Source organism: Arachis stenosperma, chromosome 6 (assembly GCF_014773155.1).
Source record: "Arachis stenosperma cultivar V10309 chromosome 6, arast.V10309.gnm1.PFL2, whole genome shotgun sequence".
NCBI lineage: Eukaryota > Viridiplantae > Streptophyta > Magnoliopsida > Fabales > Fabaceae > Arachis > Arachis stenosperma.
The window spans coordinates 2,986,710-3,057,858 of NC_080382.1; the positions used below are offsets into that span (position 1 = coordinate 2,986,710).

Here is a 71,149-nt window from a genome sequence, read left to right on the forward strand (position 1 = left end):
TTATAGAAGGCATATATTTCGGTTCATTTTATAGTCAAGGTGTCGTCGATGAACAATTTATCCCAAAAATTGGGATGACTTTTAAAACAGTCGAATAAGTTAGAAAGTTCTACAAAAATTATTCCAAACTTATTAATTTTTCTACGAAAATAAGAAACACCACTTAAAAAGAAAATAAAATTAAGAATCAACTATTATAAATAATTAACCAATATTTCTGACATTTAATCTATTTTAATATTATCTTTAATATTTTAAATAAATTCTTAATTCTTCCACTTTCAATATTTTTTTAGTAATCAATAGTTAGTTAATATTTATTTTTTAATTTTACTTCTCAAAAAATATCATTATTATCTTATTATTAAATTCTCATTATTTTTCAAATTCTTTTTTTTTTCTCTCTCAAACTCCAAATTCTAAACTTAACACCACTACCATCTCTTTTTCATATATCGTCGTTATTATCATGTTACTACTATCACCACCTTTATCTCTTATATATCAACATTTTCTTTTCTTTTTCTTTTTTCTATCATCATTGTTATTCTGGTAGGATAATAAAGAAGAAAGAATAAATGATAGCTATAAACAATTAACTAAGAACTACCAGAATAGTTATAATTAAGATTTTAGTTTGTTACAAGAGTGAAATCACATGTTTATATCGATCAATTCTTAGAGTTACTATAAATACAAGTTTCTAATGCAATAAGCGAATTAATCTCTCATGTTCATCGTAAACCAACTTATCTGATCTAAAATTCTCTCACACTTTTATTCTCTCATTCAGTCATTTGCTCTCTTATCTCTTTCTAGAAGAATTTCTAATACCTCATAATATTCTTTACCCTCCTCTCTCCAACTCTTCTATATGTCTTTCCTCTCTTCCTTTCACTCATCCACACCCCTTCCTTTCATTCATCCACACCCCTTTCTTAGTCATCCGCATTCGTTATATCATATTGTTATTAGCAGATTCACTTATCTGACGATAAATTTATAGGTAATATATATTTGGAGGAAAAAGGTATGGAATAGGCGCAAAGTTTTTTGTTGTATTTCAACGGTGACACATTTTAGTTAAACGTTGTATTTTGGTGACACGCAGTGGGTTACCGTCGAATTTATCCCACGGTGAATTCGACGGTAGTCAGCTCTAAAATTGAGAGCGCAAACTATCTCTTCCTTCATTTCGAAGCCCCCCCCCCTCTCTCTCTCTCTCTCTCTCTCTCTCTCTCTCTCTCTCTCTCTCAAACCTTCTCCGTTTCTCTCTCTACCCAACCCAGCCCCCTTCGCCACCACTCCAAACACCGCTGCTGCTCCAGCTACGCCATCGCCGGCCCCACTCTCTCGTCGTTTCTCCGTTTCTCTCTCTTCCCAACCCTTTTGTTGTTGTTCTAGATTCAGGTACATCCTCACTCTCCATCTCCATGCTATCTATTTCAAAATTAGAAACAGAATTTTTTTAATTGTTAGTGTGTTATCTGGTAGTTTGATATTCTATTAGTGTTAGAAATTTGATTAGTGAGGATTGTAGCGGTTGAAGATTTAGGGTTAAGTTAATTTAGAATTTATATCTTGGTTATCGTATAATAATTTATAATTTATTCTTACTTTTTTTATTATTATTTGTGTTTTGTTTTTACTTGTTTTTGTTAGATTGGAAAATCATGGGCTATGAGAAAATTTTTATTTAATTTGTTATGTAAATTCTATTGGTTTGAATAATTAGAGTTTGGTGGGTGGATTAGGATTTCAACTCTTGTATGTTGGTTTGGATGGAACCCTTGAAGGGTGGAGAAATCTGAATTTTAGGGGAGACTCTGTCGAAATTTTAATAAGATTTTGAATAAAATTGAAAAATTAAAATGATGTTTTTGAAAGTCTTAGAATTATGTTTAGATTTGATAGATATTTTTGTTAATTGTAACATGAATTGGTTCCTTCTTAAAATTTTTATTTTAAGTATTTTGGGTTATCTCTATGTACAATTTTCTTTTTGCAGTTTCTTCATATGATTGTAATATTGCAATATAATATTAAATAATGAATTATTCATACTTAACTTTGACTTCCTAACTTATAATTAAAACGATTATTTGTTATTCATACATTTTCTCATATTTGTTATAATTATTTGTTATTTCTTGAGTTTTTTTTATGTTATTATTTATTGGTGTTTGTTATGTTATTAATATGTTTATTGTATTGAGTATATTAATATGTTTAAAGTTGGTGAATTTAATAGTGATTTGATTAGTGTTAGTAATATTTTTTTTTTCAGACATGATGACAGGTAGCAGAGGTAGACCTAGTGGGTCTCGTGGTCGTAGTAGAGGGAGAGTTTTCACCAAATTTTCTACGACTATTCAGCACTCCTCGCCCTCTATCCCGACTACCCCGTCGACCCCTGTGACGTCACAAGTGGGTCCAGTGGACCAGTAATTCATTATGGTCCCAAATCCGAACTACATGCCTCCTTCTTCTACGCCCTCTGCATTTCTAGCGACAGAGTCCTCGGTGGGTGATTCCTCTAGTGCCCCCAGCAGGATGCCCTTCCACCACCGCACGTTATCCGGCTGAGAAATTAGTCCGATGGCATGCAGACGTGAATACATACAGTTTTTTAAGGTTAAGTTTGTTAATCTTAAGTTTATGCGTTTCTATATGTTTGTTAATGTTAGATTTTTTTTCTCTGATAGATTTATACCAAATAATAATACTTGCACACAGGAGATCTCTGAGGTTATTAAGTTGATGTACGATCACCCGTGACTGACCTACACGCATATCCAGCTGAGACCAGAGACCGATGGTTTCAGAAATAGGTGGTAAGAACCCAATAATGTTGAATTAATTAACTGTATTTTATTCTGACTAACTAATGTTGTTGAATCACTTTGTGCAGTTGAAATTCATATGAGATGTGGAATATAATCTCATAATCAGGAAGATCTATGACCACCAGGCAGCTAAACGACTTCAGCAGATGATGAGCGACATTCGTAAGGGGAATGACCACCTAACATCGTGGATCCGTCTAGCCATCAAGAAGGAACTGAAGGCATATTTTAACAATGATGAGGGGCTTAAGCGTCGCAGTCTAACGAACATCGCTAACAGGGCTTCCTCCAGGTCGTCGAAGTATACGGGTCAGTCGGCGACCTTCATGAAGACGAAGAGCAGACTGGAAAGAATTTTGTCATTGTTTAATTTTTTAGTAGTTACTTGAATTAGTTGATTACTTTGTTCATTTATTTTATTGGTTGATATATTAATTTGTAGCCTAAGTCATTGGACCGTGAGGCGACATTGGCGGAGACCTTCAAGTATACTCATATTTTGAAGGCCAACAAGGAGAGATTTACTGAAGAGCGATCTGCGGCACATTATGTGAGTTTAAATTAATCCTAAGTTTCAAATTTATTTGGTTTAAAGTCAATTAACTATTACCTAGCAAACTCAGCTGCCTAGTGGGAACGAGAATCTGGCTCCGAGACCTCAGAGATAGATCTTGATAGGGTTTGGCACGAGACTACCTCTGAACCCACAAAAATCACCGCTTTGGGTTGTTCTTTGCCAGTGGCCTCTGCTCCTTCGCGTTGGCGGCTTTCTCTTCTTCTACCTTTGCCACCAACCCTGTCAATCCCCATGACGTTGTCGACTTGAGGGAGGAGGTACAGAAACTAACACAGGAGCTTCACCAACAAGCGGAGCGGTCTAAACAGAGGTACAATGACCTTCTTGCACGTGTGGGAGGAGTCGTTGCCATTAGCTCGAACCTGATGGGAAGTTACAGTAGCTCGATTGGTTGCGAGAGCAGATGGAGGCGTACAGCCGGCAGATGCGCACTAGAGTCAGCAGCCCTAGAAGCAGTGTCATTGTTGGTTCCAACGGCAATGCTGCTGGTGGGGCACTGACGTCAGCACCTACTTCGCCACCTCAGCAGGGGGACCACGACGATGACGACTATTACCGGGATCTGTATGGGTTAGGATTTTATTTTTTGTTTGTCTACTTCATTGTACTATACTTCTGTGACATTTTATTGTATTCAGACCCTTTATTTTTAATAAAATAATTTGTTGATTTCTACTAATTTTAGATTTATTGTAACAATTTTGTTAACAAGAGTTTTAATTTGACTACTAATTGTAGTTTAACTGTGCCTAAAAAATAAAAAATTAAAATATTACCGTAGGATTTACCGTCGGATAAATCCGACGATAACTTGGTGCCTAAACACGTGAAATGGCACCAAAGTTACCGTCGGACGGTAATTATCAACCCAGTCTCAACAAATCCATTAAAAATACCGACAAAAAATCTGCTAGTAATTAGCGCCGGATGAAAAAAATTCGCCGGTAATTAGTTTTTGGCGACGTATATACTGTCAATGTCAGGATGAGGATAAATTCGATGATATTCAGCGTGTTTCCTATAGTGTAAGGGCGATGAGAGTGAAGAGATTAGGGTTGTGGTATAAGTGGGTATTTATATATCACTAAATAAATTGGTTTTTATATAAATAAAAGTATTAAATTATCAAATGATAACCTTGACTCAGTGGCTAAAAATCTTTTACACCAAAATAGAAGTCATTAGTTTAACACTCACTTTAAACATGTTTTTACATAACGTTACATATCTTACTCGACCAACCTGAAGTAAATGTTGCCACTCCTAATTAGAGAAGACTAAACAAAAATCTATGCAAGATTTATAAAGAAAATTTGAGATTTTTTTTTTGTTTTTCACATTATTCCTCAGTCCAGCAGACCAAGAACTAATCCATCGCATATCAGAGTTTTATTTAAGGGTTTGCCGCTAGCTAATAGGTTACTGCATGTACAAGGCGGAATTCGAACTCTCGATACTTCTTTAAGCGGACTAGTGAGCTAGCCACTAGATCAACTTGGGATTTCTTTTTTTTTTTTTTGGGTAATTTCAACTTGAGATTTCTATTGCCCCCTTCCTTCAAATGGTTTAGTTTTTGGATCCAAGTTTTTGTCGGTCTAATTGGTGCGTAAGTATTAAATTATTTGAGGCATGTTCTTCGAAGGTTTTGGTCAAGGCCCAGTCAACTTAAAAAATTCATTGTGATTGTCCAAAGCGTTATAAATTCCATAAACGAGTCGACAATGAAAACAAAATAAAAGTCCAAGTATTCCTCACTAGAGGAGCCCATAGCCAAACAAAAAAAGAAAAAGAGTGTTAGCTTAACAAAACGATTTGCTTACCTCTATATTTCGTTTGCCCCTGACGCTTAATTAGTTAAGAACTTAATATAACATATTAATATATCTCTTAATATGTTGTATTGGAAATTTGGAATTCGAACCTTGACAATGCCAAACAATAGATAAGAATGCTTTAAAATATTGGGTGTTTGAGTGAAGAGTATGTGTGAGTTTGTGATGCAAAATGCAATGTCTATAATTAGCGGCTTTTCAATTCATCTGACAAGCAAAAATTTTATATTTCGTTTCAAAATATTGAGATTCTTTGTATGACCAGTTTTGGAAGCGGAAAAATTAGGGAAACCACGTCCTTTCGTTTATGGAATTTGCTGTAACAGTGATGCCTACAATGTCAATTACAGAATAAGATACATATATAAATAAAAATAAAAATTGTGGTGGCTGTTCATATTTGTGTGGGTGGTGGAGGATCTCCTCCATGTCATATCAAAATCTTCGTGAACGAGTTTTTGTCATTCTATTCATTAAGCACTGCATTCAACATCAATATAGTGTAGTCGCTTTGCACTATCTACATTCACTTAAATTGAAGTTCCCTTCAAATAAATGAAAGAAAAAAGAAAAAGACATATATCCATAGAAGAAAAATATTTAATATTGAAAGTACATTTGTTTAAAATAAAACATAAGGAGATCTTGTTTTTGTTTTAACAAAAGAAATTAATTTATTCGATATGGAGGAGATTATCACAAATCAATTTCATTATCGGATCCATTTAAATTTGTAAAAAAAAATAAAAAAATAAAGGAAGAAATGGTTTAGGTGGATAGTTATATTTTTTGTTTTCGACAATATCTTTTAACCCAATAGATCAAGAATTAATCTATTGTCATACTAAATTCCATTTAAAAATTTGTTACTAACCAATAAATTAGCACAAGATGAGATTCAAACTTCCAACACGCCAATAACAACAATCCATAATCACCACCTTAGATTTGTAAGCCTCAGAGTGTTGTTTTACTTATAGCTTATGAAACTTAAAAAAATTAAATAATTTTTGTAATAAACTTTAGTTTAGATATTGAATTAACTCAATTTTTTCTATAAAATTTTACATCACATTTAATAATAAAAGATTATTTTACTATGTATCTAAGATTGAATGCGTATTCATAAATGCTAATTAATTCATAATTTATTTATCTATCTATTATATCTATTATTCTATTATATTTTATTATATATAATTAAAATTGAGTTTTTTTAATGAATAGGATAATTGATGTGACATTTTTTGACAATGCTTCTTGTTTATTTAACCTATTTCATTAAATGTAATCAATTACAATAATTATGGCTAATTATTTTTCAATTAATTATTTTAAAAAACTATATATATACATGTGTGTGTTTTTTATTTGATAATTAATAACAAAAATAAAGTTAAAATGCTACAAATGTTATATATCACATTAATAGTATATTTTTTTTTGTTTTACATAGTATTTCATAGTTCGATATATCAAGAATTAATTAATTATAAATCGAAACTTAATTTAAAGATTTGTCATGGGCGAATAGATTGCTAGCGATATTTAAACTCTCAACACCTGTTTAACCATATTAGTGAGTTAATCACTAGACCAAATCTAAATTGGTTAATAACATTTAGTATATAATTTAACTATGTGCTATATTTATATTTTTAATTATTTGCTTTAATTTAAACTTATCAATATCTTTTAGTTATTATCTTTCTTTTAAATATGTGCTATATTAATTGTATTATATAATATTTAGTTTTGAAAGTCAAATTTCACATAAACATTACTCTAAAATTTTAAAAATACGAAAGCATAAGTGTTTTGTATACTGAAATGAACAAAATTTACTATATATGCTTTTTGGACTACGAATCAATTTGATTAAAAGATATTGTCTTAGTATTGTTTATTATATGAAACCAGAATTTTCTCGCTTCCGATTTCTTTTTTTTTTTTTATTTATTTACTTCAAGTATGTTCAATTTTAATTTGTAATCACTTTGATTTTTGTCTTCTTTCGATCTCCGATCCATTTCTACCAAATTATATTCGTGTTGATTTTGTTTTATATTAACTTTTGCTATTATGTGATTAGCGATTTTCAAAGACGTTATTATTTATTTGCATTGATTTTTAATAAGAACTCATCTCATTTTTCCGTTTTCTTATCCCTTATATATTCTCTGATTAATTTTTGTTATTTTCATTTTTAATCGCAAATTTATTTTTTCATAATAATTTTGAATAATTTTTTATTAGAGTTTGTCGGTGCTCTACTAAAATTTATCATATCAATACTCATTAGAGTTAGACCATCTTAAGTAAAGAATTCATCTCAATTTCTATTTATGGTCTACTTGTCATAAAAAATAACTCCACATCAACTTTTACGTCATAATAAGTAAATAGAAACTCAAAAAATCTTTTTCTACTTTATTAAAAAGAACTAACTTTAATCTTTTTTATGACTCTACTTAATTAATTAATTAAAATAATTAAAATTAATATAATTATTTTTTTTTACAAAGATATTATTAAAATTTATAAATTCAAAAGTAATTCACTTTTAAAAATATTAAGATTCAAAAAAATAATAAAAATCTAGATTCATTTATATATAATATGCAACGGTCATAATATATATACAATACAATTATTATTTCATATATATTTTGATATGGTCATCATTAACACATACCGTATACCTCGGTTTCCTAACCGTTAATCGGCAAATATCATAACTCGCCATCAGCCGTTATTATTCGGAATTGATGAGCTATAACTCGGTAACGTACGCATTTCCGTAACCGACGTTTCGAAATGGCACAACGAGAAACCAACAATTTATTGCCGAACAAGAAGGACCCTCCTTAAATAGGAGGGAAAAGGCATCTCGAAGAGGTAAATATTGATTTCTGAATACTGACTTAAGCATCGGAGTGCCTTTGCAGGTACACTCCCCCCCTTTTTCTTCGCTGATACTCTCGCAAGGCTTTGACAGCAAGAAGCTCGGCGTTCGGTATTTCAATCCATAGATCGGTGGACCCCGAGGAGTAGAAGCCGACTCTTTTTTCCAGGCAAGATCAATTGGCGCCCACCGTGGGGCCGAAGATATTACATTTTTATTTTGGCCCTTTCGCTTCTACCTACACCTATGGCAGACGTACCGCCTCCTTCACTGTCCGAACTCATGCGGATGGTAGCCGAGCTGCAACAAGCCAATCAACGAATGGCTGACGAGAACCAGATAATGGCTGCACAGATTGCTGAACTGAATCATGTTCGGATCGAACATGGCAACACTCATCAAGAAGAGAACGGGGAGCATCAGTCCCAACCGTCCCATGTGTCGGAAACCGCTCGGAATGAAGAACGACAGCCACATGACGAGAAAGAAGAGTCCGAGGACGCTGTGGGCCCCTTTACAGAAGAAGTTATGAACTTCGAACTACCGAAGAGGTTCACTCTGCCGCTGACCCTCACGCCTTATGACGGACTCGGAGACCCAAAAAATTTTATAAAGAAATTCCGATCAATAATGATCATCAATGGTGCATCAGATACAGTTTTATGTCGATGTTTTCCGAATTATTTAGACGGCCCTGCACTTGATTGGTTGTGTGCTTTGCCTGCAGGTTCCATTTCGCGCTTTCATCAGTTGGCGAAGCTATTCGAAGAGCATTTTGCCGGATCTGCCATATACCTGCACGACTCCGACTACCTGAACACTATCAAGCAAGGACCAAACGAAAGCTTGAAAGACTATATGACTCGCTTCACCAAAGTCGCAATCAGTATCCCAGATCTCCATCCCGAGGTCCATCTGCATGCAATTAAAAGCGGCCTCCGACCCGGGAAGTTCCAGGAGACAATCGCAGTAGCAAAACCAAAGACTTTAGCAGAGTTTAGAGAAAAGGCCAAAGGACAAATTGACATTGAGGAGCTCAGACAAGCTCGGAAGTCTGACAAGCCACACTTCCGCGAAGAAGAAAAGAGCTCGTCCAGTAAGAAAAGTTTTAAACTAACACCTCGATTTGATTCTTACACGCAGTTTAACACCAAGAGGGAAGACATAATCAAGGAAATCCTAAATTCCAAACTAATCAAACCACCAAGAAAGGCAGGCACATACCAAGATACAAGGAATATCGACAAATCGAAGTACTGCACTTTCCACCAGAAGCATGGCCACAATACCGATGATTGCGTGGTCGCCAAGGACCTTTTGGAGAAATTAGCCCGACAGGGACACCTCGACAAATACATAGGTAGTCACATCCAGAAGCGCGGCTCGAGTTCAACAGCAAATGATGTCCCTGAACAACACCGCGGAAAAGAAAAAGCGCCTTCAGGCCAATACGAAAGACCGCGAGGTATAATCAATTGTATTTCAGGGGGATACGCAAGTGGAGGCTACTCCAATTCGGCAAGAAAAAGATCATACAGGGCAATATGCTCGGTAGACAGACCAGAACGAGACGTAACCATCACTAATGCACAACCGGAAGTCACTTTTACGCATGCCGACTTTAACTCCAATGTACAAAACTTGGACGACCCTGTAGTAATCGCCCTGCAGTTAGGAGATCTCCTAGTAAAGAAAGTTCTCTTAGATCCGGGAAGCAGTGCCGATGTTTTATTTTACTCCACCTTCCAAAAGATGAAGCTGAGCGACAACATGCTGCAGTCAACAGGAGGAGATTTAGTCGGATTCTCAGGAGAACGAGTTCCGATACTCGGGTCAGTGTGGTTACAAACCACACTGGGTAAGCAACCTCTTTCCAAATCTAATGATATTCAATATTTAGTTGTTGATTGTTTCAGTCCATATAACATTATTCTCGGCCGTCCTTTTTTAAATAAGTTCGGCGCTATTGTATCCACTGTTCATCTCTGTGTGAAGTTCCCATTGCAGGATCACCAGATTGTCACAATCCACGGCGACCATAAAGAAGCACGACAATGCTACAACATCAGCATGAAATTGCAAAGTCGCCCAACCCAACAAGTCAACAACGTCGGCCTCAACTCAACAGAACACACACTAGCCGAGCTGGATCCAAGAGCAGATTTCTCCGACCGCCCAAAACCCTCTGACGACTTACAAAAAGTGTACTTCAACAACGACCCTAATAAATTTACGTATGTTGGTAACTCACTAGATGCGTCTGAGTTGCAGGCCATAACAACTTTCCTACAAGAACACGCCGACCTTTTTGCATGGACACCATCAGACATGCCCGGCATAGATCCATACATCATCAGTCACAGGTTGGCGACGAATTCGTCCATCCGACCAGTGCAACAGAAGAAACGTCAACTCGGCGAGGAAAAAAAGAAAGCATCATTAGAAGAGACACAAAAGCTCATTGACGCCGAATTTATCAAAGAGATCCGATTCACCACTTGGTTAGCAAATGTGGTAATGGTAAGAAAACAAAACGGTAAGTGGCGCATGTGCGTCGACTTTACTGATCTAAACAAAGCATGCCCAAAGGATTCTTATCCTTTGCCATCCATAGACTCTTTAGTGGACAATGCATCAGGCTACGCCACTTTAAGTTTTATGGATGCTTATTCCGGATATAATCAGATAATGATGCACTCTTCTGATCAAAATAAAATAGCTTTTATCACTGATTTGGGTAACTATTGTTATAAAGTTATGCCATTTGGATTAAAGAACGCAGGTGCAACTTATCAACGCCTCATGGATAGGATGTTTGCTAAACAAATCGGCAGGAACATCGAAGTCTATGTCGATGATATGGTGGCCAAAACAAAGGTCGGAGACAACCACATCAATGACCTAACAGAGATTTTCGGCCAGATCCGCAAATACAACATGCGGCTCAACCCCGAGAAATGTGCATTCGCCGTCCAAGGGGGTAAGTTTCTGGGTTTTTTATTAACCCGCAGAGGAATAGAGGCGAATCCAGACAAATGCCGAGCAGTGCTGGAAATGGCCAGCCCCAAAACGGTAAAAGAAGTTCAGCGCCTAACAGGACGACTCGCAGCACTTTCCAGATTTGTTCCTTGCCTTGCCTCAATTTCCATTCCTTTTTTCCAAACAATTAAAAAGAAAAACAAATTTGAGTGGAACGACGATTGTGAGAGAGCATTTTCAAAATTAAAAACAACACTCTCACAACCGCCAGTTTTACAAAAACCCCTACAAGGGGAAGATTTATTTTTATATCTATCAGTTACTGATTGGGCGGTAAGCTCAGCCCTTGTGACCGAAAGAAACAATGTTCAGCACCCGGTATACTTCGTCAGTAAGACACTACAACATGCCGAGCTCAACTATCCAAGGATTGAAAAGCTCGCCCTAGCACTAGTATTCTCGGCACGGCGCCTCCGACCTTATTTCCAAAGTCACGTTGTCCACGTCCGAACCGATCACCCATTAAGACAGGTGTTACACAAGCCAGAGCTTGCAGGCAGACTAATAAAATGGGCAGTCGAACTATCCGAATTTGACATCAGATATCATTCCCGAGGACCGATCAAGTCACAATTCCTGGCGGATTTCATCGCCGAGCTCACAATCCCGTCCGAAGACGACCATGCGAAACACTGGATCTTATATGTCGACGGTTCTTCAAACAACGGTGGATGCGGTGCAGGAATTCGCCTGGAGGCCGACGATGGGCTTATATTAGAACACTCAATACACTTTGGTTTCAAAGCAAGCAACAACCAATCAGAGTATAAGGCATTGCTCGCCGGAATCCGACTCTGTTTAGATCTACAAATCTCAGCAATAAAGGTATACTGTGATTCAATGCTAGTCGTCCAGCAGGTAAACAACCTTTTTCAAGTTAAAGACCCTCTACTCTCTAAATACTTGTCGTTAGTAAAAAAGTTAACAAAAAAATTTTCTAAGTTTGAATTAGAACACATACCACGTGAACAAAACCAAAGAGCAGATATCTTATCTAAACTTGGAAGCACACAGTCCGAGCTATCAACATTGCAACAATTTACGATAACATCACCCACTGTGACTCTGACAAATGTGTTGAGTGTATCACATATAGCAGATTGGAGGAACGACTTCATACAATATTTACAAACAGGTACAATACCAGAGGGGATTGAGAGCAATAAAAGATTCCGACGACAAGCATCTTTCTTCACACTACTCAACGGGGCATTGTACCGACGAGGTTACACTCGGCCTCTGCTCAAATGTCTCAACAACACAGAAGCCGACATAGCTTTAGCAGAAGCACACGAAGGAATCTGCGGCACCCATACGGGAGCTCGGAGTCTAACATCCAAGATCCTAAGAGCCGGATTCTTCTGGCCAACTTTGAAACAGGATAGCCAAGAAAAGATCAGGTCATGTAACAACTGCCAACGGCATGCACCCTTAATACACATACCAGCTGAGGAATTACATCAATCCGACATCAGCTGGCCATTTAATCAATGGGGTTTAGATATACTCGGGCCATTCCCAACGGCGCCGGGCCAGGTAAGATTTCTAATTGTAGGAATTGATTATTTCTCCAAATGGGTGGAAGCCCAACCTTTAGCAAAAATAACATCAAAACAAATGATTTCATTCGTCTGGAAAAATATTATTTGTCGTTTCGGCATACCTCAACACATCACAACTGACAACGGTCGCCAGTTTTCCGATCAGAAATTTCAAGCTTTTTTGCAGGACCTCAAAATAAAGCAACATTTCGCATCCGTTGAACATCCTCAAACAAATGGCTTAGCCGAGGCTGCAAACAAAGTCATCATTCATGCCCTAAAGAAAAAGCTTGATGACACAAAGGGACTTTGGGCCGAGCTAATACCTGAAGTCCTCTGGGGATACAACACCACTCCTCAAACATCTACAAAAGAAACCCCTTTCAGACTGGTATACGGATCAGAAGCAATGATTCCTCTGGAGATCTCCCAAGAATCCATTAGAACTCACACAAGCAACCACGACGAAGCTCGGAGAGCCGAACTTGACATCATCGAAGAAATCAGAGAAATCACCGCCTTAAGACAACGAGCAACACAGCAAGCAATCGCACGACATTACAACAAGTCGGTCAAAAAAAGAGAATTCGTCAAAGGGGACCTAGTCCTCCGCAAAACCGAAACTGCTCGGAAACCACCTTCACACGGGAAGCTCGCCGCCAACTGGGACGGCCCATACCGAATATCAGAAGTACTCGGCAACGGAGCATACATACTCGAATTAATTAATGGACGTGTATTACCGAATAGTTGGAATGCTTCATCCCTAAAGAAATTTTACAGTTAAATCAGGGACAGGTTGGTACTCTTTTTCCTACTACCAAGTTTTTTCCCAAAGGGTTTTGCTTGGAGAGGTTTTAACGAGGCCAGCCTACCTGAGAGTTTGTATTCAAACAATTACAATTTTACTATCCGCATCACCCATAAAAGTATGTGGTTTCTATCCCAAATCATTGTCAATTCAATAACAATGCTCAACTATATATGTGCAACTTGCCACTACTCGGCAGTACATTCAAACGAGAATAATAATCTCAATCGAGTCATACAAATGCTTTCCAACAAGAGAAAAAGCATCAATTCACAATAACGCTTCAGAAAATCCCAAAAGCTAAAATTACAATACTCTTTCAAATAGTTAGACAAAAAGTTCAAAATATCAAACAACATACCAAAACCGAAAAAACAAGCTAAACATTTTCTGCTTGATCTTCGCCATCGCCATCATCTTCAACCATTTTGCCATCAAGAACAACCTTCCCCGGATCCATGCCGGACAAGTCTGCCTCCGGAGCCAAGAATTTGGCTTGTAACACCGCCCGCTCAAATCCCTCAACAAAGGAATCCAAAATTTCGTCAGCTTTTTTCTTCTGCAAATCTTTCAACTCAGCAGTTACCTCAATAACACGAGTTTGCGCGCTCGCCAGCTCAATCTCCTTCTTCTTCAAATCCTCCACGTCCCGAGCATAGTTATCTTTTGTTTCTTTCAATAACTTTTCCGCCTCAGTAAGGCGTACCTGAAGCTCAGCAGCAACACCTTTACTCTTCACCAACTCCTCATTCAGGACAGAAACCTCGGCCTTATCAGAGGATACCTTCTTACATTTCAGCTCCTGGCTACGACCAAGACTAGCAATACGAAGACCAACAACCTACAGAAACAAATACAAAAACTTGTAAAAGTTTCAAAAAGAAAAAAAAAATCAACAAACTCAGAAAAGTTAAAGCTCCTACCTGCATATACTGACCAATCGCCATGTCTCCAACCTCCTTTGCAAGAGAAACATCGGCTGAAGACTGACAATACTCGTCAACCACCGCCATATAGGGATATTCGCTGCCCCAAACAGAAAAACCCTCACTTTGCTCAGAAATCTCGTGAAGCCTCTTCTGATTACCCATGAAAGCTTGTATCTCCTCCACAGGGACCCCAAGCGACTTTCCCTCAGAATCATCAGACAAATCCACAACATCAGATTTCCTCTTCCGTTTAGCAATTACCTTCCTCCGACCTTGCCGAGGCTGGGTTACCTCACCAGTCCCGGCAACCTTCTCAACATTCCCGACAACTTTCTCAACATTCGAAGATGAAACTTCCTTCTCCAAATTCTTATTCTTAAAACGCATCCTCAGAGACGCAGCTGAAACCCCAGGATATTTACCACCTGCAAAAACAAAACATCATCAGAAAACCGAAATCTGATAACAATTACATTACGCACCGCCCTATAACTCACCCAAGTAATTTAAAACAGCATCCTTATCTTCTTCCCACTTCAGAAGCTCATACATTGAAATTAAATTCCCCCGACCAATATTCTCGACAAGATACTCAATCAAACAAGCATTTCTGGGAGATATAATCTCGGGTCCGAGTATATTCTGAGGTTCCGAACACCAATATAAAGGAAACTTCTCGGCCAAATTTTCATCGATGAAAAATGGGAAATCCCTCTCTAAACCCCTAACCTTAAAGTACATCTCTTTGAAATCTTTGAACGAAGACTTGTACAACTTGAAAATGCCAAACCCAGGGGTGCTGTTGAAATTTATCCAACCCCCCTTCCACACCCCTTTTGCTTGAAATAGTGAGAAGAAAAGATGAACAGAAGGAACCTGTTCTAGAAACTCCATTAGAATTTCAAACGAACGCAGAAACGCCCACCCGTTCGGATGAAGCTGTGACGGAGCGCAGTTCAGCTGTTTAAGAATCTGGCACTCAAAATCCGTGAACGGCAACTTCACCCTCAGTTCCTCCAGAACACAGCTATACATATAGAAAAATTCAAACCCACTACCACGATGATAAACCCTATCATCCGCACCACATGGCAGCAACTCAATCCCAACTCCAGAACCAGGCCTCACCAACCTAGTCACATCAACCTCCCTCACCGCGACTTCATCACAAAATAACGATACCCGAGACCTAACATCATCCCCAACCCAATCGTAAGACCAATCCACCTTATCTCTCTTCTCCTTCACAAACCCCATCAACGAAAGCAAATCCAAACAAACATGCAACAGCAAACAGAAAGAAGAAGAAAGAAGAAAATAATAAAAACACAGAGTTAGCCGTACCTCTCTTGCTCATTCTTCACAGAGAAGGAGAGAGTCAAAATCCCAAATTCCAATCAGTAAAACGTCATTAATCAAAAGGCGTTTCACATTATCACCACTACATCAATCAAACGAAAAGGCAAATGAAGCATTGGAAACTACCACACCATTAATGAAGCACCCACTCAATCTCTCTCCTCAACAAAAAACAAACACGTTGTCCCACGTGGCGGAAGCAAACTACTTTTAATGAAGTACGTTGAACTGGGGGCCCACCCAGGAAACCACTCAACCGAGTTATAACTCCTCACAAAAGCTCAACCTGCTTCATTAAAAAACTTTCCTCAGCTTAAGCTTGGGGGCTGTGATATGGTCATCATTAACACATACCGTATACCTCGGTTTCCTAACCGTTAATCGGCAAATATCATAACTCGCCATCAGCCGTTATTATTCGGAATTGATGAGCTATAACTCGGTAACGTACGCATTTCCGTAACCGACGTTTCGAAATGGCACAACGAGAAACCAACAATTTATTGCCGAACAAGAAGGACCCTCCTTAAATAGGAGGGAAAAGGCATCTCGAAGAGGTAAGTGATTATTAAGCTTCGAATATTGATTTCTGAATACTGACTTAAGCATCGGAGTGCCTTTGCAGGTACACTCCCCCCCCTTTTTCTTCGCTGATACTCTCGCAAGGCTTTGACAGCAAGAAGCTCGGCGTTCGGTATTTCAATCCATAGATCGGTGGACCCCGAGGAGTAGAAGCCGACTCTTTTTTCCAGGCAAGATCATATTTTAATTTTTTTTATTAACATTTCATGTGTCAAATATTTGTTCGCCTGTGAGAACTTCTTTTGAGTAAGAACTATTCTCATTGATCTATGTGAAAAAACTCAGTTGAGTTCATACTCCAACGAACAAAAGTGCAGGAAGAACTTAGGATGAGTACCATTAGAATTAGAATTGTTCTTAGACTACAATGAACCATGAAATGCTTAATTTGAAATTATTAGAGTTTGTAGAGACCCTAACAATCCAAAATTTAAAAAAGATTTGTAGATCCCACTTCCTAAGATTGGTTTTCTCTGAGAAACCAAAAACCAATCTTAATTGATAGAAAGTAAGATTAAGAGCTGTAGTTTTAGAAGCTAGTTTTTAGTCAATCCTTTGGAATTTACAGGGACTTACTTTAGCTTGGAGGGAAGAGATAAATATTCAGGTAGTAGGTTCAGGAGAGTTTTATATTGCTGCCAGGGTGGAAGACTCAAATTCGCCTTTATTGCTGGATTCCAACCCCAGGTTAAATGATCTGAGCCTCGATTCAAATTCCAGAAACACTGGTGTAGGATGAGGAGGTTCAAAAGCTAGTACTGAAAGCATGGGGTACAACTGTTGAAGGTTCTCCTATGTTTTACCTTGCTTAGAAATTAAAATTCTGCAGACACAAGCTAGTTAAATGGCAGCAGCAGAACATAGTAAATTCTAGAAACAAAATTAAAGATCTCCGTAAGAAACTAGAGGAACTAAGATCAGCAAGTATCAATAGGGGGAGGGGGCGTAGAAATCACTATTTTGGATAGTCAACTAGAGGAGGTGTATGGTAAAGAGGAAAGCTATTGGAAAGAAAAGTCACGTATTAAGTAGTTAAAGGTAGGAGACTAGAATTCCAAATTCTTTCCCTAAAGTTTTCAGTCTTGGAATTGTAGAAATAAGATATGGAAGTTAATTGATCAAGAAGATACAATGGCAACCTCTCATGCTTGCTGGGGTGGCAGAAAAATATTATAAAGATTTATTTACATAAGTTAATCAACTAGAATCGGAGGAAGTATTTGCTGATTTTCAACCAGAAGTCACTAATAAAATGAATGGAAAACTGACCAGACTAATGTCCTTGGAAGAGGTGAAGAAGGATGCTTTTTTTATCCATCCTATGAGTATTCCGGGTGATGATGATTTTACTGCTAAGTTCTTTCAGTTTTATTGGGATGTTGTTGGATTAGATATTTTTCGTGCGATTAATAATTTCTTTGAGAGTGGGAGACTGCTGAAGGCCTTCAATCACACCCATATATGTCTTATTCTAAAGATTCTTAATACTACAAAAATGAAACCAGTGAGACCCATTAATCTTTCCTCTGTTGTTTATAAATCATTTCAAAAGTGCTGGTGTATAGGTTACAAGGGATTATGAATAAATTGGTGAACCACAACCAAAGTGTTTTTTGAAGGGTAGACTAATTTCAAATAATATTCTCATTGCACATGAATGTATACATTATCTAAAGAATAAAAAGATGGAGCTTGTAAACGAGATGACTGTGAAATTAGATATGAGCAAGACCTATGATAAGGTGGAATGAAATTTTCTATGGTTTATACCGCAAAAGTTGGGGTTTAATTCTAGATGGATTGGTTGGATTCAAGAGGTGGTGACATTTGTTTCTTACTCTGTTGTTGTGGAAGGATAATCTTTTGGTTTTTTTTAGGCCAAGTATAGAAATTCATCGGGGTGATCCTTTATCCCCATACTTCTTTTTTTTTTGTGCAAAAGGACCCTCCTTCTTGCTACACAAGGCAGAGCAAAACAGAGCTATTGAAAAAATTCAGATCAATTGAAAAAACCCTGTGATCAACCACCTACTGTTCACGGATGACTCTATCGTATTTTATAAAGCCTCTAATGATAGTTGTCTTCAAATTATCCGGTTGTTGGAAGAGTATGAGGGATTTAGTGGTCAAAAAGTGAATCTAAACAAATCGATGGTTTTTTTTTTTTATCCATAATACCCCTTTCATATTTTAAACTTTTGGACAACCTCATTCATAAAATTCACAGTATACTAATACAATTTTGGTAGAGTCAAAATGATTCGGAATGAAAGATGTTATGAATTAGTTGGGACTAGATATATAGACATAAGAAAGAAGGGGCCTTTACTTCAAAGATCCCAGGACTTAGAATTTGGCATTATTAGGTAAGTAGTGCTAGAGAATAGTTCAACAACCTAATTCACTACTTGCTAAAATGCTGAAAGAAAAATATTTTAGATATGAAAATGTGATGAATGCTGAAGTTGGAAATATACCTTCTTGGAACTGGAGAAGCATTTATGAAGGACACAAAGTTATTGAAAAAGGCTTGCAATGGAAAATAGATTCTGGTTGCAGTGTCAAAATCTTCTATGATCCTTGACTTCCCCCACCTCAAGTGTTCACGCTGCAATGTGGGACCATACTTGATGGACACGTAAATCAACTGTATTAGATCAAGGACTTGTTTGATCCAAGTAAAAAATGGAATGACCAACTTATTAGAAGTATTTTCTTTCGGGATATAGCTCAACACATTAGAGAAGTAAAAATCAGAGATGGAGAGGATAGACTTACCTAGATCCACAGTAAATCAGGTATGTACGATATCGTTTCTGGCTATTTAGTGGCATATCAATTCTACCACATCCATTGTGAAGCACTTCCAAACACAAACAGAGACAGAATATGTGGAAGAAATTGTGGAAACTAAAATCTCGTCCAAAATCAAAATCTTCCTCTAGCGAGCTTTGCACGAGAGATTGCCGGTCATGGAAGTCATTCACCGTCAGTTTTTCACTTTCTCATCGAGCTGTCCCAAAAACTGTGGTAAAGAAGAACCAGTTTTTTATTGTCTTTTTCAGACAATTATGATGACCTCTGAAAGCGATAAAGATAAACATTATTTGTTGCGTTTTTTTACAATTGTAACATGGAACATATAGAACTGCAGCAAAATTTCGACTTTTATACCTCATGCATGGCTAGACATACCTCCACCACCAAGCTAATTGTCTTCTTACTACAATGTGTTAATAATTTTATATATTGAATACCTAGTGTAACTTAAAAAGAATTTTTTTGTTATATATATTTAATTTGTTGATATAATAATATAAACACTCATATTATATTATAATTTATATATAATTTAGTTAAGTCAAATTTAAGTTATATCATATATTAATTTTATCTTTTAATAATAATATTGTATTTTTTATTTTTATTATTAATATTTTTGTTTTATTATAATTTTATATATTTATTTTATTAGAATTTATATAATTACTAAAATAAATATTAAACATTTTAAATATTTACATATTAAAATGTTAGTAAGTATATATTTTAAATTTTAGTTTTAAATTTTTTACTATTTTTTATTTTTTATTTATGTACGACCAGTTTTATCAGTTCAACTAGTAATTTATCGGTTGAATCAATAAACTAGTGAATTAACAGGTTGATCGGTTCGATTATCAATTCGATTATTACAACTATGGTTGTATTTCTCTTTAGATGGAATAAAACTTTTAATTTTAAAAAAAATCACAAATTTATTTTTTCATTCTTTATCCTAAACATTTATTATTGTAATTTATTAAATTTTCTTTCATATATCATATTTATTTTTTTTCTTTACATGTGTCTATTTATTATTGTTTTATTTTTTTTCTTCTAGTAATATTTAAAAATTGGGAGTAAATGGTAATGAGGTGTGATATGATGCCCTGCTTTTCTAGAAGAAATAAATTAATTTTGATGCATTGATTCATATTCTCATGAATATTTTTAAATGTTGCTCACTCTATATCTAGTAATTGTTGTAAAATTATCTTTAAGAGAACAATTTTGATCAATGTTAATATTTTATTTTTATATTATTAAAATTAAAATTTTTTTAACATAAATATTCTTTTATTAGTTAAATATTTATCAAAAACAATAAATTTTATCGATGATATAAATTATGACAAGAATTTTTTTATCACTACATTATGAAAAAGTATATGAAACTAAAAGGTTATCAGCCAAAAACTAAATAAAACCACATTAACTTATATTAATTATTAATTTTAAATTTTTTAAATTCAACATTTAAAAAATTTAAAATTGATTAAGTAAACCTAATTAAAACCTATAAAAACCTTCCTATTCTCTCTCACATTAACCTACCCACCTCCAACAACCAGACACAGACCTCTCTCTTTCAGCAATGCTGCTGGAAGTGCCGGCGACTTCCATACTCTCCGCGACGCCCTCAACAAGCGCATATAAAGTTTAACATCTTGAAACCCTCCATCTATTGTTTTGATTGTCTTATCGGATAAAAAGAGACCTAACTTACTGCAGAAATGATCAATGCCGTTGTATCTTCAGTTCGGCACGACATTTAGAGGCTGCTCTCTGATAATTTCTTCAAGGATTTCACAAAATCTTTTCCCTTGATAAACACCAATACCTTCGGTTGTTGTGTTATCTTTATAAGGCTATGGACTGCATGCCTTGGACAGGACATGTGGGGTGGCAAATTTGTATTTTGTTGACTTTTCCAATTGTGATAATATGCGAACCGGATCAAAATATTTAGGATTTGATAGAAGGTTCACACTTTTTAACTATCCATTGATGATCCTATTTATTAATGTGAATGTCATGAATTATAAAAAAAATCATTTAATATAAAAAAACATTCTAATACTTAACAAAAAAAATATCCAATTATATTTTAGCAAAAAATAATTAAAAATTTATAAAATTTAAAAAAATATGAAATTTTTAAAAAAATAGAGACATTTATATTTGTAATATAAAAAAATTCGAAAAATATATAAAAGAATATTCATTTAGTATAAAAAAGAAATATTCTTATGTTTAACAAAAGAAACATCCATATATATTAACTCGTAGAGATTTTAGATTAACCAAAAAATATTTAGCTGATTTTTTCTAATACCCTTTTGGTTTTTAACATTACTCTTACATTATATTATCTTATGAGTAGAAAAATGAAAGGGAAGGAAAGAAAGTTTGGTTGTTTCCAGTTTGCACATACTGAAGGGAGATGAATCCACGTGTATGGATGCAGAGTGCGAGTATATATAGTGCGAATAAAAACCAACTGTAACGAACGCCGTCAGTGTCTGAGACTCAGTTGTGGTTGTTGTGAGCTCTCTGTTTTTGTCTCAGCCGCACCCTCTCAATTCGCCAATGATCGCTTCTCTGCGCTAATCTCTACCTATTCTTCTTCCAAACTCACGATCAGATCGACATCTCCGACACCTTCTCTCTTCTTTCTTTCAAGGTCTCGTTAGGTTAAGCTTTAGGGTTTTTGGTGTAATGGCATCGGAGACGAAGATCGTGAATCTGGCCGAGGAGGCCAAGCTAGCCAGAGAAGGCGTCAAGGCTGCTCCCAGCTATGCCTTCACCAGCATCTGCAAGTCCCTCGTCGCTGGTGGCGTCGCCGGAGGAGTGTATGCTTCTCTTCTATTCTCTCCTCAATTTTTTTTCTCAATTATTATTATTATAAACATTCCTGTTTTGTTTGTCTTAACTATTAAGCTACAAAAATTGATTAGTTAGAATTTGGAAGCTGTTTCCATTTGGTTTTGTTTCCATTGGCTTCCCTCCGATAATTTCGATGCTGGATGGGGATACGACACTACTGCATGAATAATTACGCTTTGGTGTTTCTTTGTCTGAGAGCAAAGAAGCACTTGCCCCTTTTTATTTCACCAAAAAATTACCAACTTTTTGCTTTTTTTTTTTTAATTAATGGAATGTGATCCACTAAACGTAAACTATGATGTTAACATGGGAAGTTGCTAAAAACTGTTCTGTTGAGTGTTGAGTGTGTAAACTTGAATTGGATCGCTAGTTGTGCAGTAGAACCACTCTGCAGTTTAATTATGTCTTATGAGATAAATGATGCATTTTAGCATGACATCAATCTGTATTGAAATGTCAAATTCCAGTGGTAGGATGAATCAATTTAGTGACTTGCTGTATGAATTTGAAGCTTGTGAATTTGTTTTGAACATTTTTGTATCTATGCAGATCACGAACAGCTGTTGCTCCACTTGAACGCCTGAAGATTTTGCTGCAGGTGAATTTATTTTGTTGCTCTGATCTAAATTCTAGGTTTTGTTAAATTCTGTATGCTGGAATAATTACTTTACATTTGATAAGTTCCATTTTATTTTATTTTTTCGGAGTTTTGGTGTCTGTGTGCCCCTGGAATGGGCATGATTGTGATATTTTGTTGGCCCTTGCACTATTGAACAGGTCCAGAATCCCCACAACATAAAATACAATGGAACAGTTCAAGGTCTAAAATATATATGGAGGACTGAAGGTTTTCGTGGACTCTTCAAAGGGAATGGAACTAATTGTGCTCGAATTGTCCCCAATTCTGCAGTAAAGTTCTTCAGTTATGAGCAAGCTTCGAAGTAAGTTGTCCTTTAGATTTACAGTAATTCACTGGTTGATTTATTGTTTGGCATTTTCTGTTGTCATTTCATTTCAGTTCACTGTCAAGCTGATAACTTGTAATGGCTACAAATTGGTTTCTGCAATTCTTGTTGAACTTTTAGGGAGCAGTTTCATTTAACAAGTTTCAGTTTTTTGTTCATTGCATCTGACATATTTTTAAGCGTCTCTGCCCTGTTTCACTGACTATTGTTTTCTCTCAGAGCTATACTGCAGCTGTATCAGCAGAAAACTGGAAATGGTATGTCCGTATTTATTGTGTTTTTTTTTCCCACCTGGTTTTTTGGTGTTGGGTGAGAGGAAATGCAGGTTTTGGTTTCCAGTTACTGCTTTCTCATTAACTGATATTTTTACAGATGTACCTATGAAAACTTTACAATGAAAATTAATAAGTAGCACTTTTCTCAATCAAAGCAAGGAAAGGGGCTGGGGGTGGGTTCATATATAAAAACCGCCGTTTGTCTAACTGTTTTTCTTGTGATTTTGGCAGAGGATGCTCAGCTGACTCCTGTTTTACGTCTTGGAGCTGGAGCATGTGCTGGAATAATTGCCATGTCCGCAACTTATCCAATGGATATGGTTCGAGGCAGGATAACTGTACAGGTACATCTTTACCTTCATTTTTCTGTTTACCAATTGCTTGGTTTGCAAATCACATAGAGAGAAGATATAACATTGGTTTCTTCGTGTTCTTTGTGCTCTACTGCTCTTAATATTTATAGTATGCTTTTTGTTGTATTTGCAGACAGAGAAGTCCCCTTACCAGTACAGAGGGATGTTCCATGCTTTGACAACTGTGCTTAGGGAAGAAGGCCCACGTGCTTTATATAAGGGTTGGCTTCCTTCAGTCATTGGAGTTGTGAGTAATCTTTTCATTTTTACTTCTTTACAAAGTTGATGGTTACAGTCATGATCATAATGGCAAATATGACAAATCTTAATATTGTGTTTTTGCTGTTGGATTCATGGGCTATTCATGCAAGTGATATAATTGACTCCTTAAAGTCCCCCACTCCCTCCTCTCATGATGTAGTGCTGTTATTAGAATTGATGTTTTCTTATTTTTAATTGTTTTTCCTGTTTTCCAGGTTCCATATGTAGGTCTAAACTTTGCTGTTTATGAGTCTTTGAAAGATTGGTTAGTTAAATCCAATCCATTTGGTCTAGTGCAAGATTCTGAGTTGAGTGTGACAACTCGCCTGGCATGTGGTGCTGCAGCTGGAACTGTTGGGCAAACTGTTGCTTATCCCCTTGATGTCATTCGTCGAAGAATGCAGATGGTGGGGTGGAACCATGCTGCCTCTGTTGTAGCTGGCGATGGAAGAGTAAAGGCCCCACTTGAATATACTGGCATGGTTGATGCATTTAGGAAAACTGTTCGGTATGAAGGAGTTGGTGCATTATACAAGGGTCTGGTGCCCAATTCTGTAAAGGTAAATCTTTATGTTAATATGCTCATGAATTATCTCGTTTTGCAAAATCCGGTTGCTATATCCAACTTGACTGTAGATTTATTTCGTGCTGCTCACTTTGTCACATGATGACTTGGTGTCAGTTGTGCGACTAGCCCATCATTTATTAGTGTATCCCCCTGGCTAATACTTCAAACTTAACAAGCTTCTACTCAGTTGCATTGTCTCTACTTTTCTGAAGTTTCTGTGGTCTGATTCAAGAAATGATATATTGGCCTTAGATTTTCCACCCTTGTCTAGTCACTAGTGCTGTCCTATTTAGAAGAGTCATGAGTTATTTATAACTAATTTGGGTTGCAATCCTTAGCCACACAAATCAATGAACAAGTGCATAGCAGCCTCTTTGTAGGATGTGATAAACTGAGGAAATTGTAATATTTCCATTTGTTTAATGCTTTACTAGATGGTTGGTGCTCATGGATGATCTCAATTCTCATTTACTGTAGCCAATTTTCGAAGGCCTTAATTTTCCCATGTTGCTAAAACCATTCTTCAACTCTATATTGCAGGTCGTCCCATCCATAGCAATTGCATTTGTAACATATGAGGTGGTGAAGGATGTTTTAGGAGTGGAGTTCAGAATATCAGACTGAAGGATATATCAGTTTGCCTGTTTGGGGTTTTTGGTAGGCAAGGGGATGCAGAGATGGCAAAGTAGGGCTATTTTCTTGTTTTTCATCTCTCTACGGATGAGTTAGGAAGCATTTGAGATAGAGTCTATAAATGAATTCCCTTGTTTCCTATTTGTATTTCCTTGGGAACATGCTGTAGCATTAGCTTCTTATTCATCTTCTCTGGCAATAAGTGTTGTGGAATAACAATACAACGACATATGTGCTTGGCTTTTTCTGCACGAGTGAAGAAAGCATTTTTACTGCTGGAGTTTCAGTCATTGATTATTGGATGCTCCTCCATAGCTCCATCTCCAGGTTGTATTCATTATTATGACTAGCTTTCTCGTGCGAATTTTTAAGCTGCCAGACTTACTTACACAAACAATAACCCTGGCTTTTTTTTTTCTCTTTTTACTTCATGTTTGCTTTTAGAATAACGTAATATTAGTTTGCTTTTATTAGTAGTTGATTGCAATTGGTGCTTATTGTTGTATTTCTGTAAGTAATCGTCTTGGTTCCACTTTCTGCTCATTCAATATACAAATGGTCCAGACTTGTTAACTGATTGGGTAGAAGAGTGTTCGAAATGTAAGCTAAATCCTTCCTTCGTCATTATTGGTTCTAGTAGAAGAAATCTATATACTCCCTTTTGAATCTAAATTGTGGCAATTATTTGTATAAGAGTGGCTATATGCCTAGAATGTAAACATGATAGAATATATCATATGTTTCCAGTACAAATTTTTGTTACTTTGAATTCAGTACAAATGTATAATGAACGGCTTATCTGATTCTAGCACGTGCGCAACAAATTACCGTGTATTTGAATGAACTTGGTTTTCATTCAAAGATAATTTATAGTTGTTAGAAACCCAACGTAGTTTTTACCTTTAACATTTTAGCCAAAAATAACAGAATTAAAATAGTAAGAAGCAGTCTAAGAGACTTGTTTTGTGCACAAGAATTGGCATCTGGAAAACAATGCAAGGAGACAATACCGTTGCCATAGCCCTAGGTACAAGACTTCCCTATCTCCTTCATCCTTTTTGTGATCAACGGCTTCTAAAAAAGACAGCGTTGGTGTTCCTGTACAAATTTGTACAAAAGCACTAGCAAAAATTTTGCGAACGGTTCTCTGTAATCTTTGAGTTAATTTGTGTAATCCTCGCCCAAGTAGAAGTAGAACGATACTTTTCTTCACATTTTTCTTCCATGCCTGAATAAAAGATAACAAACATGCCTAGTCTTTGACGTGTTATAGTATTGAGTTTCCAGTTTATTAAATCTCCATAATCCTAGACAAATAATTAGCTTCCTTATTTGGATATTTCATACTCAGATATATTAATTAATAGAAAGCGTGAGAATGGCAGGTACCTGGAGTCTCTAATGGTAGTTTGAAATCTTGATGAAAAGGATCTCCTGCCAAGCTTAGGATCATTTCTGTTGTCTTGTATTCTTGATAGGGTGCATGTCTTGGCCACAGGAACCTGCTCCCTTTCTCTTCTGATGTGGGTACTCTCCTTATCTTCGTCTCCTTCTCCTCCTTCTTCAATGCACTCATCGGTTGAAATGTATATTAAGGAAAGGAATACAAGCAGCATGTTCAGCTCCGCTAGGGACATGTTTGGCTGCTGCTGCGTTTGTGTTTGTGTTTGTGAATGTGAATGGAACTCTCCATCTTTCTCTTCTTCCATCCCATTATCTCCCTCGGTAATCACTCTTTCTTTCTCTGCCTCTCCCATCTTTACAAATTTGTTTTACTATATGCAGTTATTACTTATTATTGTAACGTGTGCTTTATAACGTTCATGCTTAATTCAAACTTGTTTTCTTTTGGAATAAACAGGCCATGATACAACAATGCATGCCCACCAAAAGGCATTACAAGAAAAATGGATAAATTAATTTCTCAAATCCATGGTTCCGATTTTATATTCTCCTATTTCAGAATGTGAGGTACTTATCAATCACTTCCTTTGGTTCATAATAATCCAACACAAACGAGGCAACAAAACAGCTAACCTACTCGATTTTTTATTTTTATATTAATCCTTTTGGTTATATTATATTAGATTAATTTATTTTTGGTGTTTTTTTATTTTCCAATTTAAAAGACTAGTAGATAATTTTCAATAAAGGAAAAAAAAGTATGGTATATGTATAATAAAGTATAAATTATTTCTTTTTGTCTCTAATATACTGAACTTATTCAATATTTAATTTGATTAAATTTTATTTTTAATTTTAAAATAAATTTTAATTTTATTCTTTAACAATATCATTTTGTTATGGTAGATAATTATTCAATTTTTTAATCACGTTTAAATAAATTATTTTTTACCATATTACTTTTATTTTAAGTAAATTTATTTTTTTAATTTTATTCTTAAAAGTTTTTACTCATCATAAAATACTTATAGAATGAGTAATAGATAAATTTCAAAAAAAAAAAACATGGTACATATATAATAAAATATAAATTATGTTTTTTTTGTCAGGTAGCGTTTATTTTTGGAGACATGACACAGAGACATGGATAGCACATCTAAAAAGTGTTTGGAAGCAGAGACATGGACACTAAACATATTGTCTCCGAGACCGTTTTTTATAATTTTGTGTCCATTCTTTTACGAAGGATAATGATGGACTCGGATTTGGAGGAAGGGACACGGACTTTTTTTATGATTTTTTTTTTCTTTTTGTCCATAGATATTTTTTTATTATTTCACTGTTACCTTCTTATTTTTTCTAATTTGCTTTGTTCTTAGAAACTACTTTCTTTCTTCTCCATGTTCTTTTTCTATTTCTATGTTTTCCTTTTTTTAGGTACTCTTTTCTTTTTATAAATTTTTTATTGGGTTAGATAATTTATTCCTTCTTATTGTTCTTACTTCAATATCATTTTAACATTGTATTATATTATTTGATTTGTAATAAAAAATAATAACAAAAATAATTAGTCTTAAAATTTTTGAAGGATAAATATTATCAAAGGTAAAATTGATCTTTTAAAATACTAAAAAATAATTTATAAGTTATAATTGATTTTATATAATTTTTTTAAAAATTAATTTTTTGAAAAGAAAAATCAATTTTTAAATTTAAAAAATTTGATTTTTTAAATAAAAATATATTTTTATATACAAAAACTAATTTTTTTCCATGTAAAAATGAATTCTTTTTTAAAATTGATTGTTTTATTTAAAATTAATTTAACTTATTAACCTAAACGAAATTTTTTATTAATCGAACTCAGATTTATTTTTTTGTTAATATTAACTATATGTATTCTTACATATTAATAATAAATTTAAAAATAAAATAATTATATTTATAAATTTTATTTTAATATAAATATTATTATATAATTTTTTATTAAAATTTTTTGTCCCTTTAAATATTTTTTTTAAGTTTTACTCTCATTTTTTATTAAATTAGTTTTTACTTATGCAAAAAGTTTCGAATCACATGGTTATTTTAGTCATTTTATATAATATTTTAGTCATTACTTTAATATCCTGTATATCATATCCAAACACAATACACAAATAATATTTTTTATCCTGTAATACTTTTATCTGTTTCCATTTTCTAATCTTGCCACACTTATTTTAGTGTCTCTTTTCTTCTTCTCCCTATTCTTTTTTGAACAAGGGTGTCACCCGCTCCGTTAAGCAACCAGAGCGATCTAAATTCTAAACCCTAACGTTGGTTGCGTTTCTGGAGAGAAAGAAAGGAAGAAAAGGAAGAAATGCCTCGGGAGATCATAACGCTTCAGGTAGGGCAATGCGGCAACCAGATCGGCATGGAGTTCTGGAAGCAGCTCTGCCTCGAGCATGGCATCAGCAAAGATGGCATCCTCGAAGACTTCGCCACTCAGGTCTCACTAAATACCAATTCCCCTTTTCACTTCCCTCTTACAAAACCTTACTATCAAGCTATCATTTTTTCTTACCAATTCGAACTGCTGGTTGTTTGTTTCCATATCAATAGCACACAACTTCCAATTCACACTGGAATCTCATCTCAGTGACTAATAATTGCTTTATGTGTTGAACTGTTACTTAGTTTAGGTTAGGTTATGTTACTTGTGTAGTGTGGAGTGTGTGATTGTGATTGGTGCAGTGTGGTTCTACGTTGACTTGTTTTGGTGAAATTGCTGCAGGGTGGTGACAGGAAAGATGTGTTCTTCTATCAGGCTGATGATCAGCATTACATACCACGAGCTCTGCTCATCGACTTGGAGCCTCGAGTTATTAATGGCATTCAAAATAGTGATTACCGTAATCTCTACAACCATGAGAACATCTTTGTCTCGGACCACGGAGGCGGTGCGGGAAACAATTGGGCTAGTGGATACCATCAGGTTTGCCACTACTAGTCATAACATTGTCCCACAATCATGATTTGCATGCATATCATCCTAGAACTGAGGATTATTGCTTCCTGCATTTGGTTTTCGTCTCGTTGTTTATGAGTAGTTTATAGCAAGTATTAATTTTGTGGGGTGAAAGAATGCTTAGCTATTGTTGTTGTTGCATTTGATCAGGGGAAGAATGTTGAAGAGGACATAATGGACATGATTGACAGAGAAGCAGATGGCAGTGACAGTCTCGAGGGTTTTGTTCTGTGTCATTCAATTGCTGGAGGAACAGGCTCAGGTTTCTTTCCATCTCTTCTCTATCTTAAAAAATCCCATAGGATCCATCTTTTATTCCTTTTTGTTATTGAGCATTTGTGTAGTTGGTTCATCTGAAAAGCTAAAGGTTTGTGAAATGTTTGACTTAATTTTGCCCTTGATGCATAGTTTACATTCAAACAAAAGTTAAACTAATCTCACCCTTAAGAAAAGAAATTGAACAAGTCTGCACCTTTTAGCTTATTGTGAAAAACTTGCCTGTACAACATAATGTTTGGGTTCCCTGATGATCCTTGAACTTACTTCATACCAGAGAAGACTGGATATTTTTTAAGTACTTCTCAGTGGTGTACCTTTTTTTTAATTATTATTTCTTAAAATATCCTTGCTTTTGTAATAGTTGCTTATCTTACTTGAATGCAGGTATGGGCTCATACTTGTTGGAGACCCTGAATGATCGCTACAGCAAAAAATTGGTTCAGACATACAGTGTGTTTCCTAATCAAATGGAGACAAGTGATGTGGTGGTGCAACCATACAATTCGTTGTTAACACTCAAGCGACTAAAGCTTAATGCGGATTGTGTTGTAGTTCTTGACAATACTGCATTGAATAGGATTGCTGTGGAACGGCTTCATTTATCGAACCCAACATTTGCTCAAACTAATTCCTTAGTTTCTACAGTGATGTCTGCCAGCACAACCACTCTTCGATATCCGGGATACATGAATAATGATTTGGTTGGTCTTCTTGCCTCATTGATTCCCACGCCAAGATGCCATTTTCTAATGACAGGATATACCCCTTTGACAGTGGAGCGTCAGGTGAGACCATTATATCTGTTTTTCTTATATAAGTTATCTTTGAAGAATAAAATATTAGTCTAGTTAATGTCTTCTAAATTTTTCTGTTGTTAACTTGTTGGACTTGAAGAATCTTACAGAGAATCATTGAATTAATCTCACTATCTTACACACTCTATCTCTCCTCTTTCCTCCCATTTTACCCTCCTTTTGTAATTTAATTAGGATATAGATAAGTTGCTGCCTAATTGTGATTTCCTATTACACTTCAATGAAACATTTAAAAGTTTGATGATATCTACTTGCAGGCTAATGTAATTCGTAAAACCACTGTACTCGATGTTATGAGAAGACTTTTACAGGTATAATTACTACATGAACAAAGCGTCAAACAAAATTCCTGTGTTCTACCGACTAAAACTTCAATTGACAGGCAAAGAATATTATGGTGTCTTCATATGCTCGGACGAAAGATGCCAGCCAAGCAAAATATATATCAATTCTGAATATCATTCAAGGAGAAGTTGACCCAACTCAGGTATGATAAGCAGCATTAATAGCATTTCCTGGATATTGTCGGTTTGCAAAGTGAAATTGTTATTAAAACAATAGAAAAACAAAAATAAGAATTGCTAGTCATCTAGCTGTTTGGCCTTGTGATAAAATTTTGCTTTCCAGGATCAAATTTTCTTAAAAAAGTAGTGAGAGCGATTTTGTGAAAGTCAGTTTTGTCTAAACATCCTTATCCTTGAGAATTTAAAATGAGCTTATTTGAAACTTAAAATGACATTTCTTTCTGATTTTTCTCCCCTGATAAATGAAATTTGCAGGTGCAGCCTGCTTTGATTGACTTGTTCATAGCTAAAAATATGGTTCTAATATACAAGTATTTTAACAGTTTATCTCTCTGGATTTAGGTTCATGAAAGTTTACAGAGGATTCGTGAAAGAAAGCTAGTGAACTTTATTGAGTGGGGTCCTGCAAGTATTCAGGTCTCTCTCTCTCTCTTGTGTTGTGGCAGTGCAAATTGAAGTTTTAGGCTTTTAGCAGCTGCATCAATTTGTCTCCTTTATATTACACACGTGATCTCGTCTTGTTTCCTGAACATCTGATAGGTTGCTCTATCTAGAAAGTCACCATATATTCAGACTGCACACCGGGTATGACCTCTTTAATTTCAAGTTTTCAACCCCCCCCCCCCCCTCTCTCTCTCTCTCTCTCTCTTGTTATTGTTGTTGTTGTTGTTGTTATGTGTGTGTGTATGATGTTTCTTTCAATTTATGTGATTGTATTGGAGAAAAACCAATATACCTTTTGAAAATGCTTAATAGTCTGAAGTTAACAAGAAATCAGTTAGGAAATAACATAATATCATCCATTTTATAGGTCAGTGGTCTTATGTTGGCAAACCATACTAGCATCCGACATCTTTTCAGTAGGTGTTTGAGCCAGTACGAGAAGTTGAGAAAGAAACAAGCCTTTCTAGATAACTACCGGAAGTTCCCAATGTTTGCGGTAAGTGCCAATTTCATGTGTACGATCTGATCAGTCTTTTGAACTCCACTGCTGCGTTTGTCAAATATGCTTTTGGTTTGTACCACCTTCTTGTAGATTCTTGTTATTCAAATCTAATATCAGTGAAAAATGTACAGGATAATGACCTCTCAGAATTTGATGAATCAAGGGATGAAGTTGAGGCTTTGGTTGATGAATATAAGGCCTGTGAGTCCCCAGATTATGTCAAATGGGGAATGGAGGTAGATTCTCTACTAGCCAACTTCCAATTTTAAGTTCATGTAGCATATTGCAAATGGTTTTATTTATTTATTTATTTTTCTTATATAGGACATGAACAATATGCTAACAGCAGAAGGCAGTGCTACATGATCCCTAGATCCAATATTAGTAGTGTGAAGACTCCACGCAACCCAAGGTAAGTTAATTTTTTAGGCTTTGACTTGTTGTAAAATCATTCAACAATTTACACTTGGGGAGAAGAATACAATGTCAATGATAATTTATAAACACATGCGTGCCCGCGCATACACTTCCTTGTAGTGCAAAATAAGAGGCCAACAAATGTCTAAAGATACTTCTCACAATCCTGAACCAAATTATTGCAGGCACTACTATAAGGGAGGGAACTGAAGACTTTATGTAAGCTGGGAGAGGTTTCTGATGAGCATTTTCAACTGTTTTGGGGCTTCAATGGTTTGCAGTGTGATAATTTTGGTTTGTATGGTCTGTTGATAATCATTTGGACATCCAACCAAGCGAGAATTAGTACAGATTCTCACTGTATTAATTCGTTTTAGGAATATTATATGACTGATTGATCACTGATGCTTAGGAAATTAGGAATCACATTTTATTACCTGGATCGCTACTTTAGAATGAATGTTGAATATTTAAATTGATGTGGTGCATATAGTTACTTGATTCAGATTTGCATGTTATACGGTCCTCTTGAACTGGTCTTGAGTTCCTCGATTATGAACACCGTGATTGGTGGTGTTTGTCTCTTAAATAATTAAATTTCGAAAGGGACTTCAATTCCAACTTTCAAGTGAAAAAGGAAAAAGAAATCCATTCTATTATGGTGAACCAATAATACCCCGTGTATTTTTACTTAGAAACCTAACCGTTATATGTACAAAAATATAGTTCCCAAAATGTACTGCAAGAATATTGAATGCTTGGATTGGGTGGCGTGATTCATTCCCGAAAAGTCATATCGTGAGTTATGGGCACATGGCATGTTTCTCCTTGCATGTTCACTGTTCAGTTCACCGTTACACATGCCATTAGTTATGGTGTTTTTTCACGTTCGAACAACATATTTTGCAATAAACCAGATTGGAGAATATAAAAGAGTCTTTCCTTTTGCTTACATGGTGAAGAACACGTAAGAACAGAGATATCTTGGGATACCACTTGCAATGTTATGAGTGAATACCCAACATTAATTGCCGACCCTGATCCATCTTAAGGTTAATAAACCGAAGTAGTTGACCACCAATTTAAGAGAAGAGAAAAATGTGTCAAAACTGCCAAAACGCTAGAAAGCGGAGGAAACAGGGAATCCAAAGCAACTTAGGCTATATACTTTTTTTCTTAAACAGACACATTAAAGACTACATCAAAAATCAGTCAATTTAGGAAATATAAATCAAGGGTAAACAAAAACTCGGTGAATATTCTAATATATATTTGACTGATGGGGAAAACAGAAGAGGTAACTACCGCATGGCCCTTGTTAGCGGCAATTCAAAAGAACGTGCGTGGTCCCCATATTAGAAGGAAGAAAGACACTCAAGTATTTACCAAATCAGTTCACTCACTACAATTGAGTTTCTATATAAATGTGATATCATATCAGTGTATGCAGATTGCTAATCACATAGTATCGAATTGATACTTGGTTTTGGGGTTCTGAAGTTTCCACATTGTCTCAGCCTCTCTTGACAGTATTGGTTGTGAAAGCACCCAAGAAGAGAAGAAAAGAAAATGACATTTCTCATAGCTCTTGCTTCTTCTTGGTCAGGTGTTTTGGCCTTATATACTCTTCTTGCCATCTTTCAACCAGCTATTATTGAAGCCCAATCCCTTTCTCCTGCACCTGCACCTGCTCCCACCAGAGATGGTGACTATCCCTTTTTCTTACCTCCTTTTTCATTTGATTTCTGAACTTAGGCATATCATAGAGTGTAAGGTTGCCTTCAAAGGCATTGCATTTGGAATTTTGTATTAGAAAAATGTTGTTATTAATTAATGTGTTTGCTATTAAACAGGTACTTCAATAGACCAAGGAATTGCCTACGTGCTTATGCTTGTGGCATTGGTTCTCACATACCTCATCCACCCTCTTAATACCTCTTTCTACAATTTGTGAATTATCCGTTTCCCTACTCTCTTGTATTTTTACCCTCATAGAAAGTGAACATAGTAGGGATCGATGTTTTTTAATTTCCCATGCTCTTAGGCTGAATTGTTGATGCTGGGGTTGTTATCAATGTGTTTGATGCGATGCTAATTTTATTCTTTTTTTAGTTTCTAATACCTTTCATATAACCGTTCATATCGTTTCAATGTTTATAATTAAAATAATTAAAAATCCATCAGCATAATTTAAGAGAGTAAAATCTAACATAATATAGTTGAAAAGTTATGACCTTCCGTACATTTTTTGCTCTTTGAAACATTGGAAAATAACCAGCTTCAAATTTTAAATGTTACTACTGCCAAATTCAAACGCATGCTACCACTTCAAAATCGTCCATATGTGTCTCATTTAGAACAAACTTCTTCATCGACGAAAAACGAGTTGGAAATTTAAATGCAGCTAACTTTATGTGAAATTAATAGTTAAAAATTATTTGATAATTTAACATGCTCGACTAAATTATCTTTAACTACCAACTTCACAAGAAGGCCACTGCACCGAAATTTCCAAAAAAAAAAAAACAAATTCCATGAAAAATTGTATCTTCAACAACATTCACAAACAGATTTACAGATCTTAAACTTTCGGCGAGTAAATGAATTGGACTTATGATAACGTGACAAAGATGTACTATTACAAGAATTTTGTGAATTCGCAGTATTTATTCTATAAAAAGAAAAGAGAACCACCTATTTTTCACTGCAAGCTTATCACTTTCCAGTTAGAAGCCGACTCATGGTCTCAAATTGTACATAGGCACTTATTGACTCTCCTTTAAAAAACGTTGCAAATGCAATAACTAAAAAAATGTTAAAAAGCCTGTGCCCAAAAGGAAGTCCTATGCATGTGGAGGACAATTAATGGATCATTCCATCATCACTTATTAGGAGGTGCCAACTCTAGCATGTTCTGTTTTGCCAGTTGACCCTAACTTATTGATATGTCAGAAACATCTTTGGTCTTCTGGGATCTAGTTTGGTGTCTTTGATGTATTCTACACTATTACCCTATAGCTTCAAAAAGTAGAATTCGAAGTTTTGAACCATTCCAGCAAATAAGACTCAATGATGAATGCAAGTATATGTTACGATGAAGTCTTCTGTCTACGATGCAAGGCATGCTTGACAACTTCATAGAAGGAGACAACTATACCAACTGATGGACCGGCACGGCCTACACGGGGACCAACACCTGTGAATAGCCCTCTCAATCCTCCATCCCTGTCCCAAGAAGAAATGTTCCAATGTCGGTCCAAAGCTTATGTGCTAAATGTAATGATATGGGGGACCAGTCATCAGCTTATAAAAATGCACCTACCTCCAAATCTCTATCAGTGTTGTTCTTGTTGTCATCTTTAATGCCCTTTCACGATCCTTCTGTGAAAATGCAAAAGGGATCATGTTAGAGAACATGGAATACTCAAAGGCTCAAACTATGAGTTCATTATTAATGTGCAGTAATTAAATGCATACGTTCTAAAATAAAAATTAGTAATCAGGACGGGGAAAAAGAATTACAGCAAACCATTACGAAAAGTTAATGCAAAGAATAATTTTTAATCATCATGCATTAAAGAGGGTCAATTATGCAACTATACAGGTTTGTCTGAGACAAACCAAACCTCAACAGCTTACTAATGCATAAATATTCCAGCTGCATTCCACTTACATTCAAATTTTCATCATTTTCTAAATCCAATGAACATATTAGCATATAAAGGCAGACATTTGAAAAGTGTCCCCACAGACCCAAAAGTAATCATTGAATAAGTCTGTATTACTTGTATACATGGCATATCTAATTGTGTCTACGGCTTAGCTAATTGGATTTAAGAGCCAAATTAGCATAATGATGCTGCAAGTTTGATTTTAGCCAGCAATTTGTGCTGTATCTAATTTCAGCTAGTTAGCTACTTCAATTGATGATCTACCCAGCCTGACCCGGTCAGGAGCCTGTCTTGGCTGGTCAAACAGGCAAACACTAGTGCCAGTCTGCCTGGCAGACCTGACTAGAGGTCTGTCCTGGCTGGCAAGACACTAGGGCCAGTCTGCCCAGCCTGACTTTGCTAGAGGCCTGTCCTGGCCACCCAGGCTGTAGGGCTACTCTGCCTGGTCAGACCCGACCAAGGGTGTGTCCTGGCCGGCCAGACACTAGGGCCAGTCTGCCTGACCTTACTCGGCCAAAAGCCTGCCTTGGCCGGCCAAACACTAGGGCCAATCAGCCCCGCCTGACCCAGGCAGGGTCCTGTCCTGGCTTAGTTATCATCTAAAAGCTTAGTTTTAAGAAACCACCTCTATTTGTCGTCGAGTTTTTGCCACATCAAGTGGACATGTGGCAGCAGCTGCGACAGTTCCTGCAACGAAGCCAGCAGTAAAATTTGCCCCAAGGATAGCGGCTGCTGTTGCTTCATCACCCACAAGGCCAAGAAGTTTTTTCCTTATCTGTAAAGAAGCTGTATGGTCAAAAATAAAATAAATCAAATAAGCAATACATTTTATTCATTGAATATAGAAATCCTACTGGCTCAAGGGTTAACCAGCAAATTCCAGAGTAAGGAACATCGCGAGAAAGTTGAGCTCCAAGGCCAGTCCACCAATAACGGTATCTATGTACTGTTAGAAAAACATAATCAAAACCACAATAATTGTAACAAAAATTATAACAGATATAATCATGTGCAACAGTAACAGCATACTAACTCCTTTGTAAAAGACATGTTAGAAAAATCTACCATAAAACGTATTAACTCAGAATGAAATGAGAGAAAGATGCCAGAAGAACACTTACAACTTTGAAGTCTCTCTGTACCCCTGATTGGGTTGATGGCTCCAATCAATGTCTTAAAAACCCCTGGAGGCTTCCCACTTCCAGTTGCTTTAAATGCTTAAACATAGAGATATAAACTCAAAACACTTTAGAGGTGCTATTAAGAATCTGTAGCAAAATCATGCAATGAATCCACATTTTAGGATTTCAAATAAACTACCTGCATGCGTGTCCTTGCAAGCTCTACAGGATAACACGAAACACAAGCCAATGAACGTGCAACTGATCCAGCAACTAATGGAACATAAGGTGTTAAGTTTGGAGCATTCTGAGTAGTAAACTCCTCCATGAAGTTGCGAAAGATGTCATAACAAGGCATATATATCCCAACCTGTTGGACAACGAAAATATAAGGCCATTAGCATGTAACTATGTGTTGGACAAAACAGATTGTAGGCAAAGTATGAAGCAGAAAACGGATTTCCAAAAGGAAAGGGAGCTTACAGTTGGCACAGCCAATGCTAAACTTGCAGTTGTGCCTCTCCATAATCTTATAAACCCTTCCTGCATAAATTCACTCCTGTGAACCCTCTTATAGTAAGTTATTTTCATGGAAAGTACCAGATAAATACAAATAACTTCAATTCAAAAACGAATCCATTTCAGTGTTTGCTACATAGCTTTTATCATACCTTTTTGGCGATGATATTATCAGTTATATCAAACAATTAAGGCAAATTTAATTGAATTGAATTGAAATTATAAGATTGGAGGTAGTAACTAACCTGACGCACAACTTTGTGAAGGACATCTAGCGTGCCTTTATAGCGGTTACAGCCGGAATGACATGGCGGCGGCGCGGCAGCAGAGGTTGAAGGAGATTGACAAACGGCGTTTGGTTGAAGACAGATGTAGTGGTAGGGATAGGGAACCCCGGCAGCCTGTGCTTGCAGCCTTGTCTTGGCAACATCGAGGGGATTAACGATGATGGCGGAGATGACAGCAGCACCGGCGGCGGAGAAGGCCCTCTCTCCAATACTCAATTCCGCATCGGAAGAAGATGATGACGAGGGTGACATCGGCGAAACGTTTCTTTCAAAATCAACAACATCGGTTTCTAATTGTTCTTAGCGAAAGCGCGATATTCGATTGAGGGCGGGCGCCTAATTAAGTCCTAACATTTGGTCACGCACCTACATATTCGATTTCCTGCCTCACGTTCAGAATATACGAGAAACTTTGTTATATTCTACCTCTTGAAATTTAGGATTTTTTTATTTAAATTAAATAAATATAGTATTTACGAAAATAAACAGATAATTACGAAAATATATTTTGGGATACATCTCATATACTGAAAGGGTAATTACACTATAAGCGTATCACGGATGTTATGATCCTGTGTTATAATAGGGTTACGGCGAGTCACATCATGAGTGCATTCGTAATATATATATATGCAGATATCAAATACTAAACATCTGAAATAGGCATGTTTTATAGAAAGAGGCTCAGTATCTAAGATAAATACAATTTTCGTGTATAGGAACTCAGCATTTGGGATAAACCCGAATAGAAAGTATATAATGGAGTTAAATTGAAAGTTAAAATATATTATGAGCAATTAATTAATTTTAAATTATTTTTAATTTGAAATTTAAAATAAATTAGAATTACGGTCATTTATAGAATCAAAACAAAAACTCCATCTCTCAATACGCCGTTACCTCCATTCTCTCTATTTTTTCGAGAATCTTGTTGGTGCAGCACGTCACGATCACCTCCTGCCGTCCGAATCTATTCTCCATATTTAGTACTCAATTCCTCTCCCTCGCACCCTAATCCCTCTCTGTCAAACCCTCAACGTCGTGTCGCCTTACTCATAACAATCCGACCGCCACAGCCACCGCCATTAACGCAGGAGAGGACGCGAAGGGCAGCAACATGCCGTCACGCTACCACGCCATCGCTTCATCTTTACCCAACCCTTATCTCTCTTCTTTGTTTTCTCAACCCAGATCACCCCAACCATCACCCCCAGCCAACCAACCCCGTCAAACCGTCCACAACCACCACAGGCGACCACCGTCTCCCACCTTCTCTCTGTTCTCTTTCTTTCCTCTTTTCCCATTTCTCCCTGCCAGCTCCGACAAGCAACACCCCGCTGCAACCCAATAGCGGCTAAGTTCTGTGCCGCTGCGACACTATCACTGCCCCCATTCTTCTTTCTGCTGGCTGAATTTTATAGGTTGATTGCCGCTTCCATTGAACTGAATGCTCTGTTTACACATGATGCACACCATATGCTCGATGAAATGCCTAAATGAAATCTTTTTGTTTAATTCTTATGTATGGCCAATATTTGACTTAAATTATATTCTCATGAGGCATTATAATTTATAATTGTGCAGTTTTATGTGATTTCTAATGATGTTTGAACTTGAATTTTGTTATGCACCTATTTGTGATTTTTTATCAAAACACCAATTTAGTAAAAAATTCAGATGTTATCAATTGTTTGGTATATTTTTAAGAAGTGCATACCATATTTTATTGAGTGATTTGAATGAAATGGCTTATTCATGTTGGTTTTGAACTTATGTGTGTATATCTTTTTTTTGTGATTTTACAATGTGTTTCTAATAATAAGTAATGTTTCTATTTTGGGTTATTGATCATAGTTATTCTTGTGTATTTGTGGGATCATAGTACCATATATCACTTAATTTCTTAAGTTGGCTTTTTTTATTTGTGTTCGATTGCAGGTTGTGGAAGTGACTGAACTAAAAATTGAAGAGATGCAACGTGATTATATTGTTGAGTTGGATTTAGTTTATCATTCACTAAATTCAAGTATGCTTGGAGTTATTGCAGTTAAATATAAGTGATTAAGTTATAATAGACATGTTATTATATTGTTAAATCCTACTTAATTATGTCATATTCCATAATATAAATTTATCACAAAGTGTAAATTTTTTCAATTATAAAACATATGCCGTTAGTATGATGAATATGTAATTAAGGAGAAGTTTAACCCAAAAATATTATACGATGTCGTCAATGACGAATAATCTAGATGTTCATTTCACTATGTTACCAGATGATTATTTCTATTCATACGTAGATGGTTATTTAAGTAATCACATGTTAAATATACTGTCTTTCAGTTTAATATGGATTTGGATGGTTACTTTCATAGACAAAATATATGGTTATTTTTGCCGCCTGGTAAGTATGTCATGATTAAAAGATATTCTACCAATACATTCAGATAGGTTCAGAAAATGAATGAGCAATCACATGTTAATCTTCATTAAGTCTCATGAACAAAACCTCGATACTCCAACTAGGGAATTAGCTCAACAAGCATTTTGTATTGGAAAAAAATTCTTATTTATAGATATAATAAACTGGATGGTCAATTTCATATGAAATTGGATGATTATTTTCATAGACAAAATAGATGGTTACATTTTATGCCTGGTATCGAGGGTTGAAAGGTGATGAGGAAGATACGGTGTCAGTCAGCGGCGCTGCGGTGGAATGGTTATCAGAACTCGCGAGAAAGAGGGTGAAAGGTGTGCCGTCGTTCACAAAAAAAGGGATTGGATAAAATTTGAAATAAGGATTGGAATGTTAGAATTAAAGTGAAATTGAAGGGTTTTATTACACTAGGGTAAAAAGTGGGTACATTTTCAATTTTAATTTAAATTTGGCCAAATAAACAGCTCATTGTACACATTGTATAGATACTCCATTGGTTCCCTAATGGGATTCAACCCAGATGCATATTTAAGCCACACTATCTGGGAATTACGTGAATTACAACCATTTTCCCAAATTTTGTGACCTTCTAGACACATGTATTCGAGTTCCTTCAGAAAATATAGCCCCCGATAATATATCCGCGAAGGAGATATAAATAGGTTGAATGCTACTTGACATGTAACTGGAGTTTTAGACTTTGAGGTTAGTAGTTTAACCCTTTTTTTATTGTTAGTGAATAATAAATTTAGATGATCAGTCTTAAGTAACTTAGTTAACGGAGTAGGTATAGTGAGTTGACGAAATGAGAAGATCTACATTAGTTTCTTTGGTATAACTAGGATCGTTGTATACTTTGTATAATTAATTGTAATTACTTAAGTTAAATAAATAAAATGGGTACCTAATTGTGTGTTAAGTTAAATAAATAAAATAAGTAACTCTCATTTAACCTGTAAGTCCAATAAATAGGTATCTGTTATATTTAATATAAATGCTTATTTAGGTAGATTATAAGTTTTAGTAATGTTTAGTAACAATTAATAGTTTAGATGTAATTAATATGTGCTAGTAAATGTTTTGGAAATTGCAGAGACCACGGTTACTGTTGTCATGCCGTGTTACCTTGGGTCTCCTGTTGTCGGCCATCCTGTTGCCCTATATAAGGGAGGCAGGATTTGGACATGCAGTAGAATTGAGAAAATTTATATTTGACAATTCATTGATCTCTGCATTTGTCGAGCGGTGGAGGCTTGAGAACCACGTGTTCCACCTTCCTTGGGGTGAGGCCAGCATTACGCTCAAGGATGTTGCCTACCACATTGGTCTGCGCCCTACTGGAGAGCCCGTTGGGAGTTGTACCAAAGACTTACAATGATGACATGGACACCCGACGAGAGTAGATTGAGGATTTACTGGGCGTTAGGCCGCCACCACAGTTGGAGGGAGGGAAGTAGGTTTTTGGGGTGAAAATGATGTGGCTCAGGGACCAAGTTGCACACATTCTCGATGGGATAGTCCCAGACACTCCATCAATATGCTTGATGCTACTTGATGATGCTGATAGGAGATTTTTGTTCACGGACAAGTCTGCTGTACTTGTACTTTTGAGATGGCTGCCACTGCTGGAGGATTTTCATCGTTGCAACCAGTTGTCATGGAGGTCCGCACTGCTCTGTCATACCTACCATTAATTGTGCACTGTGATATCGCGTGATGTTACGGAAAATGCAGGGTGTATGCCACTTCTTGTCTTCTAGATCTACCATCGGTTCCCATCTTTTAGTCCGGCGGGATACGACGTCCTCAGGTTCCCACCTTCTTCTAAGTACGTACATATTGTAAATTATTTTTAACTTACCAAGTAGTCGACATTGAACACGTGTTTTGTTATGGAACATAATTAATTAAATTCTGTTAAACTATCTTTGTTGCGCATAGGTTGGCAGGGCTAGAGCAGCAAGGTAGAGATCGTCATGATGGCAAGATATCTGCATATTCAACGCCTCGCACCTCGATGTTATCTTCAGTCCTGCAAAGAATTTTTTCTGAATGTGCGCATTAGACCATGAATGCTTCCTTGCATACATGTCAGCTATCCATGGATAGTGCTGTAACCCGAAATCTACCACACTATCCATCCATATTCTCTCCAATTCGTCAATCTCTAGATCACCCATTAAGCATAAATGGAATTTTCAAAGAAACCCGGGCCGTCCAACCTTAGCAGTGGCATTCCTTAACAAATGCTAGCTGCACAACCTATGATGTGCACCGAGAAAAACTGCACCAACCACACTCTTCATTGCAAGATCCTCGTCCGTCATGACGGACTTCGGCTGTTTTTCTTTCATTGCCTCAAGAAATGACTGCAACAACCACACATAGCTATCTTCTCTCTCATTGCTCAAAATTGCGCAACCAAACACCACCATCCTCATATAATGGTCCACCCCTGAGAATATTACCAAAGGACATTTGTATTTGTTCCGACCATATGCTGCATCAAATCTCAGGACATCCTCGAAGACATTATAGTTATAACGACTTGTACCATCGCACTATAAAAGATTTTGAAGCATCTTCTCGCCATCCAACGAGTACTTCCAGAATATTCGACAATCATTACTCTTTAAACTTGAGAAAAACTTCAACGCGGCCTCAGCATCTATCGCGTCAACCCGTCTTTGCTTCTCTATTGCATTATAGATATCTTTTATCTCGAACCCAACAATCTCGAAACCCCCTGGCTGATTGGCAAAAGCGCAAAATATTGTTGGCACTCGCAAGCCAGTTTTCCTCACCGAATTGATTTGGTGCAAATCACCTTCCTTGACCGATCTGTGACCATATCAAACCCCTAAACCTTGCATCCAACATGGCATGATTGTGGTTAATCACAAAATTGTTCAACATACCAACGCCGACTAGTATCATTAACATGCACCTTTATTCAAGCTTCACACCCGCACGTGTGATAGATCGAGGATCCATTTTCATGTCTCCCTTTTGCATGTATTTTCCCTCTCGCTCTCCTTCCCTCGAGCACACGAATATCTGCCAAATGATTTCACCCTCCGACCCTTGCTTTGTTCTGCGATCCACCTTCAACCTCCTCACCGAGAATCCCTTAATCCGACTGTATTCGTTGTAGTAGTCATAAGCGGCTTGCAAATTTATGAACTCCGTCATAAGGATGTCGTTCGTTGTCAAGGATGAAAAATCAATTGCGTCAAAACGACCCAATCCCACCAACAATCATCACTGATTCTTCTACTTCTATCTCTGCATCTCCTTCTGACAAATCCATCACTTATGTTTTCTCCTTAGGAATGGTTTCACCACTCATCCCATTTTTCCCAACCTAAAAGACATAACATAGGCCATGGGTTACACCAAGCAATGGGGCACATCAACATAAATTGGACAATAACAGATTATAAACTTCACAAATGAACAAAACACACACCCCTGCAGCGCATGGACTCGGTGAAAATCAGATGACACCTCGTAGCTTCATTTTGTAAACCCATTCGTCTGACACAGTTCACATATCACACTAATTGAAACTTGGCATTATCAATCATAAATATCAACACACAGTTATATTACTCGTCTTAGAAAAAATCTCGTACATATGTCAGATCCGCCTCCAATTTATAAATAACAACCCACAGCAATTTCAATACAAATTTTAATAATTTCCAATTCGTGTGTATAACACATGAAGGCCACGTCTAACATGAGAAACTTAAAACTCTTGTCATCAGAGTACCGTGTGGAGAAGAATTAGAAATGGGTCCAAATATATTTTTCCCTTATTTCATTAGTTCATTCATATCAGATAAAAGTTTAAAAGCTGAACACATTTCATTAATGAGACGAAATTTTCTGTAACATTAATTTTTTTATTTTAATTTTAATCTCGACAACTTAATAATAGCAATTACCCACGTTACATGCATAACAAAATCAAATATTTAAATTCTGTATATTTGTACCCACATCACACACCATAAATATTGCAACATTAAATTTATTGTCAATTTAGAGCCACGGCTAAGACACGATCCCCCAATTGAAACCAATTTCGAGAACATACGTTCACCAATCTTTAGAGACATTTTCGAACCGTAAATAATTTAAGGCGATCGACAACGTATTTACATCACTAGTTGTCTCATATTATCCATTGTCTCCTTTATGGTAAATTTGAACTCGACTAGATTTCGATATTTACTTGGGTGGCGTTAAAACGTGCGGTACTGTCTAATTCTAAGGGTGTGTTTGGAAAACTCGTTGAAAAGGAAGAAGTACGTTTAAACTTCTTGAAAGTTTCAACTTTTTTGTTTGGTAAATTTTTTTCTCATGAACGCAGAAGTGATTTTGTTACCAAAATCACGTTTACAAGAAGCAACTAAAGTGTGTGTTTGGATTGTGGTTGGTCAAACTGGAGTTTGAATAAAAGTGATTTTATAGAATTGATTTTGGATAGAAGTAAGTTTGTGTCAACATGATTTATGTTTGGCAACTCTTTACCAAAATTGATTTTGATAAAATAAATTTTGTTTGGATAATATTAGTTAAAATGACTTTTAGATAGATAATTACTTAAAAGGACATGACATTAAATTATAATATTATTTTTTTATACATGTTTAATTTTTTTTATATTTTTTCTTATATATTTTTTATATAGTATATTTTTAATACTCTTAGTACTCTTTTTTAGTACAGTATAATTTTTAACTATTATTATTATTATCTAATGGGATCAATAAATTCTATTATAAAAAGATAATAATAAATATAATACACAAAAATTATAACTATAAAAATATATAATGTCAAATAAAAAAATTAATAAAAAATAATAAAAAAGAATTCATATAGAGAGGAATAATAAAAATTCTATAAATAATGCAATAATATGTATAAAGGGTAAAGTTGGTAAAAGAAAAATAAATATTGAAGGTATTAGCTAAAAGCACGTTAGTGCAACGGAGAAGCTAGAAATTATTGCTTCTTGTAAACGTGGGTTTAGGAACAAAAGCACTTCTGCGTTTGTAGAGAAGAAAATTAGCCAAACAAAAAAGTGAAGCTTTCAAGAAGCTCTAACGTGCTTTTTTCCTTCAAACGTGGTTACCAAACACACCCAAAGGGCTTTTAGCCATGGATACTAGCCATTTATTTACCTTTTACCAACTTTATCCTTCATGTATATTATTGTATTATTTATAGAATTCTTGTTATTTTTATTTATATGAGCTATATTTTTTTATTATTTATTATTTTTATTTTTTAAAATTGTTTGTTTGATATTATACAATTTTATAATTGTGATTTTTGTGTATTATGCTTGTTATTATCTTTTTATAATATGATTTATTAATTTTATTAGGTAAAATAAATTAAATAAAAAATTAACTGTAAATAATAATAATAGTAAAAAGTTATAGCATACTACAAAAAAGTACTAAAAATACTAAAAATATACTATATAAAAAGATCATCTAAGAACTTTAAGATTTGTTTCAATTACTATAAAGTAAATATTTAATTTTTTTTATTATTTTTAGTACTCTTTTTTATAATTATAATTCTCGTATACTATGTTTTTGTGTAATTTTTTATAATATAGATTATGATTCCATTAAAAAAATAAATTAAATAAAAAATTAATCATAGATAATAATAAAATCATAAACGTTTGATTCCAAATTAATATTAAGAATAAGATTATTGAGAATACTAGAATAAGATTACGATATAAAAAATTACTAAAGTAACATTCTTACTTTAATACTTAAAAAAATGTAATATATTTGATTAAATATTCTTTTACATATATATATATATATATATCTAAAATTTATATTTTTTTATTTTTATTTAAAAATATATTTTGTCTATTTTTATATGTTATTTTTATTTTAGTAAGTAAATATTAATTTTATTATAAAATTAACTAATAACATTTATTTAAATATCTAAATTAAAATGATAGGATAATATAAAAAAATTATTTAAGTTGAGGTCTATTTTAGTAATTTTTTATTTAAAAGTAATTTTAAATGGTATAAGCCAAACAATATTTATTTTATTATAATCAATTTTAATACAAAAATTACTAAACATAAATCACTTTAACACAAACTTACTTCTTATCAAAATCAAGTTTGCAAAATCAATTTTATGCAAACTCTCATTTACAAACTGTAATCCAAACATATACTAAGTGGTCCAAACGAAACTTTTCCATAGTCTCAATCCAATTTAACCCTACTTATTAATAATCTTTTATTTAAAATATTGATAGACTTAGATGAGTTGTAATAATAAAAAATTTTCATTTAATAAATAAATTAGTATACTTTTCTCATTGTGAATTGATTCCCGTGTTTTTTATTAATTTCGTTACTATCCGATCCTTCAAAATTTAGAAGATAGTTTCCTTATCAAAAAAAGTTTCTCATAACATACATTCTTTATGGTCAAAATGGATAGTTTTTTTTTTTTTTTTCAGTTCCTCCTAACATTTGTCCCCTCTTTTATATAGAAGGTTAAAGTAAAAAAGATTCGTGACATAATATTAACCTCTCCTTCAACGGTATGTTCACAAGTGTTGGATAAATAATGGCTTAAGCCTTATTGCCTTAAAATGATATACCTTGAAGTTTATTTAATGAATTAAAAATAATTTATTGTGATTATTTAAGTATACATTTTTTAGATTGTTCAATGCGGCTTAACTTACAAACAAGGGAGAAACAAAAATATTCTTATTCAGCATTGGTATAAAAAAGAACAATAAATCAATCAAAGAATATTTTACAGCAGCTTAAAGAAAAAAAAATACATCATAAAATAAGCATGAAGACCAAAATCACGATTATCTCATTCCATCCCTGTGCATGCAACTTCTATGACTGCCATACTATTTATATTTGGAGAAACTCTCAAAGACTAATAATTTTTATTATTTTTTATTATTATTTAACCATCATAAATATGAAATTATTTTTAATAAATAAATTTTATTAATTTATATATATAAATTCTAAAAAATATAAATATAAATTATATTAATTTATGTATATAAATTGTAATAAATTTTTATATATAATTTTTTTATAAATATAAATTAAATATTTACTAAATATTTATAAAAAATATTTATTAATCATCTAATATTGTTTTTGTACTGATTATATAACAATGTTCTTATACTGCTGATCATGACTTATTTCTCCTTGCATCCAATGTATCGGTTAGTTGCTATTATCCATCACCATTTGTTCCCATCATTTTTTTTATTAAATTCATTCATATATTTCATATTTGTACACCAAACACAAGTTTTGAAGCATCTATTTCATAACATATATTAAATAATTTTAGAGTAATATAAATTTTTACGAGTAAACTTTATGGAAAGAATTTTTCAAGTGACATTTTTAAATTTTAAAAAATAAAAATAATTTTACATTTAATAAAATTTATTTATTTATTTATTATATTAAGAATATATTTTTTAAATAAAAAAATATAAATTATAATTTTTAAAAAATATATATTTTTATTTTTACGATTAAAATTTTATTAAATATATTAAATAAATACTTTTTTTAGTAACTCAATTATACTCAAACAATTCATAATATCGGCTAACAATGAAGAAATATGTACACTAAAACGTTGAACTACGTATGCATCTTTCCTTTTAAATCCTCTTGTTTTGGTTTAGGATTATTAAAGTGTTGTCATTTGCATTTGAAAAGAAGGTTTTTTCGGTTCAAATAAAAAGTTAGATACCTAGCATGTTTGCTTATTGTGGGAGGAATCAACCAATTATTTCTGATGTATATTTTATTTATTCTATTTAATTTTTATTATTATTATTTTTCAAACAAAGTAATTATGCATATAAATTTTACATCATCAAGACTATATACATTCTTATTGGACAACTCCAAAATATGAGAAAAAAATATTAAAATGTTAAAAATGATATTTTATTGTCTCAATTAATTTTTTTTAGAAGATTCATTTTTTTTTTAATTTCTACCATCAAATTATTTACCATATACATAAAGAACTAACTTAAATGGTTACACTGAAAAAATAAAAATATTATTTATATACTAAAATTAGTTATTATATATTTATTTAATTTTAATATGTATTTTATATTTTAATATATATTTTAGACTAATAACTAATTTTAATATATACGTAATATAATTAAAAAAATTAAAAAAAATAACACAACAAATAATTGTAAATATGGATAGAAACGAAACTAAAATTCAAAAATAATAAATATTAAATTTTACTGTTTTTCATTAAATAACTTTTTCTTGTTAATTAGTAATAGTAGCAGTGAGTAGATAGCTTTAGGGTGTATTTAATTTGAAATGCAGATGGATTGCAGAAAGGAGTTGGCCCGACAAAAGTCAACTATTTGCAACTCTTCTGCTATTTTTGCAGCTTTTCTAAAATGGAATGTGGTGATCTCTTCTCTTCTCTTTGATTTTTTTATGTGGTGGGTAAGATTGAACTTCTTCACTTTTATCTTTGAAATTACAAACATTGATATATATATATATATATATATATATATATATATATATAGATTCATTTCTTTGAAAAAATAAATTGATTTTTTTCTATAAATTAATTACTAATACATCATTATTCTAAACTCAAATTTAAATCAAGTTACAATAGGAGTACACGGCTCAACCTTTAGTCCTTTACTCCAAAAAAAAAGTAAATAAGGGATAGAAAGTGAAAGGTAAGGGCAAAAATTCCAAAACCGCATAGCAAAAGGTGATCAGAAATGGACCAATGGCAGGGTTGCATTTGTATAGTATAGCATGGATATCAATTCGGTTTGAAACACCTTATCAGCATAGGAGGACCATGCAAGTTGCTTTGAATCTCATTCCTTCACATGTACACATGCATCAGAAATGTCAAAAAAAGTAGTCTGCAACATCTTCACACTTCCCACCATTTACTTCTAAAATGTTGACTAAACGAGAAAAATAAAAACCCAATGATCTCAATGGGCAGAAGACAGAAGACAGAGAGAGGTAGATATTAATCATATTATAGAAAGAGGCTAGTGTTTCAATTCCACTACAAAAACTACTTAAATTTCATTCATTTTCTTCTCATCTTAAGAGTTAAGATTCAAACTCTACAGTAGCTACTAGAAAAATCTCCCTTTCCCAAGATATATACTTACTTTTAGTAAGAGAGTATCTTCTATGAACATTGATTAAAAATGTTTAAAATATTTTACCTCTTTAAATAAATATTCAAAAATATTATCTATAAATAAAAATTAATTATTATGTGTATTATAAAATATATATTTTATATTTCAACATGTATTTTATTCTGAAAATGGATTTTAATATATATTATCAAAAAAGTTAAAATTTTTATATGATTATTTAATTAAATTCATGTGTTTAAATAATTTTTTTAAATAATAATTTTAAAAATTAATTATATTTACTAATATAATAATATATAATTAATTATTTATATAATTTTTTTTACTAACAACATATACACATTAAATTTTATTATCATTAATTTCAAAATTTAAAAGATTTATAATTTTATGCTTAAAATCTTAGAAACTTAAAAGAAAAGACAGATATTATAGATGGGTGCTGGGGTTTCAATTTCCCTGTAATGGCTAACACTTCTTCATTCATTCTCTTCTAATTTTTAGATCCAAAGTAGACTACTCTTTAGAAATCTCTCCCTCCCAATCAATTTATATAATAAATTTGATTAAATTTCTTTTTGTTTGCAAATAATAAACATGAGGATTTGGCCTTTTCTTTTTCTATTTGGTTTAATGTTGGGTAGTTTAATGAAAATTATGAGGCTTATATATAGGTTTTGGAGTAGTAAAAAAACCATTTCATACAACCTACCTTATCATACATATAGATATATGAACGGTGTATATATATAAAATATTTAAAATATAAATATAGTGAACTAAGGCATATTATAGAGATATTAATTTAAATTTTGTAAAAGAAATCTCAATATATGAATTGGATAACTTACTACTTTTTATTTTTAATTTTATTAGTTTTAAAAAATAATTAGATATATAACAAACCTAATTTATCTATTTTTTTTTCAACAATACCAGAAAATTAAGAGGATATCAGTAAAAAATCAGCCAAATGCCTCTTGATAAATCTAAAATCTCTATGTGGATGGTGTTTATGCTAGGCATTATGATATTTTTTTTTCTTTGTAAATTTGATGGTTTTAAATCTACTTTTTTATTTATCATGTTTTAGCCATTTGGAAAGAGAAAAAGGGTAAAGAGATAAATAAGTTAATATATATGGATGTTTCTTCTGCTAAGTATCAGAATATTTCTTTTTCATACTAAATGAATGCTTTTTTATATATTTTTTTGAATGTTTTTGTATTGCAAATGTGAATATCTTTATTTTTTTAAGAATTTCATAATTTTTTAAGAATTCCTCTCCTTCACTCTTTCCTTTCCACAGTCGTCGCCCTCTCTTCCATTCTTAAAATCTTCAAGTTCGAGGTGTTCGGTGAAAGGACTCCCGGTGCCAGAAAAGCCATGGAAGCCATTGTTACCGCTATCACAGGTTGTCGACTCGAGAAAACTGATCCGGTGTCTAAGGACGCCGTTATGATGAAGATTCTTCAGGTTCTTGCTGGAACAATGCACCACAGGGCTTCCATTTTGCTCAATGATCCTGTTGTGTGCACGCTTGTCAATGCTTATTTTCAAGTTGTACAGCAAATAAATGAGATAGTATTTGCATTGAAATTGAGTGGACACAAAGTTTTGTGGAGGTTTTTAGATGTGAGTAGGTTAATATGAAAGAGAAGAGTAAAATTTTTAACTTTAATTAAGTTTACTTAATCAGTTTAAATTTTTTTAAATTTTGAATTTAAAAATTTAAAATTATTTATTAATAATTATAATTAATTAAATTATTCACTTTTTGGCTGGTTAGACACTTAGTTCCTATATTTTTTCATATTTTTTATATAACAAAAACCATAAATAACATCAATCTTAATTCAAATACACTTCTACACTTGTTTTCTTCTAATTTTAAGATTCAAAGTAGCTACGAGCTACCCTCTAGAAACCTCCGGTTACAGTTACCAACATACCGTACCTACTTTTCCCATTCCAATTAGCTAACAAGTTTCATATAAACATTGGTTAAAAAGTTTAAATAAGAAACAACCATATAAAATATATATGTTAAAATATAATTAAAAATAAGTTAAATAAATATATATATTTATATATAAATACATGATAAATGATTTTTGGTGTATACATAATATTTTTGAATAAAATTCTTTTATTCTTTTAATACATTATCAATGCTTTGAAAATTTACAAAAAAATTATAAATTTTACTCAAGTTTCATGTTTATGATATTTTTAAAATTATATACTTAAAAAAGTCTCTAAAAAAATTTGCATGGGACGTTTTTATTCCAAAAATTTTTACATTAAAATTTTTAAATTTTATAAAAATAATACATATAATTCTCTATCGTAATCATACCAGTTATTTTTATTTAGACAAATAGATTATAAAAAATTTGATAAAAGAATTTATATATCTTAATGTAATAAAATTTGTTTGAGGATTAAAATATTTGACGAAAAATTTCTTAGATATCAATCTGAATATATATTCTATTTTTAAAGAGTTTTTAAGATATTTGTTAACAATATATTTTTACTGTTTATGTTAATTAAATAATTAATTACAGTAAGAAATTTTATGGTTTGTAAGGCTCGATGGAGAGAGAACAGGATCAAGCAGATTGAGATATTTACTTAATCTACAGTCATAATAAGTCAGTATGTTATGTTGTATGGTGCATTTAAAATTTGTGTCTTGTTAACAAGTTTGTTTAGGATATTTATTAAGAAAGAAAACGTAGGAATCAGCATTTTTATTAAAATTTGGTCAGTACTTAATTAGTAAAAAAAATGAGTAATTTTATAGTATTGTATAAAATCTCACACTATTAAAAACATCAATGATAACTAATTAATGATTATAAATCACAAAATTTATTCGCCTCTTAATATTCCTCAATTAAAAATATACAAATTAAAAATACTAATAAAAACTTTTTTTTAATAAAAAATTATAATAATCATTAACCGACTCTTAGGCTGTGTTTGTTTCTGAGAACATAGGACAGAACAAGACACTGATGGATAGAGATACAAAATTTTATATTTTTATATTCTGTTTGATGATAAACTAGAACAAATTATGAAAATTTAATTTATTTTCATTTTTTTATTAAAAAATTTGAAATGAAAAAATATAATAATAAAAGATATAATTATAAATAATTAACAAGAATAATGAAAAAAAAGTTGTGTCTCTTGTTAGTATTTTTGTGCTTTTTCTGTATACAAAATACATTAATCCAGTATCTGTAGATATATTGTTTTTATTTATGTCTTTTTTATCAAACACAATTTTATGTCTCTGTGTCTCTGTCTCCGTATTCTATCTCTATAAACAAACGCAGCCGTAGAGTTCTAGCCTCCTAGGTCTATTCCTGAATACATATGGGTCCCCCAAATGATTCATTCTTAGTACACACAATCTCTGTTGGCCATGTAAACATAAAGCATATATATGTTGTGCATGTAAAAGTGATATTTATACATGTATATTCTTCTTCTCTTTATGCCTAGTGCCCAATCATAAACCCACTTGACCTTATAATTGTCATTGAAAATGCCATATTTATTTACTATTGGAGACATAATAGAACAGAAAAAGAAAAATGGTACAACCAAGAGGGTCTTACCTCCAAAATTATGGTGATTGGGAACTTATAAGATGATGCTGCATGTGTGGATGTAAGATGTCTAATGTGGCCAACCATTAAAACATGAATAGTGAGACGTGAATAGTAAAACACACACAACTTTAATCTTAGTAGTGCATATTCCATACACTTTCATTCTCTCTGTCAATGACCAGAGAAAAAAAATATCCCAACAACCCATCAAACACTTCATTATGAGTTAGAGAAAAACAAAATAATATTGTATATATATTAAGTTTCCAAATCTAATCAAGCAATAGATTGAAGAAAGCCAACAAAAAAACTGCAAATTAAAGTTCAGATCACTAGAATTAGCATAATCATACTTTCCCTCATAATAATTAATAATAACATCCTTACAAAACAAATATGAAAAAGATCAAAACTGATGATAAATTCACACATGCTCCATCTCTAATTACATGTCCCATCACTCATGAGCTAGCCTAAGAAAACATAGGAAAAAAGGAACAAAAGTCCAAAACACCACTCCTCACTAATCCACTATATATTCCGGTTTCTAAACATGAGAAGCTTCCTCTTGATCACTGCAAAAGTAATCATCTAAATCGAAATTACATAATTCAATAGACTGCTCAATGGTAGCATCACTGAAATTGCTGTCACTGAAAATAAGATGGGGTAGGCAAGTTTCATCAAGAAATATTGGGGGAGGAGTCTCAAAATCCGATAAACAAAAATCAATAGAAGGTGAATCTAAAAACAATGCATCCTGAAAATAAGAAGAAGAAAGAGATTCATCTCTGAACTCGCTTTGATCCTCTCCTGAAACCTTACTTCCAGATCCATCAGACTGAAATAGAAGAACAGAAGTGGGAGAAGTAGGAGAAGTAGGAGAATGCATGTTCTTCATATTGTTGGTATCAAAAACTTGTTCATCATATTCTTCCTCCTTAGGAGGCTTGAGGAAATTAGTTTGAGCATGTGAACCTCGAAGGCGAATGGCTTCTCTGTCATAAACCATGGCGGCTTCTTCGGCAGTGTCGTAGGTTCCTAACCACAACCTCGTACGCTTCACAGGGTCTCGGATCTCCGCTGCCCATCTCCCCCATGGCCTTTGCCTAACCCCGCGTAGCTTCCTACCCTCTTGAGAACAAGAAGAAGAAGCAGCTTTCATGGTAGCTACAACCACCTTTTTGCCCTTGTTCTGTTGTTGTTGCTGTTTAGATCTTTGCACCTTGGTGGTGTTGTGAGATGGCGGATACAAAATTCTTATCTCGTTTACAATGTGTTTCGAATTCACTTTGGTTCGTCGTCCTTGATACTGTTGATATTCTTCCTCGTCACTCGAAGAATCAGTGATCTCCGGATCCATTACTGAAACACGAACAACCTTGGGTGTTGTTTCTGCATTAAGAGTATCACCAACACCGGGTTCGCGAACTTTGCATATCACAGTTTTTCTGCACATCGAGCAGAGAGTGAAGAGGAGAAAGAAGAGAGAAATATCTTTGCATTGGAAAAAATCAATTGAGATTTTAATCTTTTATACTTGTATTAATCCTTAATAAGTAATTATGGCCATGATTTTATTCATTATGATTCTTTTTATTCTTTCTCCAATTGTTTATTTTCCTTTTATTTTTATTTTAACATATAAAAAGACGAAGAAGTCGTAGATTCCAAGGCCAGGGTGAGTGACAAGTCACAGCCATACGACTCGCCGCATTTAGGAAAAAAACCGTTTCAATTTTAATTTTTTATTATAACACATGTAACATGATGTACCGTCCTTAGCTTCTACAAATTACTATATTTTCTTATTTTTATCTTAAAAAATTTAGATATGGAAGTAAGATAAGTGTTATGTTTTAACGTGGTAAATTTTAGTGTTTTTTAAAACTATGGAAGTACAGAAATCAGACTTTATGATTTGTGTTTAAAAAATTTTAAAAATTTGGGGTACACAAATCAGATCCACCGATTTCTATAAAAAAATATTACAGTATATCACAATTTAAAAAAATGACATTGTGAATCCAATATTAAAAATAAAAATATGTCAAAATTCTTTTAAGGTTAATTTTGAAATTTAAAGCGAATAAATATCCAAACAAGTTTTCTAAATAGTTAAATATTTTTGGAAACCGAACATGAGAACCAACTATATATATTTTGATTATTTTCACTTAAAAAAGGAAAAAACACATTCATGGCATGTATTTTCAATTTTACCAACAAAAAAGTCTTCTCTTTAGTATTTGAATTTGCGTACTCATTTAAATGCATGGAAGCTGCAAATTATAGAAAATTTTTTCTAAATATTAGATTAGAAGGGTATTATCCCCAAAATGATCCATTATGTGGGGTTGTACTAAATTATAGGAGTGCTATAATTTTAATTTTTAAAAAAATTGTTAAAATAACAAAACAGCGACACCTTTTTCTATTTTCATAATTTTTAAAAAAAATAAAAATAGAATAACAATGTCGTTTAGTATTGTTAAATTTTAAAAAAATATTTTTAAATGAAAACAATTTCTTTAAACAAAACGTTGATGTCGTTTTGTGTTTTTTGAAAAGCAAAAAAAAAATCTATAACAAAATAAAACTCACGTGAAGTCAGATAATATAGTTATAGGCACACATGAGACATCTTTCATCAATATTAAAAAAACTTAACACTTTTTTTTCTCTCTCAAAATATTACTCCAAAAAAGTCACCAAAAAAAAATATTACTCCAAAAAAATGTTATATTTCAAAATAAATGTGCATTTATTAAGATTGAATGAACATTAATTATGCATGTTGATTTTTTTAGAGTAATTTTGTGTAGAAGAATAATTTAAACTCGTAATTCATTCTTTTAATTATTTTTTAATATTTAAAAATAAAAGATTTAAATATATGTGTGTTATTTTTTAAAAACATACAAAATATAAAATTCAAATTTTTTTATTTAGAAGTGGAGAGAATAATCACGAGGATTAGTTAGAACTCCTAATTTTTTTATCTATTCATATAATTTAAAGCATGACTAAGATTTATTTAATTATTATTCTTGTTTGTTTTTCGGTTATACTTATTTCGAAATAACTAGACTAGAAAACTAGTTTTTCATTTTCTTTTACTTGGTAATGAACTAATGATTATATATGACTGTTGACTAGAGTATGAACAAAATTAGAGTAATTAGGATTTTGTATAACAAAATTAAATATAAATTATTTTCTCTCTTTTTTTTTTTAGAGAATACATAACGAGAAATTTTTGTAAAATGGAAAAAAAATTGGGAATATAATCTCTCCTACAAGGAAGATATTTTGAAAGTCATAACTTGGCTATCAAGTAATATAGTACAATAAAGCTTGGCCACCAAGACACTTTGAAATTGAAAATGGAATGACCTTTTCATGCTATTATGATGTTGATTCACTAGTCGTATCAAGCATACCTTGTGTAGGAAATATGAGTTTCGATGTTTGTATTAGGGGTGTTCAAATCTAAACCGATTTAAATTAAATCGTTCATCTAATCTAATCTAATCTAAATCGAAAATCGATTAAAATCGCACTAATTCGGATTTAATTGGATTCTATTTTTTACAAACCGCTGAATTGGATCGAATTTCGAATTTATTTTTCATAACCAATCTAATCCAATCTGCACCGCACAATGTGCTATAATATTATTATTTTATTATTATATTTACAATTATACTTATAACATGTTCAATTTGTTATATATTTTTCTATTATTCATGTAGTATTATTATTTAAAATTTGATGTTGAAACTTGTTATATGTATTTAATTTTTTTTATTTAAAAAAATCACAAATCTAAACCGATCCAAAATGCTTGTAATCGGATCGGATCGGATTTCCAAAAAAAAAGTTCATCCAATTCAAACCGCACCGCATATAGATTAAGCGTTCGAATCGGATGACTTTTTTCTTAAAATCGAACCAAATCGCACCGCGAACACCCCTAGTGTGTATTATAGGAAATTTTAAATCTATAATATCCTATTATTCATTAATCCAATATAGCACTATTAGACAAGCTTGTTTGGCAGTTTTTTAAGTGTCCAAAGAAATTTTGGGTTCAAATACTTGCTATGAAATACAAGAGAAGAGGCTTGTCCTCCTATAAGAATGCTTCTTATGTTTGGACAAGTATTGTGAAGGCTTATCAAGTTTTGAAAAAAGAGTTTTTCTTGGTGTATTGGTTCTATAAATGGTTCCTTTTGGTTTGATTTTTGGAGAAGAGAAAGTGCTTTTGCAAATGAGTTACCATATGTCCACATCGTAGATACTGACCTTGCTATTGGTGATCTTTAGGTTGTTGAAATTTCAATGAAATTTACACTACTATACCTGATGTTTTGTCTCTAAATATTAATTCTTACAATTTTGATGTAGAATTTGGGGACATAGTAGGTTGGAGATGGGATGCATCAAATTAAAAAATTTACTCTTCTAGTAGTAGTTACTTATGGCTTTGCAAGCACAAATATGGATGGGAGAAGATTGAAGAGTGGCTCTGACTTTAGAGAATCCAATTTCCTGAGAAATTTAAATTTTTTGTTTGGCTTTGCCTCCATAATGCTCTTCCAACTATTGTTTTTAGACATCACTGTGGACTTTCTTCTTTTGACTCCATAATGCTCTTCCAACTATTGTTTTTAGACATCACTGTGGACTTTCTTCTTTTGATTTATGCCCACGTTGCTCTCAAGCTCCAGAAACCATCCTTTATTGTTTGCATGATTGTCCAAAAGCTAGTGCAGTTTGGCAAACTTTACAGTTTAATGATGTTCACTGTCCATCCTTTAAACAGTGGATATCTGAATGGAAAATTGTCAATGCTACTCTTTTCTTCTCTGGTCTTTGGTGGATTTGGAGAGACAGGAATAATGATGTTTTCAATCCTATGAATTCTTGGCCTTTTAATAAAGTGCTATAATTAATCTCAGCATCTGATAAGGAATTAAAGTCTTTGTTCACTAAGTTTAACGGTATCCATTTATCTTTTCTGAGCTCATCTTGGTCTCTTCCTCCTGGGGAGATGTTTAAGATTAACAATGATGCTAGTATCCATGGCGATTGTGCTGGTTTTGGCTGTACTATTAGAAACTTGGATGGTGCCTGGCAAGGTGGTTGTATTGGGGTTCTGTCACTAGGAACGATTCTTCATTGTGAACTTTTTGCTATTTGCAGGGAATTACTTTTGGCTTGGGAGGCAGGGTACAGGCAGGTTTCTTGTGAGACAGACTGTTTGAAAATTTTTCTCCTAGTCCAAGACGGTTTTACTAACATCCAAAGTGTTGATCATGATTTAGTTTCTAAAATTCATGATATTTAGACTTGGAATTGGAGAGCTGATATTAAGGTAATTCAGAGATTAGCCAACCATGTTGCGGATGCTATAGCAAAGTTTGCAGTAGTGAACATTATCCTCAAACTGAGTTGTTGGAGCCTTGGGATGAGCTTCGCGTCTTACTTACAAGGGACTTAGCTGTTGGTTTTTAGGAGACATTCCTCTCCATTTTTGTTTCTTTTGTTTTCTTTTCTTTCTTGTCTAGTAAAAAAAAAAGATACTTATAGAACATAATTTATATTTCCTAGCACTAGTATAAATATCCTAAAATATAGCAGCATGGCAGAACAACCATCCTATATAAAAATCACAACACAAAATAGTAGCATAGCAAAACAACAATCCTAATCAATAATCAATTAGTCATTCAATTTAAGCACAATTAAGTCACAAAACACAAAACAACAGCACATCACTACATATAAAAATCACCAAATACAAAACAACAACACAGCAAAACAGCCATAGCTAATCAATAATCAATTAATCATTCAATCTAAGCACAATTTTAAGTTATTAAGACAATCACAATCTAAGCACAATCGAGTCACAACACTAAAACAAAAGACAACAGCACAATTTTAATGAAGATTAACAAGATTAACCAGTGAACTAAATCAACTGAATTAGCACAATTTTAACAAAATTTAACTAGCAAAATAAATCAACTAATCATTCAATGATTCAATCCAAAACAAGAAATAAAGTATAATACATCTAGATTCAAATTTCAATCTGAGTAGCATTAGTGGAATCCAAAAAAAAAAAAAAAACAATGTTTTGAGTAAAGAATGAAGAATATAGAACGAAAATTAAAAAAAAAAGCCTTTGCCTTCGTTCTGAAGGGTCTAAGCCGAGCGGCAGAAGTGCGACAGAGACGGAGACTAGGCGACGAGCAAGACGACGGACGGCACAGAAGAGAACGAAGCCAAGCAGTGAGCATTGACCTTCGAAGGACGACTGTGAGCAGACGACGTCGACAGTAGAGAACGAAGACTGAGAGCCAACATGGGTTCTTCTTTGGAGGACGCCGACAGAACAAAGAGAGGAGCCCCTGATTGCAATGGACGACAGTGAGGCTAGGGTTCCGTTTTTGTTTGGGAAGAAAGAAGGAGATAAAAAAAATCGGAGAAGGGGGCTCTAGGGTTGGGAGGAGAGGCTTCTGTGCTTTACACGTGCCCCTGACTACGACGGACAGCGGCATTGGCTCACTTCTAGTGGCTTGCGGCAGTGAGGCTAGGGTTTCCGTTTCTTTGGAGAAGAGGAAGGAGATGGAAGAATTGGAGAAAGGGTTGGTTGTGGATTCACGCGTACTTCTTTTTGGTGTTGTTTAACGTGAAACCACATCATTTGATGTGAACCGGCCGGCTCTCAATCCGATCCGACCGAACGGTTTTCGACCGGTTCAATAGTTTAAATTCGATTTTTAAATTAATGATTTTGCATGACAAACCGAACCATTTTAGCTGACGGTTCACAGTTGAATTAGTCGGACCGACCAATCCAATCCAATTTTCAGAACATTAAAAAATAGAGTGAGTAGAGTATAGAATACTGAGTGAGAAGACTTTACAGTTAGTTAGAATCCTAGAATATATATTGTAATGGGAATGAGAGAATGAGATTAGAAGAAAATTAGTTGATGCTAAAGGAGTCACATTCCAAACTCAAAAGAAAAATAAGGTGTTGTTATTATATTTTGTTGTATTTTTTTTCAATATAATTTATATTCATTTTTTATTTATGTTCATTTAATTGTTGCTTGTAATTCAAGTGTGAGGCTAACATCTTCAGTTTTTATGTTTTATTTTTATGACTTAATTTATTTTGATGAAATTAAAATTATATGTTGTTCATACCCTGACCCAATAATAAAGGCCCAGGTCCAAACGAAAGGTCTAGTCCAGAGGATTGAGCCTTGCTGAGCACCGACCTTCGTACTAAGAAGTCGGTCTTGACTACGATTTACTCTAAAGAAGTTAGGACAGAGAACAGTTGGCAGATTAACATCAATCCAAATGAGTAACTGCCCCTAAAATCTCTCTAACCACTTCCGGGAGCCATATCTTAACCTCCCTAAGATAAAGGGACGGTTATCACCCTAAAAGGGTGGCACTACTTCAGCGGTGGTTATTGGTTCATCCCTATAAATACCCTAACATCCCTCAGGTATCTCTAAGCCCAATACATTCTAAACCTACTCACACCCTTGCTAACTTAGGCATCGGAGTGTCTTTGCAGGTACCACCCCCCATTCATTCACGCACACAAGTCGGAAGGAGGTTCCAGCACGCAAACCCGCTCGGAAGTTACCATCTGCAGACGATTGGGCCGGCCAAATCCAGTCCAGTCCATTAATCTCTGGTTACCCACCGTAACATTGGCGCCGTTACCGGGGACCCGAGAGATCAACCACTGATGGCGGACAGATCCCACGAAGAAGGTCATGTGGAGACAGATTCTGAGCAAGAGAATCTGGACACAGGCAATAACGATGCGGACTTCACCCTCCATCAAGAAATTGATAATCAACACAGGGAAGGTACTTCCGGAGTAAAAAACCCGAAGGTAAACTCCTCAGAAGGGCGCGAATCAGAAAAAGAGGGACCATCCCATGTAACTGAACTCATGGGATTAGTCCACAGTCGCCTAGAACAGTTAGAACAAGAACGGGAGTGACAAAAGGAAACCAAAAAGAGCCTAAAAGAGGAGATGGAAAGAAGAAAAGAGTTAGAAAGAAAACTCTTAAAGTTAGAATCCTCCCTTAAAGGTCACAAATTCTGTGACGAAAAGGAAGAGCCGCCCTTAGGTGGGGAGGATCCTTTCAGCGAAGACATAATGAGGGCAAAAGTTCCGAGGAACTTCAAAAGCCCTGATATTGACCTCTATGACGGAACCACGGATCTAAAGCATCACCTGAGCAACTTCAAAAGTCGGATGTACCTAGCTGATGCTTCCGACGCTACGCGATGCAAAGCCTTCCCGACCACTCTATCGAAAGCAGCGATGAAGTGGTTTGATAGCCTCCTCCCGAGGTCGGTTACCAGCTTTGAAGACCTCTCAAGGAAGTTTTTGATGAGGTTCTCTATCCAGAAAGACAAAGTGAAACATGCACCAAGCCTCCTGGGAATAAAACAGGAGGTCGGAGAATCTTTACGAGCCTATATGGAAAGATTCAACAAAGCATGTTTGGAGATTCAAGACCTGCCCACCGAGGCAGTAATAATGGGGTTAGTCAATGGGCTTAGAGAAGGTCCCTTCTCGCAGTCCATATCCAAAAGACACCCCATCTCCTTGAGTGATGTGCAGGAAAGAGCTGAAAAGTACATCAACATGGAGGAAAATGCTAAGCTGAGAGACCTAAGTTGGCGACCTGGGCACCCTCCCTCAATAAAAGAGAGGGAGACCAAGAAGAAGGAAGAACTCGGTCTCGACAGACCAAGGAAGTACCACTCTTATACTCCTCTAAAAGTTTCAATAGTGGATGTGTACAGAGAAATTTGCAACACTGAAAGGCTGCCACCCCCCAGACCCATCAAAAATAAAAAGGGGGGAAGCCGCAGCGACTACTGTGAGTACCATAAAATATATGGTCACTCCACGAACAATTGTTACGACCTTAAAAATGTGATAGAAAAGTTGGCCAGAGAAGGTCGGCTTGACAGATATCTCATAGAAAGGTCGGACAACCATGGGAAGAGGAAGCGAGATGATATCGACAGAAGAGACCCACCACCGTCGACTCCTGAGAGACATATCCATATGATCTCAGGGGGGTTCGCGGGAGGGGGACTCACAAAATCCTCTCGCAAAAGGCACCTCAAGAGAGTCTATCAGGTCGGAGGAGAATCATCCGATCTCCCTACCATCTCATTCACTAAAGAAGATGGGCAAGGAATAACCCCTGGACATGATGATCCAGTAGTAATAACTATGATCCTAGCCAATGCCCATCTCCACAGAACCCTAGTAGACCAAGGAAGCTCAGCGGACATCCTTTTTAAGCCCGCCTTTGACAAGCTAGGGTTGGATGAGAAAGAATTAAGAGCCTACCCCGACACCCTATACGGATTAGGGGACACGCCAATAAAACCACTGGGATTTTTCCCCTCCACACCACTTTTGGAAAAGGGGAAAAATCAAAGACTCTGAGTATAGACTTCATAGTCATTGATGTCGGGTCAGCATATAATGCTTTAATCGGCAGAGCTACCCTTAATCGACTCGGAGCAGTGGTATCCACTCCCCACCTCTGCATGAAATTCCCGACCTCAGCGGGAATAGCAACGGTAAGGGGAGACCAAAAGTTGGCGAGGAAATGCTACAATGAAAGCCTAAATCTGAGAGGAAAGGGCAGAGAAGTTCACACAATAGAAGTGCTGCGACCACAACCGGGAGGAAAAACCGAGGAGATATAGGTCGGTAAAGAGGAAGGGAAAAATACTCATATAGGAGCCAACCTAGGGGAAACTCTAAAACAAGGACTGACTAAGCTCCTAAGAGATAACTCCGACCTCTTCGCCTGGAAGGCCTCTGACATGCCTGGGATAGACCCCGAGCTCATGTCCCACAAACTCTCGGTTTATCCGGGATCCCGACCTGTACAGCAAAGAAGACGCAAGCTCGGTCCAGAACGAGCCCTAATAGTAGAAGAACAAGTACAGGCGCTCCTGGAAGCTGGCTTCATCAGAGAAGTCAAGTACCCAACATGGCTAGCCAATGTAGTGCTAGTCAAAAAACAAAATGGCAAATGGAGAATGTGTGTCGACTATACCGACTTAAATAAGGCATGTCCCAAGGACCCTTATCCACTACCAAGTATTGACACCCTAGTGGACTCCAGCTCGGGGTATCAATACTTATCATTTATGGACGCCTACTTGGGATATAATCAAATCCCAATGTATGAGCCAGACCAGGAGAAAACATCATTCATCACACCCAGAGCTAATTTCTGCTACGTGGTCATGCCATTCGGATTGAAGAATGCAGGAGCCACATATCAAAGGTTGATGAATAAAGTGTTTTCCCCTCATCTGGGGAGTCTAATGGAAGTATACGTCGACAATATGCTGGTAAAGACCAAGAAGGAAGTCGACCTCTTGTCAGACCTCTCACAAGTCTTTGACACCATAATGCTGCACGGGATGAGACTAAATCCCGCAAAGTGCGCCTTCGCGGTGGAGGCAGGGAAATTTTTAGGATTTATGCTAACACAAAGAGGGATCGAAGCCAATCCCGATAAGTGTAGAGCCATCCTAGAAATGAAAAGTCCGACTTGTTTGAGAGAGGTCCAGCAGCTGAATGGCCGACTTGCAGCTCTCTCCAGATTTTTGGCAGGATCGGCACTAAAATCCCTTCCATTATTTTCCTTATTAAGAAAGGGATGCCAGTTCGAATGGATTCCTGAATGCGAGGAGGCGTTCCAGGAGTTCAAAAAGTTTTTAAGCCAACCTCCTATCCTGACCCGACCAGTATCTGGAAAAGACCTCGTCCTGTACTTATCCGTAGCAGACAAGGCTGTCTCATCAGCCCTGATAAGAGAAGATGAGGTCGGACAACATCCAGTTTATTTCATTAGTAAAGTTCTACAAGGCCCTTAGCTAAGATACCACAAACTAGAGAAGTTTGCCTACTCCTTACTAATAGCCTCACGAAGGCTACGACCTTACTTTCAGGCTCACACAATAAGAGTCCGTACGAACCAACCCATGAAGCAAATCCTCCAAAAGACGGATGTTGCAGGGAGAATGGTTCAATGGGCAATAGAGCTCTCCGAGTTCGACTTAAGATATGAAAGTCGGACGGCGATTAAAGCCCAATGCCTCGCCGACTTTGTTGCAGAATACGCAGGGGATCAGGAGGAAAAACCAACTACATGGGAACTCTATGTAGATGGATCCTCCAACAAAGCAGGAAGTGGTGCAGGCATAATATTGGTAGATGAAAGAGGAACCCAGATAGAGGTTTCCCTTAAATTTGAATTCCCAGCTTCAAATAATCAGGCAGAGTATGAAGCCTTGATTGTTGGATTGAAGCTGGCAGAAGAAGTCGGTGCTACAAAGGTGATGATATACAGCAACTCACAAGTGGTGACCTCCCAAATAAGCAGAGAGTATCAGGCAAAGGACCCAAACATGAAGAGGTACTTGGAGAAAACTCTGGAGCACCTTGGGAGCTTTGCAGAAACCGAGGTTAAATACATAACTCGGGATCTAAACAGCAGAGCGGACGCCCTATCCAAGTTAGCAAGTACCAAACCGGGAGGGAACAACAGAAGCCTGATCCAAGAAACCCTCCAGGAACCCTCGGTAGTAAAAATAGAAGACAAAGAAGAAGTACTTGAAGTAGTCGATTTAAACCTCGGATGGATGAACCCCTTGGTCGAATACATGAAATTCGACATCCTCCCTAAAGAGGAGAAAGAGGCCAAAAAGATCCGAAGGGAAGCACAACACTACACCTTGGTGAGAAATATTCTCTACAGAAGGGGGATATCAACACCACTATTAAAGTGTGTACCGACCTCAAGAACCGCCGAGGTATTAGAGGAAGTACATAGTGGGATCTGCGGAAACCATCTCGGAGCAAGGTCACTAGCCAGGAAAGTAATCCGAGCTGGATTCTACTGGCCGACCTTGCAGAAAGATGCCACAGAATTTGTGAAAAAGTGTCAACCATGTCAGATGCATGCAAATTTCCACGTGGCTCCACCAGAAGAGCTCATCAGTATCACTTCTCCATGGCCCTTTACAAAATGGGGAATGGATTTGTTAGGTCCTTTTCCCCAAGCGCCAGGACAAGTCAAATACCTGATCGTGGGAATAGATTACTTCACAAAGTGGATAGAAGCAGAACCATTGGCCACCATCACCGCTCAAAGAAGTCGGAAGTTCCTCTACAAAAATATCATCACAAGATATGGGATACCTTATTCTATCACTACAGATAATGGAACCCAATTCACCGACTCTACCTTCAGAAGCTAGTAGCCAGTATGAAAATCAAACACCAGTTCACCTCGGTAGAGCACCCGCAAGCCAATGGGCAAGCCGAGGCAGCCAACAAAGTCATACTGACAGGGCTAAAGAAAAGATTACAAGAAGCAAAAGGAGCTTGGGCTGAAGAGCTCCCCCATGTGTTGTGGGCTTACAGGACAACACCCCATTCCGCCACTGGAGAAACACCCTTCCGACTAGTCTATGGCGTAGAAGCAATGATACCAATAGAAATCACTGAACAAAGCCCAAGCGTAATTCTCCATGACGAGATCGGAAACATATAGGGGCACAAAGAGGAGCTCGACTTGCTCCCCGAAGTCTGAGAAGATGCCCAGATAAGAGAAGCAGCGTTGAAGCAAAGGATGACTACAAGGTACAACAAAAAAGTCATTCGAAGAACATTTGCTCCGAATGACTTGGTCCTAATTAGAAACGACATTGGGGTCAACAAATCAGGAGAAGGAAAACTTGCTGCTAATTGGAAGGGACCATACAAAGTCAATGAAGTTTTAGGAAAAGGTTATTATAAAGTAACCGACCTGAATGGCACTGAGTTCCCAAGGTCGTGGCATGCTTGTAATCTGAAAAGGTACTACATTTAAAAGCGAACTCTACTCCCTGATGTACTCTTTTCCCAACTCTATGATTTTTTCCCAAAATCAAAGGGTTTTTTCTGGAGAAGGGTTTTTAACGAGGCATCATAGTAGAGGCTAAGGGAAAATAGGCTATTAAAAACCCTTAGTAGCAAGAAGGTACCTCCCCAATCAATAAAAGATCTTTTTTCATTCACAGTGTCTCTTATAAACTCCTTTCTATTTTTCTAAGTCTTTCTACGAAACGCGCCGACTTAAGCTCGACAAAACGTGAAAATCCCATGAACCGATCTAGATGATCGTCAGGATAAAACGACGAGGTACAAGTCGGTGTAAAGAGGTTATATGAGTTGATCGTAAAAAACTCGGGAACAATCCGACTCATAAGTCGAAATGAAAATCCGAGTAGAAAAGCTCGGAAATACTTCGGCCCGTGAATCGGAGTGAAGAACCGAGTAGAGGAAAAACGCATTGCAAAAATAACCTAAGTCATAAGAACTCACTAAAGCAAAGTTGAGTATAAGGAATAATAAAAAAGAGATTGAAAAACCTAGGAAAAAGTTTAAAGGATGTCCTAAAGTCCTTAAACCAAAAGCTCAGAAAAATGGACAAGCCAAAGGGAAAGGTTTTCAGAAAAAAGATCAAGGGGACTTCGAAAAATAAAAAAAGCATACACGCATAAGATAACTTAAACCCTTATCCAAAAAAGGGTATTTATTTTGTTAATTTAAAAACCCTTATTAAAAAGGGTATTTTTTAATATTTTGTTTACGGCCTTGAAAGGCCAAAGGAAATTGTTCAACAAACACCACCAACCAAAAATAAATAAAAGAGTTTAAAAATGGGGGACCCACAGGCCGGGCCCCCAAATAGCCCACAAATCATTTTTTAGGAAGAGGAGTAGACGGATCACCACCACCGGAGTCAGGAGGAGCGCCACCAGGACCACGAAGAGAGGCATCCATGGGAGATGAAGAGGAAATAGGAGGAACTGCTGAAGAACTCGGAGCATCCTTTCCATGAGGAGGAGACTCAATGATCCTCTGCTCTCGAGTCTTCAACTCTGATTCAGAAACGATCACAGGGACAGGAGGATCAACTATGGCCCTGTCAATAACAACTTTGTCGGGATGTAAAGGAGAAAGATCCAAGTCGGGAGCAATAACTCTGACTTGCTCCAGGAAGATCCTCCAAGACTCCTCGGCGCCATCAGCAATAGAGTCCTCCAACTCATCGTATGCCTTCCGAGAATTCAGCAGATCATTCTTCACAGACACAAGATCATTGAATAAACTTTGATAGCTGGCCTGCGCTGTTTTCCTCAAATCCATCTCCATGTTGCATTGGGCTTGCAAAACCTTCCCTTTCTCCCGGAGGGCATCTCTCTCCTCCTTCAGCTTGGCGACTTCCTTCTTCAATTCCCCCTCATGCTCTTGGTATGAGCGAAGCCTTCCTTCCAGCTCCTCGACCCTCGAGGTCATCCCTAAAGAGCTGAGAGGAGCCTTCTCAAAAATATCCAAGAGTTTGCCGCAAACCCCCGCCGCCTTGAGACTCTCCTCAATCATAGTGGTAAGGTGGCTCCGAACAGACATATCATCCATGCTTATACGAGCATGGGGGTAGATATTCTTTCGGACGAACGCAAGAGCATCCGCCTTAACCTCACCAGAAGAGCCAGACTCTAAGGTCTTGCGCTTCTTCGGCTCAGGGGAGGGTCGGACGACGGGGGGCGGTTCAGAGGAAGCTGAAGAAGAAATCACAATGGGCTTGGAAAGAGTCCCAACGTTCCGAGGAGGAGGAGGAGGAGAGATAACCCTGGCACCACCAGTCCTGGCGCGAGACTTTGCTTTGGCCTCCTGGACTCTCTGGTAAGATTCCTGAGCATTCGTCTTTGCCATTTCTGAAACATAAAACAAAAGCTAAGGAATTAAACAAGTCGGAAAAGTTCAGTTAACGAGTTAGGAATCTAACAAACAAACAAAAGCTACCTAGCTGTGCTTGGATAAAGGTCGGAGACCCTTCGAGAAACTTTTTAGTGTCCAAATATGGGGCCCTCCCCCACACTTCTCGGAGGAACCCCACGATGACGGCCTCTACTTCATCCAGGTCATCCAGACCATATTTCTCACAAGGAGAGGCCTCCAGCCAGTATAAAGGAAAGCGAGGAGAAGAATTATCATCCAGGAAAAAGGGGTGGTGACCCTCTACAGCTTGCACTTTGAAAAAATAACTTTTAAAGTCGTGGAATGATTCGTCAAAAAGGGTGAAGATTCTCCGACCTTGTATGGCTCGGAAGGAAACCCATTGTTGTTTATTGTTCAGCCCACTGAAGGGCTTGGTCATATGGAAAAGATGGAAAAAGACTTTCAGAGAGGTCGGGAACTCCAAAGCATGGCTAATAAATTGATAAATTTTCAAAAAACCCCAAGAGTTGGGGTGAAGCTGGGTAGGGGCAACCCGACAGTGTTGCAAAACAGACATTTCAAAATCTGAAAAAGGTAGAAAAATGCCCAGACGGGTGATCATGCATTCATACATAAAGAAGAAACGAGGGGCCGTTCCATTGGCCCTCCCATGGCAAACTCGATCCTCTGAACTTGGGATAAGCAATTCATACTTAGGCTCATCCTCATCTGAGATACAGAGCCGGTGGTGAGTGCGAAGATGAGTAATAAACTCAACATCAACCAACGGCTCCTTCCCTAGGACAGTAACATCAACCCAATCTACGGAGGCCATTTTCTTTTCCTAAAGAAGATGAGAAAACCTACAAAAGGAAAAAAGAAAAGAAAAAATCAAAAACAAAGGTCTCTAGAGGGGAGAAAAAGGAACCAAGCAAAAACCTACAAACTCACTTATCCACAAAATAAAGGCATACGAAAAGTATGAAAGAGAAAAAGAAACTAACCTCTCTTTGAAAATGAAGGTTGGAAGAAGCAGAAGTCTCCGAAACACAAGAATGCAGCACGAACGAATGAAGAACGAACGAGGAAAAAATTAGAAAAATCGCAGAAAGAAGATAATGAAAGAGAGGGAAAATTATTTATAAATACTCTAGGGACATAATGGTAAAAACGGGGTAGTCATTAATGAGAGTGCACCGTTACCAAAGCCATCAATCCCTAGATGCATCCCTAACGGACATGACGCTTAAATAGACGTAACTGTCAGAAACAAAAGGTCGCGAAAATCACGTCGGTTTAAAAACCCCGCGTCTCCTCCAAGGAAGTCGGCTACGAACCCGAGTAAAATACTCGAACCCAAGTCTTAAAGAGATCTTGGGCTCAAGTAGGGGCACTGTTCATACCCTGGCCCAATAATAAAGGCCCAGGTCCAAACGAAAGGCCTAGTCCAGAGGATTGAGCCTTGCTGAGCACCGACCTTCGTACTAAGAAGTCGGTCTTGACTACGATTTACTCTAAAGAAGTCGGGACAGAGAACAATTGGCAGATTAACATCAATCCAAATGAGTAACTGCCCCTAAAATCTCTCTAACCACTTCCGGGAGCAATATCCTAACCTCCCTAAGATAAAGGGACGGTTATCACCCTAAAAGGGTGGCACTACTTCAGCGGTGGTTATTGGTTCATCCTTATAAATACCCTGACATCCCTCAGGTATCTCTAAGCCCAATACATTCTAAACCTGCTCACACCCTTGCTAACTTAGGCATTGGAGTATCTTTGCAGGTACCACCCCCATTCATTCACGCACACAAGTCGAAAGGAGGTTCCAGCGCGCAAACCCGCTCGGAAGTTACCATTCGCAGACGATTGGGCCGGCCAAATCCAGTCCAGTCCATTAATCTCCGGTTACCCACCGTAACATATGTTAAATTAAACTGAAAATATATGTTCATTGTTGATAATATAAAACTAATAATCCAATTTTGTGATGCCTTTGAATTTTTTATGACTGATTGTTGTGCTCTGATAAAATAAAATTAGTAAATTACTAAAGTTATGGTTAATAATTAGTAACATATTTTTTTTATTTTAAAGATGAATACAAACCATAGTTATTAAATTCGACTCGATTCGGTCAATTCACTAGAACCCGACCACCCAATCATTTGGTCGGGTCGAATTACTTATCGAATCGAACAAGTATGAGATCTGGTGGAAACTGGTTCCACCAGGCCAGTTAATGCAACCCGGTCCGGGTTGTGTTTCTTACTTTTTTTTTTTTTTTTATTTTACCTGGAAACGACGTCGTTTCAGGTGCCCCTAAATGAAACCCTGCTCTGAATTGAACCCCCAGCCTCGTCTCTCTTCTCTCTCGACACTCCACGGCCTCACTCACGGCCTCACCCTCACCGCGTCACTCTCTCGTCTCTCCCCTCATCTCGGTCTGGCACTTACCGTTTCGGACTCGGCCACTCGTCTCGCTCTGTGTCCACACAGTCTCAAGCGCAGTCGCCGCCTTCCTGCGCTCGCTTCGCCGGCGGCAGAACCCAACGGAACCAGCTTCCTCACCGTCACCGTCTCGCACCCAACTAGCGCGCCTTCCCCGCGATTGTCGTCGCCGCGGCAGAAGCAGCAGGTCCCGGGGCCGGTCGTCGTCACTCTCGGTCTCGTCACCGTCTCGCACTCAGACGCACGCCTTCCCTGCGTTCCTTGTCGCCGGCAGCAGAGGCATCAGGTCCTGGTGGGCTGGTCTTCGTTTGTCTTCTTGGTTCGAGCCTCGCCGTCAT

At 35.5% G+C, this 71,149-nt stretch overlaps 8 protein-coding genes and 1 long non-coding RNA gene across 11 annotated transcripts in view; 6 read left to right on the top strand and 3 right to left on the bottom strand.

Moving 5' to 3' along the window:
• The first annotated feature begins 8,406 nt into the window (after positions 1–8,406).
• Positions 8,407–13,527, top strand: LOC130933491 (uncharacterized). The gene has a single exon (XM_057863126.1). It carries the CDS (start codon positions 8,407–8,409, stop codon positions 13,525–13,527), a length of 5,121 nt encoding a protein of 1,706 aa, XP_057719109.1.
• An 8,210-nt stretch (positions 13,528–21,737) lies between these two features.
• Positions 21,738–25,758, top strand: LOC130935187 (mitochondrial adenine nucleotide transporter ADNT1-like). Its single transcript, XM_057864789.1, has 8 exons — positions 21,738–22,096; positions 22,680–22,728; positions 22,908–23,071; positions 23,315–23,352; positions 23,602–23,714; positions 23,857–23,970; positions 24,200–24,544; positions 25,093–25,758. Exons 1-8 carry the CDS (start codon positions 21,963–21,965, stop codon positions 25,174–25,176), a joined length of 1,041 nt encoding a protein of 346 aa, XP_057720772.1. The 5' UTR covers positions 21,738–21,962; the 3' UTR covers positions 25,177–25,758.
• A 1,023-nt stretch (positions 25,759–26,781) lies between these two features.
• On the top strand, positions 26,782–27,897 carry LOC130935189 (uncharacterized). The gene is made up of 3 exons (XR_009067832.1): positions 26,782–26,910; positions 27,047–27,156; positions 27,699–27,897. It is a non-coding gene; the product is annotated as an uncharacterized LOC130935189 (long non-coding RNA).
• Positions 27,898–28,828: 931 nt separating this feature from the next.
• On the top strand, positions 28,829–33,059 carry LOC130935184 (tubulin gamma-1 chain). The gene is made up of 12 exons (XM_057864785.1): positions 28,829–29,080; positions 29,366–29,566; positions 29,750–29,861; positions 30,263–30,663; positions 30,951–31,004; positions 31,076–31,180; positions 31,560–31,634; positions 31,758–31,802; positions 32,029–32,157; positions 32,295–32,399; positions 32,488–32,575; positions 32,766–33,059. Exons 1-11 carry the CDS (start codon positions 28,952–28,954, stop codon positions 32,527–32,529), a joined length of 1,398 nt encoding a protein of 465 aa, XP_057720768.1. The 5' UTR covers positions 28,829–28,951; the 3' UTR covers positions 32,530–32,575; positions 32,766–33,059.
• Positions 33,060–34,017: 958 nt separating this feature from the next.
• On the top strand, positions 34,018–34,668 carry LOC130935188 (arabinogalactan protein 22-like). Its single transcript, XM_057864790.1, has 2 exons — positions 34,018–34,285; positions 34,434–34,668. Exons 1-2 carry the CDS (start codon positions 34,150–34,152, stop codon positions 34,532–34,534), a joined length of 237 nt encoding a protein of 78 aa, XP_057720773.1. The 5' UTR covers positions 34,018–34,149; the 3' UTR covers positions 34,535–34,668.
• Positions 34,669–35,157: 489 nt separating this feature from the next.
• LOC130935185 (mitochondrial carrier protein MTM1) lies at positions 35,158–38,579 on the bottom strand. 3 transcript variants are annotated; one of them, XM_057864786.1, is made up of 8 exons: positions 38,137–38,578; positions 37,856–37,915; positions 37,571–37,742; positions 37,373–37,468; positions 37,106–37,215; positions 36,877–37,026; positions 35,903–35,961; positions 35,158–35,805 (listed from the first exon to the last, which is right to left on the bottom strand). In XM_057864786.1, exons 1-8 carry the CDS (start codon positions 38,428–38,430, stop codon positions 35,670–35,672), a joined length of 1,077 nt encoding a protein of 358 aa, XP_057720769.1. In that variant the 5' UTR covers positions 38,431–38,578; the 3' UTR covers positions 35,158–35,669. The 3 variants fall into 3 exon arrangements, with proteins under 3 accessions (XP_057720769.1, XP_057720770.1, XP_057720771.1); XM_057864787.1 differs by having other exon boundaries at positions 37,106–37,197; positions 38,137–38,577; XM_057864788.1 differs by lacking the exon at positions 37,106–37,215 and having other exon boundaries at positions 36,877–37,037; positions 38,137–38,579.
• A 3,961-nt stretch (positions 38,580–42,540) lies between these two features.
• Positions 42,541–43,810, bottom strand: LOC130933492 (protein FAR1-RELATED SEQUENCE 4-like). Its single transcript, XM_057863127.1, has 3 exons — positions 43,585–43,810; positions 42,894–43,073; positions 42,541–42,785 (listed from the first exon to the last, which is right to left on the bottom strand). The coding sequence occupies exons 1-3, from the start codon at positions 43,808–43,810 to the stop codon at positions 42,541–42,543; spliced, it is 651 nt and encodes a 216-aa protein (XP_057719110.1).
• Positions 43,811–53,800: 9,990 nt separating this feature from the next.
• Positions 53,801–55,071, bottom strand: LOC130936300 (ethylene-responsive transcription factor CRF1-like). Its single transcript, XM_057866346.1, has one exon. It carries the CDS (start codon positions 54,951–54,953, stop codon positions 54,042–54,044), a length of 912 nt encoding a protein of 303 aa, XP_057722329.1. The 5' UTR covers positions 54,954–55,071; the 3' UTR covers positions 53,801–54,041.
• A 15,629-nt stretch (positions 55,072–70,700) lies between these two features.
• Positions 70,701–71,149, top strand: part of LOC130932559 (exosome complex component RRP41 homolog) — a 4,702-nt gene continuing 4,253 nt past the window's right edge. Inside the window, exon 1 of the mRNA XM_057861904.1 lies at positions 70,701–71,149. This exon is cut by the window's right edge and continues 22 nt beyond it. The gene's annotated coding sequence lies outside the window, so the exon portion shown is untranslated.

Coding starts and splice junctions, on each gene's coding strand:
- LOC130933491 (XM_057863126.1), top strand. CDS start 8,407: ATGGCAGACGTACCGCCTCCTTCACTGTCCGAACTCATGCGGATGGTA.
- LOC130935187 (XM_057864789.1), top strand. CDS start 21,963: ATGGCATCGGAGACGAAGATCGTGAATCTGGCCGAGGAGGCCAAGCTA. Junction 22,097..22,679: donor GGTGGCGTCGCCGGAGGAGT/GTATGCTTCTCT, acceptor GTATCTATGCAG/ATCACGAACAGCTGTTGCTC. Junction 23,971..24,199: donor TTCCTTCAGTCATTGGAGTT/GTGAGTAATCTT, acceptor CCTGTTTTCCAG/GTTCCATATGTAGGTCTAAA.
- LOC130935184 (XM_057864785.1), top strand. CDS start 28,952: ATGCCTCGGGAGATCATAACGCTTCAGGTAGGGCAATGCGGCAACCAG. Junction 29,081..29,365: donor TCGAAGACTTCGCCACTCAG/GTCTCACTAAAT, acceptor AAATTGCTGCAG/GGTGGTGACAGGAAAGATGT. Junction 31,635..31,757: donor GGGGTCCTGCAAGTATTCAG/GTCTCTCTCTCT, acceptor AACATCTGATAG/GTTGCTCTATCTAGAAAGTC.
- LOC130935188 (XM_057864790.1), top strand. CDS start 34,150: ATGACATTTCTCATAGCTCTTGCTTCTTCTTGGTCAGGTGTTTTGGCC. Junction 34,286..34,433: donor ACCTGCTCCCACCAGAGATG/GTGACTATCCCT, acceptor GCTATTAAACAG/GTACTTCAATAGACCAAGGA.
- LOC130935185 (XM_057864786.1), bottom strand. CDS start 38,430: ATGTCACCCTCGTCATCATCTTCTTCCGATGCGGAATTGAGTATTGGA. Junction 37,027..37,105: donor GCTGGTTAACCCTTGAGCCA/GTAGGATTTCTA, acceptor GCTTCTTTACAG/ATAAGGAAAAAACTTCTTGG. Junction 35,806..35,902: donor ACACTGATAGAGATTTGGAG/GTAGGTGCATTT, acceptor TTCTTGGGACAG/GGATGGAGGATTGAGAGGGC.
- LOC130933492 (XM_057863127.1), bottom strand. CDS start 43,810: ATGACGGAGTTCATAAATTTGCAAGCCGCTTATGACTACTACAACGAA. Junction 43,074..43,584: donor TCGATCTATCACACGTGCGG/GTGTGAAGCTTG, acceptor TAATATTCTCAG/GGGTGGACCATTATATGAGG. Junction 42,786..42,893: donor GGTTGGTGCAGTTTTTCTCG/GTGCACATCATA, acceptor TGGGTGATCTAG/AGATTGACGAATTGGAGAGA.
- LOC130936300 (XM_057866346.1), bottom strand. CDS start 54,953: ATGTGCAGAAAAACTGTGATATGCAAAGTTCGCGAACCCGGTGTTGGT.